This window comes from Heterocephalus glaber, unplaced genomic scaffold (assembly GCF_053883595.1).
Source record: "Heterocephalus glaber isolate CG9 unplaced genomic scaffold, H.glaber_assembly_v1.0 deba00001523, whole genome shotgun sequence".
Lineage (NCBI taxonomy): Eukaryota > Metazoa > Chordata > Mammalia > Rodentia > Bathyergidae > Heterocephalus > Heterocephalus glaber.
The window spans coordinates 19,513,748-19,585,836 of NW_028258327.1; the positions used below are offsets into that span (position 1 = coordinate 19,513,748).

The 72,089-nt window shown below is 36.3% G+C and overlaps 2 protein-coding genes across 2 annotated transcripts; one reads left to right on the forward strand and one right to left on the reverse strand.

The window, feature by feature from the left end:
- Window positions 1-10,500: 10,500 nt before the first annotated feature.
- On the forward strand, window positions 10,501-11,444 carry LOC101702827 (wee1-like protein kinase 2; the record flags this gene model as incomplete). Its single annotated transcript, XM_087187889.1, is given in 2 exon segments — window positions 10,501-11,218; window positions 11,221-11,444. Coding segments are annotated over 2 exon segments (942 nt in total), but the record flags the coding sequence as incomplete, so codon positions are not given.
- A 23,375-nt stretch (window positions 11,445-34,819) lies between these two features.
- On the reverse strand, window positions 34,820-56,720 carry Spaca1 (sperm acrosome associated 1). Its single transcript, XM_004860304.3, has 7 exons — window positions 56,382-56,720; window positions 52,086-52,142; window positions 49,176-49,277; window positions 48,369-48,475; window positions 47,611-47,746; window positions 36,255-36,372; window positions 34,820-35,107 (listed from the first exon to the last, which is right to left on the reverse strand). The coding sequence occupies exons 1-7, from the start codon at window positions 56,695-56,697 to the stop codon at window positions 34,930-34,932; spliced, it is 1,014 nt and encodes a 337-aa protein (XP_004860361.2). The 5' UTR covers window positions 56,698-56,720; the 3' UTR covers window positions 34,820-34,929.
- Window positions 56,721-72,089: the final 15,369 nt, after the last annotated feature.

The window sequence follows — 72,089 nt, forward strand, 5'->3', positions numbered from 1 at the left end:
GTATAAAATACAGTTACATTCATCATTGGGATCTTGTACCATTACATGAGTCTCTCGGTTCCTATTTTTTTTTCCCCTTCCCTTGCCCTCCCTTCACCCCCTCCACCCTTCCCTATTTGCAAAGACCTTGTTTCCATTTTTTTCCTCTTCTCATATTTTTTCCTTTCCCTTTTTTCCCTTCCCCTACCCCTCCCAATTACCCTGCTCTTTTAGACCTTTTCTTCCTGATACACAATATCAGTTATACATTTTTAAAATTACAATATTAAGATCTAGGAGACATTACCACAGATTTTACAGAATTTAAAAGGATATAGAAAGCCTATTGCAAAAATCTGTTTTGAAATAAATTTGACAACTTCTAAGAAGTACCTTGGAAGACAAATTAATGAAACTAACTCTGGAGGAAATATAAAATTTGAATAGCACCTATTAAAGAAAGTATATTCCTAGCTTGAAAACTTACCTATATGACAACAGCAGGGTCATAAATATTTTAACTGATAAATTATATCAAACTATTAAAGCAGAAAAAAGAAGGAACACTTCTCCCCTCATTTTAGGAAATCAACATTGTGCTAATCCTAAAACTGGATAATCCACTTTGATTTTAGTTTAGGGCATGGAGAAAGATAGGGGCCTAGTTTTAATCTTTGGCAAGTTGATATCCAGTTTTTCCAGTACTAAGGCTCCTTTATCAAAGATGAGATGGCTGTGTGTGTCTGGAGTTGTTTCTGCATCTTCTAGTCTGTGCCACTGGTCCTCAGGTCTGTTTCTTTGCCAGTACCATGCTGTTTTTATCACAGTAGCTTTGTTTAACTACTTAGGGAATTTTGAAAAATCTACTCTCTTATACATTTATAAAATGATAACTAATATTTTCATTGTGTTTAATCAGTTATAAAGGATATAATTTCCAGTCTGTTGTCACTATTCATACCTTAAAACAGTAATGTCTGTCTTTTATTTTTCTTTTTAAAATTTTATTATATTTTATTAGTTCATGTTAATATTACATGATGGTGGGGTTTATTTTGGGAACTTGGTACATGTATTTAACATATTTTAATCAATTCCAATCTCATTACCTTCTCTTTTTCTTCCCCCTATAGCTTATCCCTTTCCCCACCTCCAGAAGTCTACTTCTGGACTTCTTAATCATGTAGATACTTAAATAAGCTGCTAATACCATCTTTGAAAGACCAGAAAAGCACAAAGATTGGGATTACACTGTCCTAGAGCATCCAGGTCAGGAGCAGAGTAGTGAGAAGCAGAAGATGAGAGAGTAGAAATGACTTGGAGGCACAGAGAAACTGAGTCAAAATTCTTTGTGGCCTCATTTGTTTAACATTTCAGCCTCTAATTGTACTCTCTTGTTTGAATGGGTTTCCAAACTGCAATGCAATAATTCCAACATTCTCCAAGAAAGGAAAACGTTTTAATATGAAATGGAAAAAGGTCAGAGATTAAACATTTTTGCTATGTATATATTAACTTGTCTGTTATCCTTTATATTCCTTAGATTTAAATCCATACACTATGTTTATTTTCCCTGACCTTCCACAATACTTCCTAGTACACCACCATGATGTGAGGCTCATTTTTAAAAATAATGAATAATAACCAAAAAGTGAGTTAAGCTTGTTTTTCCCATAATATGAACATTACTGTAGTACATTTTAGCATATTAATCATAAAGAAAAATCTGATTATTTAGTATTTGCTAGAAGCAACCAAGGAATTTATGATCCTATTTTCAAATATCTTTTATCCTTCTTTTGTTGAGACTTTAAAGAAACCAGAATTATATACATAAGTCTTTTTTAAAGTTGTTCTTGAAGCAAGGCAACAAAGTAAAGAAGACATTGTTTGATTGATTTGGATTAATGGCATGAAATAGCATGAATGACAGAAAAAAAAAATCTCAAATTCTATTTTGCTTCCATCTTCTCTGTCAAGAAGAAATGCCAAATATGGAGAAAAAATTCACATTGATATGAGGGAATTGTAGCCCAAGTAAAGCAAACAGAAAGAGAGAAAGAATTTAACTGCTCAAAATAACATTTTCCCCTACTTTGAAGTACTCAACTTTTAGGCTTTGCACAGAAATAATCAGTCAACATTTATTAAGCATGTAATATATGTCTAGTACATTTGTACGCACTGAAGATTTATGAAAGCATGAGAAAGGAGAGGAAAGAAAGGAAAGAGAGGAAAGGAGACGAACAGTGTGGAGAGGAAGAGGATAGAGAGGAAGAGAGAGAGAGACGGTCATAGACCTCAGCAATCTTACAGGTCAACACACACTGACAGAACATGCCAATTTGTTAAGCTGTCAGTGTATTTGATGTCTGGGGACCACAAAAAATACAAACTAAACTTAGCTGGAGTGGTTAGAGATCAAAAACAGAAACAAATCATAGGACCCATTGAGAAGAATGAAATTTAGTAGGAATGATCTTCAAAACCACAAATTCAGGATAGAAGAGAAATTATTAAGTAACTACCTATATGAAAAGAAGTAAAAGCTTTTAGCTTATTTCAAGTGATTCATGATGACAAGATAGCACACAAAGTAATGAATTCCTAAGTTACTTTCATATGTAAAGAGTCTGGAATATGGAAGAAGACAAACTTATTCTGCTTGGATATAATCAAAATAGCCTGTAGCACTGTATTCAATGTTAGGGCCTCACTTTAAATTCATTGGTAATATTCTGGGAAGTGATCCCCAGAGGAGTACCTAGGAAAAGATCATGAGGAATATAGTAAACAGGATACATAAAAAGGGGATAATCTTTTAGCCTGGGGGAAGAAAGCTTTCCATCAGCCATGGTAATTTTCTTCAAATGTTAAAAGAATTTTTGTATGACTGACTCATAATAGGAAAGTTTTAATAGAGCTATTTGATGAATAAATATTTATTTAGAGGTTCTATAGGTTTTTAACTTCATGATTTAGGTCTTTTGTAGGTTCTTAAGCAAAGAATGAATTTAGTGAGGTGAGGAATAGAATTTGTGAGGAATAGAATTTGAAATTGTACAGAAGAAAAATCATATATATAATATATAAATATTATATATATTTAATAGGATAAACAATGCAGAAGTCATTGCTGAAGACTAGATCAATGAACCTAAAAGTATAATAGTAGAAGCTAGGTGTGGTGTAATCCCAGCTACTTGGGAGGCTAAGGTAGGAGGATCTTGAAATTCAAAGCCAGCTTGGGTAAATTAGCAAGATCCATTCTCAAAATAAAAAAATTAAAGAGGATCAGGGATATAGCTCAGTGGCTTGTCGTGCATATACAAGGGCCTGGGTTCAATCCCTACTACCAAAATAAATTTAAAAATCTCTATAAATTATAAATACAAATTATATAAATTATATATTCAAAGCAATAGAAATTATAAAAAATTAAGCAAATAGAGGGAGAAAAAACACAAATGAACAGTATGCCAGTGACTGTAGAAAAGTATTTTTTGTTAATTAAATCTTTTATTGGTACATTGTAGGTATACAACACAATTACATTTCTCATTGGGAATTGTAACCTTACATAATGCATCTTGGTTCTTATTTTTTCCCCATTCCTAGCCCTCCCTTCACACCCTCCACCCTTCCCTATGTACAAAGACTTTATTTCCATTTTTTCCATTTCTCAGCATTTTTCCTTTCCCTTCTTTCTTTCCCCTGCCCCTCCCACTACCCCTACCACTTTGGACCTTTTCTTCCTATTTTGCATTATCGATTATTCATTCTAATCATTGGTACATTTTAGGTATACAATATAATGACATTCATCATTGGAAATTTGCACCTTTACATAGGCTATCTTGGTTCTTATTTTTCACCCTTGCCCAGCCCTCCCTTCAACCCCTCCAGTCCTCCCTATTTACAAAGATTTTGTTCCTATTTTTCCACTTTCTCATATTAATCCCATTCCCTTCTATCCTTTCCCCTAGCCCTCTCACTTCCTTCCCCTTTGCCCCTTTTCTTCCTATTTCACATTACCTATTATACATTTAGTCCTTATTTACATTTCAGTTTCTCACACCAGAGAAACTATTCGGTATTTATACATGTGTGTCCTATTTATTTCACTTAAGAGTATTGCCTCAATGTGCATCCACTTAGCTATAAATGTCTCTAATTTCTCATTTTTTATGGCTGAGTAGTACTCCATTTAATAAAAAACCCCACATTTTCTTTATCCAGTCTCCAGTTGATGGGCATTTGGGCTGTTTCCAAGGTTTAGCTATTGCAAACTGCCCTGCTATGAACATGGGCACACATATATCAGTGTGGTATGATTCTTTTAATTCTTTGGGGAAGATCCCCAGCAGTAGAATAGCAGGGTCAAATGGGACTTCCAGTCCTAGTTCTTTGAGATATCTCCATACTGATTTCCACAGTGCTTGCACCAGTCTACACTCCCACCAGCAGTGGAGCAGGGTTCCTCTTTCCCCACAGCCCAGCGAGCACTTGTTATTGGTTGATTTCATGATAGCAGCCATTCTTTCTGGAGTGAGGTGGAATCTCAGCATTGTTTTCATTTGCATCTCTGGAAAGAAAAGTGATGTTGAACATTTTTTCATATGATTATTTGCTTTTTCTCCTTCTTTGTGTGAGAAATGTCTGTTCATTTCAGATGCACATTTTTGGATTGGGTCTTTAAATTTGGGAGGTCGGATCTTTTAAGTTCTTTATATATTCAAGATAGTAGACCTTTGTCTGAGGAAGAGCAGGTGAAGATTTTTTCCCACATTATGGGTTGTCTCTTCACACTGCTGGTGGTTTCTCTTGCTGTGCAAAAGCCTTTTAATAAGAAGAGATCCCACTTGTTGATTGTTTGTACTAGTTCATGGGCAACTGAGGTTTTCTTCATAAAATCTTTTCCTACACCGATGTCTTCAAGGGTTCTACCTAACCTCTGTTCCAACTGGTTCAGAGTTTCTATTTTAATTTTTAGATCTTAATCCATTTTGATTTTAGTTTAGTGCATGGTGAGAGATATAGGTCTAGTTTTAATCTTTGGCAAGTTGAAGCCCAATTTTTCCAAAACCATTTATTAAAGAGGCTATCTTTCCTCCAGTGAGGGTGTTTGGCTCCTTTGTCAAAGATGAGATGGCTGAGTGTGTCTGGAGTTGTTTCTTCATCTTCTAATCTGTTCCACTTGTCCTCAGGTGGTCTGTTTGTTTGCCAGTACCATGCTGTTTCTATCACAATAGCTTTGTAGTAGAGTTGCAGGTTGGGGATTGTGATACCCCCTACCATGTCTCTGTTACCTAGAATTGCTTTTGCTATTCTAGGTCTCTTCTTGTTCCAAATGAATTTTTGGATTGTTTTCTCGAGGTCCATGAAGTATGCTGCTGGGATCTCAATTGGAATTGCATTAAATCTATATAGCAGTTTTGGAAGTATGGCCATTTTCACTATATTAATCCTTCCTACCCAGGAGCAGGGGATGTCTGTCCATTTTCTGATATCATCTTCAATCTCTCTTTTCAGAGTGCCATGGTTTTCAGAGAAGAGGTCTTTGATTTCTTTCATTAGGTTGATTCCTAGGTATTTCAGATTTTGGATGCTATTGTGAAAGGAATTATTTGCCCTATTTCTCTCTCAGTGAGTCTGTCATTTGTGTAGAGGAAAGCTACTGATTTTTGTGTGTTGACTTTGTAACCAGCTACTTGACTAAATTTGGTTATTAAGTCTAAAAGACTTTTGGTGGAGTTCTTGGGGTCTTCTATATAGAATATCATGTCATCTGCAAATGATGACAATTTGACTTCTTAATTTCCTATCTTTATTCCTTTTATTTCTTTCTCTTGTCTAATTGCTGTGGCTAATGTTTCCAGAACTATATTGAACAAGAGTGGTGATAGTGGACATCCTTGTCTTGTTCCTGATTTTAGTATAAAAGATTTCAGTTTTTGACCATTTAGTATGATATTGGCTGTTGGTTTTTCATAGATGGCTTCTATCAGTTTGAGGTAGAGACCATCTATTCCAATTTTTTGTAGGGTTTTTATCATAAATGCATGTTGGATTTTGTCAAATGCTTTTTCTGCATCTATGGAGATAATCATATGGTTTTTGTCCTTGGCTCTATTGATATAGTGTATTACATTGATTGATTTGTGTATGTTGAGCCATCCCTGCATCCTTGGGATGAATCCCACTTGATCAGGGTGCATGATCTTCTTGATGATCTTCTGCATTCTGTTTGCCATTATCTTATTAAAGATTTTTGCATCTATGTTCATTAGTGAGATTGGCCTATAGTTCTCTTTTTCGGTTGGGTCTTTCTCTGCTTTGGGGATTAAGGTGATGCTTGCTTCCAGGAATGAATTTGGGAGTATTGCTTCCCTTTCAATTTCATTGAAGAGTTTCAACAGTAGTGGCAGCAGTTCCTCTCTAAATGTCTTGTAGAATTCAGCAGTGAAACCATCAGGGCCCAGGCTTTTCTTAGTTGATAAGTTTTTAATTACATTTTCAACTTCATTGGTTGCTATTGGGTTGTTCAGAATTTTTAGGTCTTCTTCGTTCAACTTTGGAAATTCATATGTATCTAGGAGTCTGTCCATTTCTTCTGTGTTGTCCATATTCTTGGTGTATAGGTTCTTGAAGTAGGTATTGATAATCCTCTGGATTTCTGCTGGGTCTGCTGTAATTTCACCCTTTTCATTCCAAATTGCATGCAGTTGGGCCTTTTCTTTCCTTTTTCTGGCAAGGTTGGCTAAGGTTTTGTCAATTTTGTCGATTCTTTTGAAGAACCAACTCTTGGCTTCATTGATTTTTTTGTATCGTTCTCTTAGTGTCCATTGCATCGATTTCTCCTCTGATCTTTATAATTTCCTCCCTTGTATGAGCTCTGGGGTTGTCCTTTTCTTCTTTTTCTAGAATCTTAGGTACAGCATCAGGTTGTTTAATTGGGATCATTCTGTTTTCCTAATATGTGTATTCACTGCTATGAATTTCCTTCGTAAGACTGCTCTCATTGTGACCCATAGATTCGGATATGTTGTATTGTCACTGTTACTTAAGTGAAGGAACTGTCTGATTTCTTCTTTAATTTCCTCTGTGACCCATTGGTTATTCAGAAGTGTGTTGTTCAATTTCCATGTGTTTATGAAATTTTTTGAGTTTCTTTTGCTATGGATCTCCAATTTCATTGCACTATGATCTGATAATATACAGGGGATAACTTCAATTCCTTTGCACTTACTTAAACATGTTCTATGTGTGAGTATGTGGTCTATTTTTGAGAATGACCCATGTGCAGCTGAGAAGAATGTGTATTCTGATTTTGTGGGGTGGAAGACTCAGTAAACATCTGTTAAGTTCATTTGTTCAAGAGTTCAATTGAGTTCTAGTATTTCATTACTTATTTTTAGTCTAGTTGATCTATCTATTTGTGACAGTGGGGTGTTGGGGTCCCCCACTACAATTGTATTAGTGCATATATGACTTTTCATGTCTGTTAGTATTTGTATTATATAATTGGGTGCACTAGTGTTTGGTGCATAGATATTTATGATTGTCATCTCTTCCTCTTGGCTTCTTCCCTTTACAAGTATGTAGTGTCCTTCTTCGTCTCTCTTAATCAGTGTTGGTTTGAAATCTACTTGATCTGCAAAGAGGATAGCTACTCCTGTTTTTTTTCGGGTTCCTGTCACATGGAGTATTGTTTCCCACCCTTTAACTTTCAGCCTATGAGTTTCCTTTTGAATTAAATGTGTTTCTTGTATGCAGCATATCCTTGGATTTTGCTTCTTGACCCATTCTGCCAGTCTATTTCTTTTGATTGGTGAATTGAGACCATTAACATTGATGGTTATAACTGAAACGTATTGACTTGTCATTGCCATGACTTTTTCTTTTTGTTGGGTTCTCTCCCTTTCCATTTAATTTCTTGTCATGCCAGATGGGTTCATTCTGCTTTGCCTCCTGGGGTTGTGGTCCTCAATGTCTGTTCCTAGGCTATTGTGTAAAATTCTTTGGAGTGCTGCTTTGGTATTCACAAAGTTCCTAAGGTGCTCTTTGTCATGAAAGTATCTTATTTCTCCATCCATTTTGAAAGATAGTTTTGCAGGGTACATCAATCTGGGTTGGAGGCTGTTTGCTTTTAGGGCTTGGAACATGTCACTCCAAGCTCTTCTTGCCTTGATGGTTTGTGTTGAGAAGTCTGCTGTGATTCTGATGGGCTTTCCTTTGTATGTGATTTGTTTCTTTTCTCTAACTGCTTGTAGAACTTTGTTCTTCTGTTGTGTTTCTGGAATCTTAACAATTATATGCCTATTTATAGATTTTTTTGATCAAGGCTATTTGGAATCCTATATGTCTCACTTATCTGTATGTCAAGCTCTTTTCCCCTGCTTGGGAAGTTTTATGCCATTATTTCTGTGACCAGATTTTTTATGTCATCTGCACTCTCTCCTGTTTCTTCATTATCTCCAATCAGTCTTATGTTATTCTTCTTTGCATCATCTAGCAGCTGCTGGATTGATTTCTCATATTCCCTTATAATTTTGAAGCAATTTTTCTTTTCCTGGTCACTCATTGCAATCTTATCTTCTCTCTCTGTAATTCTGTCCTCACCTTGGCTCATTCTGCTGTGTAGACTTTCAGTGGAGTTTTTCATGTCCTGGAAATCTATTTGAATCTGTTTTATGGATTCCATTTGTTTCCTCTGTTTGGGATTCCATCATGTTCCTGAGCTCCTCTCTAGATTTATTAATCATGTCTTGCACTAGGGGCACAATTTCTCCTGTTATCTGAGAAATTATTTCTGATTTCATTTTTTCCAGATCCCCTTTTGTTGCCAGTTTAGTGGGTCCAGGTGGTTGAGTATCAGAGTGTTCCATCTCATTTCCCTTTGGGGTTGCTGCAGGTGATCTGCAAGTCTGGTTTTGAGACTTAATTTATGTGTTTTCTCATTTCGTCTGGGTGGGGGGAGCTGTTGGCACCTGCCCAGATTACCTCCTCTGAGCTGCAAGAGGTGGGACAGGGGCCAGGAGCAGGGGTAGGGATGGTGGCTCTAAAGTTCTTTCCTGTGGGTGGGGAGCCATGGGAGTGATGGTGGCCAGGAAGCCCCTTCCTCTGGACCAGGAGCAGTGGGATGGCAGGTCAGAAGCCCCTACCTCTGGGGCGGGAGCGGTGGGAGGGATGGTGGCCCAGAAGCTCCTTCCTGTGGTCCAGGAGCAGTGGAATGGCAGCTCCAAAGCCCCTACCTCTGGGCCGGGAGCGGTGGGAGGGATGGTAGCCTGGAAGCCCCTTCCTCTCAGCCGGAGCGGTGGAACAGAAGGTGACCCAAAAGCCCTTTTCTCTGGGCTGGGAGCAGCAGGGTGGATGGTGACTGGGAAGCTCCTTCCTCTGGACCAGGAGCAGTGGGACGGCAGCTCAGAAGCCCTTACCTCTGGGCCGGGAGCAGCGGAACTCAGTACCATGGTCTGGTGGTCCGTTGTTCTTTGTGTCTTTGTAGTGTGGAACCAGGTGGCTGTATGGGGGGGGGGGGTCCGGTGGATTGTTGCCTGGGTGCAGGCTGATTCAGCATGTTCCTGTAGAATAATATTAAATAGCAAAATATAACTAATTGGATTTGCAGAAAAGGGGAGCGGGTAACATACGGATAGAAAAACAGTTCCAGCAATAATGGCTGAAAAATGTCCCAGTGTCTAAAAAAATAAATCTCAAGCTAAAAACATAAGGAAGTTTATAATACCATAATTAAATTGCTAAAAATCAATGACAAACTGACAAAAAGACAGGCCATGTACAGAGTAATATCACTAAGAAAGATAAATAGAAGTCTTTTCAGGAACTGTTAGGATAAATGGAACAAAATCTTTAAAGTTTTGCTTTTTTAAAAAACTTTGTCAAGTGGGAATTTTATACCCACTTAAAATACCTTTCAAAAATGAATCAAAAGCAAAGACTTTTTCAGATGAAATCAGAGAGAGTACATTGGAACCAAGCATGCATTACAAAAGATAAAGGAACTTTTTTGTAATATAAGTTGGAAATTTGGATCTATTCAGAGGAATGGTAAGTAAATACAAGACTTTTTTCAAGTATACATCTCTTAAAAAAGTAAAACAAATTACAATATATTGCAGAGTTTATAATATACATTGAAATAAACTAGGTCAGTGGTGGCAAACCTTTTAGAGACCAAGTGCCAAATTGCACCCCAAAACTCGCTTATTTATCGCAAAGTGCCAATACTGCAATTAAATCTCAATATCGAGGTTTCAGTTTAGGAAAATATAACTCTATATCCACATCTTTTGTTGTAAAAGAAAAACACAATAGCACACATGCCATAGGTTTGCCACCACTGAACTAGAATAATAACAAAAAACACAAAGAATGAGAGGAGAAGTGAAAGAATACTGTGGCAAGTTTCTTTTGCTGTATGCCAAGTGATTAAAATTATTTAAGTATTGATTATGATGAGTTAAAAATGGATACTGTAGTATACTACCTTGATAAATATTTTCAGTGTTTTTCTGCCTCAGGAATTTGCGTTTGTGTGAAGTTCATCCTCACGCAGTTCTTGGGCATCACCCCCACGTGGTACACTACTATTCCTCATGGGCAGAAGATGACTATGTGATCATTCAGAATGAATACTGCAATGGTGGGAGCTTGCAAGCTGCTATATCTGAAAATATGAAGTCTGGTAATCACTTCCAAGAGCCAAAACTCAGAGACATCCTTCTGAAAATTTCCTTGGGGCTTAAGTACTTCCATAACTCTGGCATGGTACACCTGGACATCAAGCCGAGTAACATCTTCATTTGTCATAACACACAAAGTGATTCTCCTGCAGTCCCAGAAGAGGTTGAAAATGAAGCCGATTGGTTTCTCTCTGCCAGTGTAATGTATAAAATTGGTGACCTGGGACATGTGATGTCAATAAGCAAACCCCAAGTGGAAGAAGGAGATGCTTGCTTCCTAGCTAATGAGATTTTGCAAGAGAATTACCAAAACCTTCCCAAAGCCAATATATTTGCCCTAGGATTAACAATTGCAGTGGCTGCAGGGACAGAGACTTTACCTTCCTATGGTATAGTGTGGCATCACATCCTCAAGGGTAACTTTCCGGACATTCCTCAAGAGCTCACAGAAGATTTTCACAATTTGCTCAAGAATATGATCCACCCTGATCCAAGGGAGAGGCTTTCTGTTGCAGCTCTGGTTAGAAATCAAGTTCTCCACCCTCCATGAAGACATCTGAGGAGCTCCAGCAGCAGCTAATCTTGGAAAAGTCTAAGAGAGCCACACTGGGAAGGGAACTGAGAGAAGTCCAGCAGGGCCAGTCCTCCCAGGAAGACTCAGAGGTCTCTGTGGGTCAAAAAACATCAGGTAGCACAAAACACCTGGTGAGAAGAAAGAGTGTGAACTCTTCAAGCTTTTACTGCGGGGAATCTTCCCCATAATAATTCACTTCACACCAGCCAACTTTATCCAAAAAGCCTCCAGAAAAAGATTTTGATCACCCAACCTTCCTCTTACAAAATGGAAAAACTAATCCACTTGAAGGCCCAAAGATTTCTAAAGTCACCCTAAATAGCATTTAAGCCAAGATCACAAAGCTACTAAAGTTTCTTTTGGCAATGGTCTTAGGTACAATAATTGATCGCCACTTTTCTTCCCAATTGTTATATTCCTAATGCTACCTATCAACAACTTAAGTATTTCTTACATTTTCTGATGAATGAGTATACATGGGTGTCTGAATTGAAAGAATAAAATAGCCTTAGGGTTGTGCTATTGCCAATTTCTCACCGAAGATCCCAGAAAGAAATAAAATTTGACTTGAGTTGAAGTAAGACCTTACAAGAAAGTGTGCCTGGATTTAGACAGTGCTTCCCATGTTATATGACGCTATTCCTAAAGGAGAATTTCCAGCCTCTCTGAGCAACAGTTTTCTTAAGGTATTTTGTGAATGGAGGCAACCTCTCTGATATTGTATTTAGTAAATGAATGGCTCCACCATTATATGAGGTGAGTTGAGATAAGATCACAAATAGTGTGAACATACTTGAGCTAGTTATTAACTTGTGAACCAAAAGCACTGGAGATGGAGGGCTCAAGGGAAAGGTGATGTGCTGTTCTGTCTCAATTTGGGTTAACTCTTTTGTGGCTGTTTATTGGTTTTGATTTTCTGGCTATCACCACTTTCTCTTGGTTTTAGCAGAATTTGGCTTTGTTTCCTGTGATTTTAAGCATATTTTTATTCAAATCCTTTTCTGTTTTCATTTTAAAGGGTAGAATAATTGTAAATAAAGGTTTTATCTTGTCCAAAGCTAAAAAAAACCAAAAAATGGATACTGTAAGCCCTAACACAACAACTAAAATTATTAAAGAAGTATAGATAGTAGCCAATTAAGAAGATAAAATGAAATAATTGAAAAGCTTACTTAATTTTTTTAAAAATTGGGAAATTTAAAGACTCATCAGGTACCTAAAAAACAAATAGCAAGATGGCAGAATGAAATCAAACCATAAAATAATTACTTAAATGCAATGGTCTAAATATTCCAATTAAAAGGCAGAGATAATTCCATTAGATAAAAAAAATGAGACTCAACTATAAGGTACATAGAAGAAGTCAATGTAACAAAGATATAGATAGAATGTAATATTGATGTGTAGAAAAAGATATATCATAAAAATATCGAAGGAAAGTAGGAATGATTATATTGATATCACACAAATTAGATTTTAAAAAAAGGAGTATAACAGATGCAAAAACATTTCATAACGGTAAAAGTATCAGTTCATCAAAAGAGAATAACAATCTTAACTGAGTATGCACCTAATAACGGTATTTCAAAGTACATGAGCCAAAATCTTATAGAACAGGAAAGCAGAAAACTACAAATAAAATTAGAAATTATAACACTCTACTCATTAATTTATAGAATAGGAAGAAGGAAAATTATAAATATAAAAGACTTGAGCAACACTACTAAACAGCCTAACCCAATTTTTGATTTTTTAATTTTAACCAACATTGCATTCCTGGAATATTTCCTCACCTTTCTCTCAAAGGTATATCCTTTTATATATTCCTGAATTTGATCTCCTAAATCCAAATTTCTCCAGAATTTCTACTTTACCTGACAACAGAAACATATATATTCTTCTCAACTATATATAGAACATTCATCAAAATAGAATGTATTCTAAAGAATAAAACAAGCCTCAATAAATGTAAAAATATTAAAATCATAATAGAGCAGTAGTTATGTTTCCTGACCATATGAGAATTAAATTAGAAATTAATAGCAGAAAATATCTTTAAAATGTCCCATATGTTTAGAAATTAAACAACATACTTTTAAATAACCCTTAGAATAAATCACAAGAGCAATTTAAAAATATTTTAACTGAATAAAAATAAAAACAAACATATAAAAATGTGTTGGATGTAACTAAAGCAGTCCTTACAAAGAAATTTATAGCTTTAAATGCTTACATTAAAAAAGAGAAAAACCAAACTCAAAATAAGCTTTTGGGCTGTGCGTGGTGGAGCATGCCTATAATCTCAGCACTCAGGAGCCTGAGACAGGAGAATCACCACAAGTCTGAGCCAACCTGGGCTACATAGTGACTTCAAGGCCAGCTTGAACAAACAAACAAATAAATAAAATAATTTTTCTCCTATACTAGACTAAGAAGAGCAAACCAAATCCAAAGTAAACAGAAGGAAAGATAATAAAGATATTAGAAAAAAATCACTGACAGAAAAACCAAAAAGGTGGCTCTTTGAAAAGATTAATAAAATTGCTAATTTTCTCAAATTGTTAGGAGGAGTGAGAGAAGAATTACCAATGTTAGGAATAAAAGAGAAACCATCACTAAAGTTTACACAGACATTAAAAGAATAGCAAGAAAATGTTATAAACAACCTTATGTCAAGATCTTATGAAATAAGCAAATTCCTTGAAAGACATAAACCTTCAAAACTCACTGAAGAAGAAATAGGTAAATTGAATAGCTTTCTATCTATTAAATAACTTGAATTCATACTTTAAACGCTTTTTACTGAGAAAACTTCTGGCTCAGGCAGCTTCAAAAGGCCAGTTCCATGGAAAGTAGATTAGTAGTTGCTAGCGACCAGTGGAGAGAGACTGTAAGGGATTGATTGCAAGACAAAGGTTCTCAGACTAATGGACTAAACCAGAAAAACTCAATAGAGACTTCTCATACTAAACACTGAAACTTCACAGCCTTTCATTTTTGCTTTTTACAGTTTAAATGGAGTTAGTTTGGCAATATTAATGTTCCCAACCTTACTGAGCAACTTGGTTACCTTGCCAAGTGTATTTACAAAACCATTAGGCAATATGCTGAAAAGTTTAACAATTACAACTTTAAAATGTAGGTTCTAGAGAAACAGAAATACTTTAGACTACAGCTGAGATATACTCGCCCAAGAACATATGTGAGATTTCCAGATGGCCTAATCCTGGGGGAGTATATGTAAATATATACTTTTTATGAACAATCAGAAAGCCCTGAAATTAGTTTTTGGGAGGATGGAGTGAGAGATAAAGATGGGTAGGGGGAGACTGTGTGTAAAGAGTTTTTATTATTCAATATATCCCATTTAAATTTTTATTTTTTGTCTGAAAAATCAATATTATTTTAGAGATTGTTTTATTAGACTCACTATATGAGTTTAAAGAACTAAATGCTGATGTAAGTGGGAGACTGAGGGAAATTTTTCTTTAAAGCTTTATGTCAAAATGATTCAGATTTTAAAGTCAAGGAGTACATAAGCAGGTAAGCTAAAAAGATACTTTAGTGGTCTTTCTTGATTTGCCTTTTCTGTTATAAATAGCTTCTCTTATTTCTTGTTTATCTAGTTCCTTCTCAAATTCTTTTTATTTCATCTTTTTAATCTCACAATTTCATTTATATGTAATCTGTGGAAAATCCATTCTCTAAGTTCTAGAATTAAAGTTATAAATAGCTAGCACTTTCATCAAAAATCTGGCTCAATAATATGAATATTTTTCCAATTGATTCATTCTTCATCTTAACTACTTGAATAGATTCTATGTTCCTTACATCTACACATCATTTAGCAATTAGTGCAAGGGATTGAATTAACATTATATATTTTTTGGAGTCTAAAAAACCTTTTTTTTCATATTTTAACAATTCTAAAATAAGAATATACCTTATAGTCCATGTGTTCATTTAATATAATATTCTTAACATTTCCTATTAAACTAAAGAGCATCTTACAAATGAATAAAGGTATTATTTTTGACTAGTTATTTTATGATCAGCAGAAAATGTAAATTCCATCTTATATCAAGTCAACAGCTTTATATGAATGTTCTTCACTAATAACACCTCAGTAGGAATAACCCATAGAACTAGAAGAAGTGAATATGCACATTCTCATTATATCAGGAAAGTTTTCTACTCTTTTCCTACCTGTCCAACTCTTCCCATTACATTCCCAGTGTTAGAAAATAATAAAGCAAGTCTATGCCTGATTTTTCCGTGGTGTTGGACAACTCCAGATGATTGCCAATCAAATTCCAACCCCAGTGTTTATACAAAGGGGGGAAAACTGAGAAATTATTTTCTTAGCAAATTAAAACATTTTAAGTATATTACTTAAATAATAAATAAAAACAGGTCTAGAACCCCAATTCCTATATCCTTCTGACTGTTACAAGATACCATGAATAGTGCCAGTGACACTAGTATAAGATAATTATATTTCTTCAGAACTAGAAGGATGTCAATCAAAACTGAATATGCAGTAAATTAATCTCATGTTTATAAAGCCAAGGTATTTGCAAAAAAAAAAAAAAAAAGACTTGGCATGTTCAATGCAACACCTTAAAGACAGCAGATTCTTGAATCCATCAAAATGTCTTTCTGTGTATTTATAATTTTGCATGCTGTAACTGTGGAGAACTTTATACAAGAAAGAACAAAATCATATAAATGCCTGGGGGGATGTTATCAATTTTAGAAAAGAAATCAAGCTTGTCTAATCATCCATCATATTGCCAGAAGAACACTGCAAATATATACTTAAAGATTAGATGTTTATTTCTTACCCACTCTCATATATTTTTACACTTCAGTTTTATTTAATATCAAAACTGAATTCCATTGAAGTCAGTGTGTTAAACCAGAGTAACTTTTCATCATAAAAAACTACTGTGACACTTCCTAGAAGTCTCAGGGAAAATCAAACAAACTAATTGAGGAAGACCCTGAGATTTGACCTAAAAGCCTCTACCAAAATGCATCATGACTCAAAGAATAAACATGTTTTTTTCAGGATCTATATTTCACTCTTCAGATCAAACCACAGTGTTATTTTTGATCAATACTATGTGGATGCCTCATTCTTACTATTTGCAATCATTTTGAGCAAAAATGTCAATATGCAATCCTTAAAAAAATACCAGAGTAGAGCAAAATGTTGGCAATATACAATTTGAAGGTGACCTCCATCCTGCCTCTTATGTAACTAGTACTTGTTACCCCCCTGGTCTAGCTTTCACCCTAAGTTCCCTGCTTTGGCCAAGTCAGAGAAAGGCAGAGATAGAAAGTTGTATTCTGAACATCCAATTAAGTAGATGTTAGATTTTCAAGATACTCCTATTTTCTTAAAATACTCTGTAAATTTTTAGTTTGGGTTCTTTTTTAATTCAAATGTCACAGGAAACTTAAAAACAGAAACAAGCTATGCATCACTGTTGGAATAACAAGTGCTTTAAGGGAGTTTTCTATCTAGGGTGTTTTGGAAATAACTCACTCAAATATTAATGGATATTGAGGCAAGAAAGGGGAGGGAAAAAGTGCAGAGGAGATTCCCAGGTGCCCCTTAGGGTATATGAAGATGCTTCTGGTCTTTTGATGAGAAACTCAGCAACTGCTTGGGGAAGGGGTACTTCCCATAAAAATGGACTGTTACACAGGCAAAGAATTCAGAAATGGAAGGCTTCAGGAACTGTCCTCATCATGGCACCACAGAGTAGCTCCCCTTCAAGACTAGAAATGGGGAATCTGAGCACTGGAGCATCCTTGGAGACAGGAACTTGTAATAGATAATTTAGAACTGAGGAGGTGGCAGTTCCTGTCCTTGGTGGTGTTGGAGGAATGAGAGCTCCTAATACAGCAAGTGAAATTCCTGGCTGTAGAGTTCTCTGTTTTGATATTATTTTGACCAGAAAAGTTATTAAGAAAAACAAAATAGCTTGTTTCACTGTTCTAGAAGTATTTGGCATTTTTCAGAAGGTTCTAGTAATTTGAAGAGTTCGTGTCTAGTCACCATTACTAGGAATTAGGCTTGTCTCTTCTTCTCCTGACTCCATTTTTCCTTCTGCCTGTGAAACTGCACACCCGAAAAAGAAAAAGAGCACCTCAGATCTAAATCTCTCCTTAGTTTCTCCTGGCAGGGGATTTAGAGGTGACTGATAGGGAGGAGGTAGTAGTGGCCAAAATGGAGTGATATGAGGGCTGTGGCCAATTTACCTGGGGTTCCATAAGGACGATGGGAAATGCATGGATCCTGGTATTCACACACTTTCTTTTCTTCATACTCATACTAGAGCTTTTGCTGGAAAATGGTGATCTAGGGCCACACTGATGTGATTAGGCTGGACCACAAGTAGGTGCTGGTCATTAGAGAACTCTGATAAGAAAACCAAGGCACGAATGATGACTGTCCAATCCCATCCAGCCTTGCTTCCTTGTCATTATTTCTCTAGGCTTTCCAGAGTAGAACTATTGCCCTCTTCCTCTCCCCATTCTGATATTCTGACATTCCCACCTAACTCAGCACTTGGCACTGAGCTTAAGAAGAATTTTGCAACCTAAGCCTCTCTCCATAGGCTGAGGGTTTTCAGGGATGCCTCAGTGTGAATCTACTCTTTATCAAAGCCCTTGATTCCAACAGTTTCCCAAATTAGATCCCTTTTCCTCCTTTGCCTCCTAGTTATTAAACTTGATCCAAATTTGGTTCCATTCAAATTGCTCAAGCCACCAGTACCTTCATTTAAATAGTCAGATATTCAGCTTTTACCCACAATTGATTCAAAGAGTGATTTTTAAAGAAAAGTAATTTAAGAGATAGTCTCCTTCCCTAGGCAGTCAAAGTTCTATCAGTAGGCTAAATTAAGTGAGATCCCAGGGAGGCTGTCCCCTTGGACCTAATTCTCATGCCAACTCACAAAAATATCTTTCCCAAGCATCATTTTACTGTAACACTTTGGTCCTTTTTTGTTTATGCCCTATTAATTTATAAAAATAATTTGAGTTTGTTTACAATAATTGTAACTACAAAAAACCCTAATAAAATGGAAACAAAAATAGAGAGCAATAGATTATGAGAAGCAAAGCAGATATAAAAGTCTCTACCATTACTGAAAATGAATATAAAATCCAGCTTCAAGTTTCCTGGCAGAAAATGTATAAGAAGTAAATAGTTGGAAGAAAAAAGCATACCAGTGCTTCTTCATAAGAGACCCAGTTTACCCTATCTTACCCATAGAAGGTTGGTTCCATGGTTTTGTCTAGGAAGGTGGGAGTGGAGCAATGGGTAATACTTTTAGGCACAACCTTGCAGAAAATTAAGATGAGGTACTCAAAAAACCATTTGCACAGTAACTTTTGGTAAAAGTAACTACAGGAAGCACAGAGAAAACAGTATTCATTTTGACAGGAGGCAGAGAAGACGCCTTCAACATCAATGCAAAGTGTAATTTGACCAGGTAGAAAAGAGAGGACATGGATCTTCCCAAAGCAAAGGTATAAAGTTCTGAAAGACAATAATGTGTACCAAGGAGCATCAATAGTATGACAGTGTTGGACCAGGATGTAGGGAACAAAAGACCAGGGTGCACATCTTGGGTCCCCTGCCCTTGATAGATTCTCTCCAAGTTTGTGTGAATCTTAAACAGTGACATCTGTGGCTCTTGCAGCCCACAGATTTTCCCCTCATTACTCCTAAGCCTTAGCTCAAATTTCAGTCAGCCCTGTGGAGCTTCCCATGCAGAGCAGGAGAGTCTTTTCTGTATACAGGTTCAGCCCAGTTAGGGGTATAGAGATACTCTTTGGTTGATATTTCACAGTCTCTCAGATAAACCTCAGGTTTTCTCTAGTCTCTATATCAAAAGAATGATGAGAAATGAGAAAGAGGGCATCTGTTAGTAAAATTAGGTTCCCTGGGGCTGTAAGCAGTCAACTTTAGTATCTCTGCAGCATATAGGGAGTCCCAGACAACCCAACTCAAACAGTTGAAGGTGAAATAAGTTGCTCCAGTGCAATGTGCTTCTTGAGACTTTTTGGGCCAGAGCTAGGATGTTGGAGAGCTCTGAAAGTCGGTTAAAAGACCACCTTCATTAATGTGCTCTTGAGATTTACAAACAGGATAGACACAGCTCTTGTTTGTATGGAAAAGAGCCTACATTTAACCTCATCTTCTGTGTTGGTTTTGTGATTAAAATTCATTCTGGATATGCCCAGAATTAAGGAGATAGTATATTGAGTAGTAAAATATTGAGTAGATGAGACTAGAAGATATGTCATTAGATTGGGGGATTAACCTCCCAAAATAGAGCTTCCTCTCCCTTTGTATCTAATTTCATAGAAGTTGAAGAATGATGCAAGACTGAGGTCAGCCCTGAAGAAGACAAACTCAGCACTCCTGTGAAAGTATTCCTGGACCATTTGAGCTTTAATTCTACGTTCCTTTTGTGAGTTTTCATTTTCAATATAAAAACTTGGGCTAGGATTGAAAATTCTGTAATAGTATATAAAAAGGCTTGGCATTTTGACTTGTGAATGATGGCTCTAACTACTTCTCCAGGGTGAAATTCTCGCAATCACTTATTGATGAACCCATTCTCCTGAATGCCATTTACCATTATAAAATTGTATGATATGCTAATCCTTTCCAAAGATATGCTAATTCCTTTCCTAAACACTATTGCTTTATGTCCATCACTAATCGTGGGAGGGAAGGTTGTGCAATATTCTAAGATAAAAATAATCCAAAAGCTAGACATGGAGTAATCCTTGCCCTGTAAATTCCATTCTAACAGTTACCTGAATGTGTATTTCAACTTGTCAAAGAGAATTCTAAACCACATGCATAATATGAACTAAAGATTCTGAGCTATTTCCTGAATATATCAGACACATTTTTGAAGCAGAGTTAATATTTTTAGAACTTTGGTGTTTGAATAAATACTGCAGCCTTAATTTAATGACTAGCACTTGAATAACCTGAAGAAATAAATGTATTCCCCAAATTTATACAAGGGTAGGAAAGTTTTCCAGTGGGAATATCTAGTTTAGCTGATAATATCTGTTACTATAGGTCTAATCCAAATCACTGTTACCTCCATTTGCTAAAAATAAGTGCAAATGTCTTTGTCTAGTCTTTAGCAATAATGAACAGAGTTCTTTGCATCATATTACTTGAGGGTTGTCTTCAAAAATTTTCCTCACTACCCATCATTATTGGAAACTAAACTATGATATTCAAGAAATTTTCTTATACATAAAATATATCCTTGGGAAATTTAATACAGTAAAGAATGAACATGGGCCAGAGATTTAGCTCAGTGGCACTGTGCCTGCCTCGCAAGCACAAGGTCCTGAGTTCGATCCTCAGTACAAAAAAAAAAAGAAAGAAGGAACACAGTCTCAAAAATTAGTTGACAGTACAATACTTACATTTTCACCTTTGTTTCTTAATTATGTTATTGGGCTTACTGATTTCTAAGGGGTCATATTTTATTTGTCAGTGTCTGCAGAGTCTAGGAGCCCCTCAAAGACTGGAAATCTCCTTATTAATCCCCTTCTCCTTTTGTCCCTACCTCTTCTTGACCCTATTTGTTTGTTTGATAAAGTAACAAACAGATGGCTAGAGAAAAAAAGGATTAACAACTAAATACAAAAAGGTGTTTTGTTGATTCAAACACTCAGGGGTGAAAGCATAAGAGTTTTTTCTTCTTTTATATTAAAAACAAATTTAACTTAAAGTATTTTACTTATGACAAAATTATACCTCAATAAAAGATGAGGTGTAATGAAAGGTAATGGATTGGAATAATCACAGAAGAGTTGTAGATTTCTATTCCAGCCATATGTGGTTTATCCTTTCACTCTTCAGTCATTTTACAACAAATATCTCTGCTTTACACAATCTCTTCCATTGAACATTTATTTAAAAAAGTAAAATCTATATTCAGCAGTGCTTTGAACTTTCATATAAAGGCTCTGCCTCTGGAAGTATTACTTTTCTTAAAGTAGTCATAGTTATTACTAAAAATCAGAGGTAAAGCCAATAAGGACTTTAATCTATAATGACTTAAATTTTCTCTGGGACATTTTAGTGCATACACTATAGTCCAAGGTATCTAAGATCAGCTTGGCATTTGTTAACATTGCGGTTATGTGAACTGTTTTGAGATACTTGTAAGTGAATTTACTACCAAGGTGAAGCACCGGTTACCCATATATGCCCAGTTGAGGCAGAACAAAAACCATATTGCTGTACTGTTTAGTTGGGATGGCTTTAATCCACAAATACTAGAAAACTCAACATGCCTGAACAGTAAGGAATTATGTTGACAGTGACTAGAACAACGGCAAGCCTAGAGATAGGGAGCTTGAGGATTAGCATGTTTAGTGGATCCTATTTCTTTCCCCTTTTGTTCCTTGTTTCTGATTATACCATATGTTAGCCTCATCCATAAACTGGAATCAAGGTGACTTCAGCTCTTCTGGCCCTCACAGACATACAGGACAATAACAGAGGAACAAAAAGGGTGTTCTTTCCTGTGTTCTCTCTTAATATAAAGAAAATGTTCCCCAGGAACTTTTTAGATTTCACATGCCCGCTCCTGAACCAGTCTCATATTTTGTAATAATCCATACCCTGAAATGGAGATGATTCTTCCAAGCATGGGGCATCCATATAAAGTGGGGGTGTGAATTGGGCATCAAGGAGAAAATTATCATTTTTGACTACACCATCACTATCCCAGGATCTCAGAGAAAATGAAATACAACTCTGATACTTTTAACTAAAATGAATTTTTTTGAAATTTACCCAAGATAACAAAAAAGGAACAGTATGGAGGGGATAACAACTTTGAATCACATACTAATAAAATTATTACCAAAAACATGAGAGATTATATATATGTGTGTGTGTGTGTGTGCCTGTGTGTGTGCATGTGTTAATTACTTTTCTCTCATTGCTGAGACAAAATACCCAACATCCAACGTTAAAGGGGGAAAGATTTATTTAGTCCACAGTTTGTAGAGTTTTCAGTCCATAGTTGGCTAGCTTCAAGGCAGAGTGGCACAGAGCAAAGGAGCATCACAGAGGAGAACAACAGTTCATGGTGTCACAGATAGCAAAAGGAATAAGAGATCTTAACAGCCTCTTCTTGCCCCTTTATCTTATACACTACTTAGGATGGGTAGCTCTCGAACCCTTAATCCTAGTGCCCTTAGGCCTAACCCTGCCATGAATCAATCACATACTCTAGATTCAGCCACCTCTGAAAAAGCATGAGGCTTGGGGGTGCACATCTAGATACAAGCCATAACAATATACTTCTTAGACTTTAGACAAAATACAGATGAACTTCTCTGAGTATCTTCAGGAAAACCTATCCAAGGGTATTGTGAATAGAAGAGCAAGATTTTGCTGTGTGTTGGGCAGCTGCAGTGGCTACAGGAAACAAGTAGTGTGATGTGATAGAGATTGCTGGGCATAACAGCCAGATCAAGGAGATACCACAGGATCTCTGAATAGAATTTCTGAAGAATAAAACAGAACATATTGTTAGGGTTTGGATCTACAGTGTCCCCCCGGTGGCTCAGATGTTAAAAGCTTGGTCCCCAGCTGTGGTGCTATTGGGAGCTGGTAGAATCTTAAAGAAATGGGACCACAAAAACATGTTAGGCCACTGTGGCATACCAGTAGAGGGGATATCGGGACCTCAGCCTCCTACCCCTTGCTTTCCACCCACCACAAGTTGAGTGGCTTTGCTCCACCCCCAACTCTTGTTGTGATATTCTGCCTTGGCTCAGGTCCCAAAAAACAGCAAACTGACCATGGACGGAAACCTCTAAAACTGAGCCAAAATAAATCTTTCCTCCTTTTAAGTTGTTTATCTCATGTATTTTGTCACTATGGAAAACTGATTAATACACATATGAAACCAAGAAAAGTATTCAACAGTATAATAAGAGAAAACTCATATGAAATAATTGATAAAATTGAATACACAGGTTGGAAGAAAAACTTAAACCCAGAAAAATATGATGAAGAATCATCAACCCTGAACCATATGCTGGTAAAATTACTCATCTTTGAGACCAACAAAAAATGTCTTATGTTCACCCACAGGTAAAATAAGTCTCCTAAGAGGCAGAAATAATCAGGCTGACCTCACAATCCCTGTCAGTAACATTTAAGGCCATAAATAGGGAATCAGTGTCTATAAACTTCATATTCAAGAACCAAAGGAAGTTGTAAGGAAGTGGGGCTTTTCTTTTGATTAAATGTCAAGAAGCAGCACTAATTTCGCAATTAACTGCCCTAATAATTCTTTTAAAAGATGATAACAATGAAGCTTGACTAAAGTTGTAGTCAGGGAAGAATCAAAAGTCACTCATACAGAATAGGGGGATGTTTGATCTTTTTTGTGGTTTGCAAATATTTACGTTTCTATTAGTAATATTTTTCTGTAAAATTTTGTTCAATAGAAGAACATTAAAGGTCTAATTTGTGAATACCAGGTCAGCTTCTAGCCAACAGGGGCTGCCAATGTTTTACTAAGCTGTCTGTCCATAGTAGAAAGTTACGTGGTGAATACAAAACTGCTACATGCTGTGTTTTAGGAATTCTGGTACTCCTAAAGAACTTTGAACTCTAAAAATAAAATTAATACTTAAAACTTGCTATAATGGGGAAGCAAATATGATTCCAAGATTTTGTTAAACCAATGTTTTTCATTAAACCAATGTTTCTGCTATTATAAGTTTGTGAGTGTGGGTTTCATGCTCCAGTGGTTATCAAAATTATTATAATAGTTATAATAATAGCTGTCAATTATTTTACTTAATATTACCAGACAGCACATTATGTACTCTGCATTTTAATTCTCTTCACCTCTTTCCAAACTCAATAAGGTAAGTATAATTACAGATAATGAAAGAGAAGCTTTGAGAGTATACACAACCTCCTTAAGGTCACACACAAAATATCAGAGGCATAATACATTTCTATGTCTTTCTAACCTGAATTCCCATATTCTAGGCTAAATGTTACCAAGGTTTAGAGCCTGATATTTTCTACTATTAAAACAGAGTAGGAAATGCCAAACAATAATAGCAATAGGAGTAGAAACAATGGCATAGAAAGAAAATTTTTCTAAAAAATGTTTGTGGATCTGGGAAGTAGCTGAATGATAGAGCACTTGTCTAGCAAGTAAAAGCCCTGGGTTTAATCCCCAATACCAGGGGGAAAGGTTTGAGACTGTCTCCTTTCTCATTGTAAGATTTCCTTCACCTTGAATTTACTGGGTTACCTGATATTTGCATGATGTTCATCTTGTCATCACATTCTTTCAGCTGATTCCAACTAATTGGTTTAAAGTTAGTTTCTTTTTTCCCTAGAGTTTTAGTCCCACTGATAGGTCAAAGGTATAAAGTTTCCCCAAAGCACAATAAAGAACCTATAAATCATAGATAATCACAAAGGACAAAATTCCTTACTAAGCATTAGAAAGTTCTTTTCTGGTCCCTAAGCAGAGGGAGATTGAAGTAAAATAGAGTGACAAATTTGGCTGACAGTTCTTTTATGCTTCCTTTTCTTGAGAATATGTCATGAAAAATGTCATATAGAAAACCTTTCCCAGAACTCAGCTTAGTAAAAAGATTTTTATGTTTTATAAATTTTATCCCAGGTTCCCAAAAGGGCCATGACTATTAAACAAGGGGTTGAGTCCTTAAAGTTATAATACTTTGCTATGCCGCTTTGCCAGGGTTACAAATCTGATTGCCCTCCAGAATGTGGAAGCAACAGCAGAAGAGAGATAAAGGGTTGTATTGGATTAGGATTTGGGGGAAGAGATAACCTGGTCTCAAAGGCCTCAGGGGATCCAACAAGGCCGGGAGAAGGTGCTCTGAGCTCCAGAGAGGAAGATGAAAGTCTGGTTCCAGCTAATCTTTAAATGAAACCCTTGATTTGGACAGAAAATAATAAAATGATGGAATATGAACTGTCTCAAGTCTTTGTGTGAACCAATCAGGAGGAACAAAGAATTATTATTTATTTCATTGACCACTGGGGAAGATATTGCTGTGAAAATTTTCTGAAAGAGGATCAAAATTTTTGACATTTGTGGTCATATTTTTACCAGCCATCACTTACCCTGTTTCAATGAGAGCACTCCTTCCCAAGGCCTGCACAGCCATGGCTTGCACTTCCTATCCACTTGACTAGAGGAGCCCAGCCCTTGACAGAGCTTCCCTCATTGAGTATTTCTGGAACCCATAAGGAATGCTTGCAAGTTCCTCAAGCCTGACATGGCTGCCCCCTATCACCTCCTGAACTTCACCAGTTCCTTAGTCTCCTCACACTGCTGCCCCATCTTCCTCTCACCATTTCTCCCAAATGTTTACCAAGATCTATCCCTCAGTTCTCCAAAGCCCAGCTAAGACCAAAAAGCCATGTTTAACCCAATCTTACCATTGGCTTAGGAGTGACAAAAGAGAGTTAAAGTGTAGAATAGTTTTTTTTTTAAATGATGTGAAGCTAATCATGATCTTTAGACCATGCCTCCAAAGGGCCCCATATTAGTGTCCTCTCTGTAGTCATGGCCTTCATACCAAGTGCCAGTGCCAGCCGTGGCTTACCTTCACTACCCAGTGCAACCCCACAGCCCTCAGAGCCTCGTATCTCTTCCAAGCTCCAAACAGCTTCTGTTGGGATATAGCTTCCCTCAGAAGGGAACAAATTTGTGACTGTGCTGTAAAACTCATCATTTTCTCTCTTATCACTTAAATTTTTCTTTAATAATAAAGCTAAAATAAATGTTTTCCCAACATATAAAAGGGTAATTTTCTTTTAAAGTAGAACTCTGTTAAAAGTTTCAGACTTTTTTCCTCAACTCTATCAAAGAATATGAGGGATGGGATTTCTAGTTTCAAGAATAACACTCTATGAAATGAGATATAGACAATATAGTGTTGATATTACCATAAATGTGATCACCTCCATTGTTAAAGCAATAATTTTATCAAAGTTAAAAACAGTTAATTATGCCTATCAGATTTTTTTAAATGGTGGCTATATTTATTCCAGTATCCTTTAGGGAAAGGAAAACCATGGAAGATTTCCCTGGATCAGAATAATGTCAAATTTGTAACATTATTATGGAATTATATCAGTGTTACTAAACAATTTAATAGCATAAAGCACTTTTTTTCCTAGAAAAAACACTAAAATGTGATTTAAACCATCATTAATTATGCAGTGGGAGGCTTTTTATGGTTTGTCCAACACAGCAGAAGAGCTGGGACCCAGTTGTATTTCCTTGGGGAAATCAGTACCACTTGAAGCCATGGTCCCTTGTTTCAAATTGTCATCTCAACACTTTTGTCACCTAGCCTCACCTGACTCTTCCATTTTTCCAAAAACCTTTAAATTATTAAGCAATTATCTCTGTACCTCATGTTCTTTTACGTTTTTATGAAATGAGCTTGGAGCTGTGTTTTGCCAATTTCATTCAATGTGCCTGTGTTTATTAATGATGTAAGTGACTTTTTAGCCATCTGTATCAAGTTATTTTCTCATGCTCCCAGGTTCCATTTCCCTTGTTGAGAATGTTATTTCTTTGTTTTTACATAATTCCTTCCACACTAGCTCCCTGGCCTTTCCCTGTGGGGTTTTGTATCCCAGCCTAGTCCCCTTAACAATGTCACAGACTTCTTTCTGACTATTCACATATAATCCCTTCTTCTTTCTTCTGACATTATCCCATTCTCTTCCTTGTTCCATGGTCAACTCACACTGCTCATTTGGCTTTTCAGGTAGTTGAGTCAATGTGGCATCTGACATTTGTTGCTTGTCTCATACCATTTTGTAGAGCTATGAACTTCAGTTTTCTTTTGCATTAAAGTGCTACAGCATAGCTTTTGTTAGGGCACACCCAATTTCTTACCTGAGAGTAAACCTGGCTGTATGATCTCATTGGGTTCCATGTGTTTGTCTGTTAAATTCTGCCTTCGTTTTTAAAAACATCACCCCTACTTATGTTCAGAACTTCTGCTTATCTTATTGCCATCTTAAATGTAGCATACTCATAAATTGATGATTTGTGGGGAGGGAGCTGGATTTGAGGTTGGAAAACAAGGTTTAAAATCTATTACTGATTACTCACAGAATATTGTGAATGGAAGCCTGTTTCCTCATCTTTAAAAGGAAGCTAATACTGACTTCACACAGACAGTGTAAGAAGTCAGTGAAATCATGGGCCAAGCACATAAACTCTTCAGGTCTGTTGGTTATAATTATATTCAAGGGCATCTCAAATACCATCAGAAAGGTTTCTTAAACCACTTTTAGGTTAAAAAGCTTAATATGTGTTCAAGAGCAATATAATTACCACTCTTCAACTCTCTTGAAGTTTGTAACTCTTCCAACCACGTCTTAATGTACCATTAAAAATAGTTTCATTTTACCTAACTTGTGCCACAAATCCCAATCATATTCAGATCCAAAAGATGTCATTATGTATGAGAAGGATAATTTTTAGGCCCCCACTGTGTACCAGGTATTGTAATTGGTACCCAAAAATTTTATCATGCCATTGGAATCCTGAAGGAACTCATATTTCCTGTATTATTTCCTATATTTCCCAACCTTTTGCCTGTACTGAAGCTCTTACCATGTGAATGAGTAGAACAAAAAGATAGAAGATCTCTGAATGATCTTTAAGACCAGAGTGGCCTACCCATACCAGACTGTCTGCGTGGTTTTAGACTATTGCATAAAAAAAGAAAATAAGTTTCTACCTTATCTGAATCCTAAAATGGTTTAGCCTCTTTATCATAGTGGCTTAACTTGTGCAATGGTAAAAAAGGAAGTTTTACAATGAAATAGATTGAAGGTTGGCTAAGATTTATATTAAATGGGAAGTGAAGAGTGAGAGAAGAAGAAAGAAAATAAAAATTCCTAAAGAAAAAAATAGAAGCAAAGGGCCGGAGATTTAGCTCAGTGGTTCCAGCGCCTGCCTCGAAAGCTCAAGGTCCCGAGTTTGATTCCCGGTACCAAAAAAAAAAAAAAAAAAAAAGAAGCAAAGTTGTGGACATAGCCCATGACACACTTGAAAGAGTATTGATGGGTTGGTTTCGTTGAAAATTAAAATATACACATAGAGGGGATAAAATACAAAGTTCAAATTGAGTTTGTGCCAGATTGTAGAAGCATTGAATAAAAGCTCTGTAAAGTAAAATTCTTAAGAAATAGGATGAATGTTCTAACAGAGTGACCTATCAGAAGGGCACTGGATGGCCAAAGGCAGCCTGCAGAGATACCATCCAGAAGGGTAAGGGAAGGGGAGTCTGAACTGAGATGGAAAGACTATCTGAATAGGTACAGGTGAGGTTTTGAGCTTAGATGACTAGAGAAGTGGTACCACAGAAGAGGTCTTACTTATACATAGAGGAAATTTGTTTTATATGCTCTGATAGTGGTGCTTTTGTGAGGAACTATCCATCCAGCAGAAATGCAAAATTAAAGCTGTAGGGGTCTGTTCAGACTGAAGATACATAATTAGGGGAATCCAAAAGAAAGACTGAGACAAGAGGGAAAGGGATGGCAGAGAGGTATTTGGAAAATGGTGCTATTGAAGGTTAAGAGGATTTTTTTTTTTTTTTTTTTTACAAAATAGGGGCTATTTGACGTGGGAATAGATAAGAAAGAAGGTAACTATTTGAAGAGATGAAACTTGGCCCCAGGGTGCTTATTCTCTTAATCTGAATATCCTCATGTCCAGCTTTACTTAAAGAGTTCCCCTAAAATTTGTTCTTTTTAATTTCTCTCTGCTACTGAGGCACTCATTATATCCTGCCTTTGTATACACAAACTCTTTCTCCCTGGCTTAACAGCTCCCTACTGTAGTTTTTCACAAATGTTACTACAAAATCCATTTTTCTTTCCTCCTGTTCAGACTGCTTCTCCCACTCTGCTTTGGCTTTTCTTCACCTTCCCCACAACTCTGCACCTGCTTACAGCTCTCCTGCACCCTTGCCACAGCCCCCATCCCACACCCCATACCCAGTCCTTCCTCTGGCCCTCTCCTTTGGCATCCTTCACCACCAGATTCAGGCTCTCCTTAATTTGAGGCCCACAGCTGACCTCATCCTCCCACTTAGACCTCCCCACTCATGCACATCAACACAGCTTCCACTTCTGTTGTAAAGGAGCCCAGAGTATCCATTTTCTTTGTGAAGCTTTCTAGCTGTAATAACTGCATGCTGCTTTCCCCCAGAGTATACAGAAGAGGATTGCTTGTACTGTATACTTTCCTGTCCCTACTACCTCTGGGGCCCTATATTGTTTGCTCTGGAAAAACATGATTTCATTACCGTCAGATGATTTCTGTTCCTTGTAAAGCACAATTTGGTGATACCTTGGGGTACCACATAAATAATAGAAATCTTACAATGCCTCTCTGATGAGAGGGTTTAAACCCAACCAGTTTGCCCAGAATCACCTTGAGCTTTGTCTGAATAATGCCTGGAAGAAAACCATATCTGTCAAGAAAAGGGAAAAGATTAATGTACAGAGAAAAAAAAGCTTTTATGTTTGTATTGTCCTCAACAAACAACGCTCATGGAAAAAATTATGTATTTAAGTGAATAAGAAATTCAGTGAGCATTACTGTTAGCTCACCATAAACTCTTCAGCTATGGAACATTCCAAGGACATATTCTATTGTCATCATAGAAAGCAACAGTTGGTACTGCCATCTCTGAATGTTTGCTTATGCCGCTTTCACCTAGTACATTAGTATAATGTACTTCACTTTTGGTGAAAATACATACTATAGAGCCTAAAGGATTAATTTCAAATAAGACCAATATTTATAAGTACATAGACAGGTAAAAAGAATAATACACTAGTACATATGCATCTAAGAACATAATTTGTTGTTTAATCCTAACTTTTCTTATCAAGAATAAAAAACTGAAAACTTGTCATTTATTTTATGTATCTTTTGTCACAAAACATAAAAATTGAAAATCAAAGTTTACTCCTTTTTTCATTAATTTTTTAAATGGTGAAGAAAAAAGCCCTTAATATTCTGCAACCAAGTTTTATTTTCAACAAGAATCAAAACTATCAAAGACAGTTTTTCATCATGTAAAAAAACTTGATCACAGATAATAAAATTGCAGAAACCTAAAAACCTAAATAACCATGTAAATGGTTCTATGGTTTTTGAGACAGATGGTAGAGTACAACACTAATGGGTTATGAATTCCAAGAAGATTGTCCTCCAGAATATAACAAAAATGACTGAAGAAGCAGGAATATAAAGTGGAATCAAAATAGAAAAATCACATAAAGTTTTAAAAGATCAAGAAGACAGAAACAGAGAACATATAGATTATGTTAGAATCATTCTGGAAAGAAAATAATTTAGAACGGAAATATTATGCTTATGTTAACAGAAGGGAATAGGAATGTGTTTCAACAAGATAACTAACATCATCTGCTTCATTCCATGTCATGTACAAGATGGTAAACTTGTCTATCAACCACTTTATCGATTGCTGCTGGCCAAGAAGTATGCCCACCAACCAAAGTCATTGTAGGGAACTCTTAAATCTACTCATCTAGTTCTAAGCTATAAAACATGTGAATTAGGAACCATTGTCAAAGAGAAGTTCTCATTGAAAAGGTCTTGTAGTCCCAGTAGGACTCAAAAGAACCAAAATTAAAGCACAGACTATCCTATTGAAATGAGGATCAACAGTCAGTTTGTCAAAGGCCACTAATAAATGAACTCCAAAAAAGGTATGAGAAATACAGTGTAGTAAAATATTTAGGAGTAACAACTTCAATATTGACTCTGTCTTGGGTCATTTACCAAAATAAAATAACTAAATGGCTTGCAAATGCATATTAAGGAGCATGGTAGTTATAATGTGCATAATATGTTTGTATGTAGTATGTGTATATGTAAGTACATATTTTCACCTACCTCTGCCTTATCTCCCACCACTCTCTTTCCCTTCCTCCGTACTCCAGCTCTGCTAGCCTTCTCTCAGGATGTATCATGCTCCTTCCTTACTCAGTTTTCTCATCTTCTCTTCTTTTGCCTGGTTCTCTACCCCTTTAACCAGATAACTCCTGTTTAGGCTTAAATTTCTTTCACATGTAATTTCCTCTTTACAGCTTCACAGAAACTTGCAGGTTTCCTTCGTTTTCCTACTTGTGGCTAACTGTAATATCTAGGTCTTATATAAACAATAAACTCCAAGAAAAGAGGGATCTTATTATTTTTGGTTTTCTTTCTTTCATAAGTGTTTTCCCAGTGCCAATACCTAGCCATAAAAATAGCTCAATTAATATTTGTTGAATTACTAAATGAAGGATCGTCTTAGTGATTAGGGTGTTATTCTGGATACTTTATAAAATCCCACTGTTGCTCAATGATTGAATGTCCAAAGGGAGATCTTTTTTGGTATGAGCCATGACTGAAAAATAATGTTTAAATTTTTAAAATGTAAAAGACACAGTGCAACTAACCCCCTTCACAATACTCCACCATCACTTTGAACACACTTATCGTATTGTTTTTGCCACTTTCTGAAGTGGTTCTGGAAGTTCTTTTGTGAGTGTCTTTAATTGCACTGTTGTGGCTGCCTCAGTCTCCTGAATTAATTCAAAACATTTATCTTTCATGGTCATTTTGACTTTGAGGAAGATCCAGAAGCTGCATGGTGCCAGATCTGGTAAACAAGCTGATTGAGGACACTCCATAATGTTTTTATGAATCTGTTTTTCCATTAGATGGCATTTGACAGCAGGATTCACCATAATTTTGTTCAAACCTTGGAAAGATACTCATGAAAGAGAACTTCCCGAACTGCTTCAGAAAGTGGCAAGAATGATGGAATAAATGTGTTCAAAGAAAGAGGGAGATTAATGGCAATATGTCTTTTACTGTAATCATTTTTTAAACTCTATAGTTTTTGTTACCTCTTGCACATTATTGCTTGAATTTATTTACCTTCTGAAAGCAAATGCAAAACTCAAGACTGTCCCTGAGAATATTTTGGTGATCAGAAAAGTAACCAGAAAAAAATTCAGCCTGTAATTCAGGAGAAGAGAGGAGCTAGATGATGACTCTCTTGCCTGTTCAGGCTGGAGAAGGAAGTGACTCTGTTGACATTTAGTTGTGTACAATGAAAACTTCATGGACCATGACAAGGAAGGATCTCCTAACCGAGTGGCAAATACCAAGAGCTCTTCATGAGCCTGGAGTGATTTCATAGAGACCAGGAACATGATATAATTTGCTTTACAAATAAGATGTGTTATTATTTTAATCTAAGCAATGTGGTCACAGTACCACACCTCTTGAGAGAAGGCCCTGCTCTTGGGAGTATAATGGAAAGGCCATTAAGTTGGGACTACAGTAGAATATCTAGTTACACCTATAGGTCTAAGGGAAAGTGCTACTATTGTCAAGGTATATGGCTGATTTGCTGTGTGTTACACATTGTGAAAGACTAACTCACTGAGCCCTGGCTCCTCATAAGCAGACCCTATCAGGAATAGCCCTGCTCAAAAGTGTACAGTATGGGCTTGGGATTTAGCCCAGTGGTGCCGTGCCTGTCTTGCAAGTACAAGGTCCTGAGTTTGATCCCCAGTACCAAAAAAAAGAGTGTAGAGTACACTATTAACATATAAGCATAATTTGATTTTCCTTCCCACACACCAATAAATTTGAGAAATACTGAATCTACATCCTTCTTGGAAAGTCAACAGGTATTTAACCCACTGATGATTTTGACAAGTCCTGCAGTAAAGAAGGTTCAACTTATTTGACCATGAAAACTTATTTTTCAAAAAGACGTATGTGTCATTCAGGATAATCTTCATAAAGCTGTCGTTTCAAACAACGTCTAAACCTCAATGGCTTAAAATAACAAAGTCTATTTCTTCTTCATGTTGAATATCTACTAGTGATTGATTGGAGATCCTGTGCTGCACAGTCCTTCTGGGAGCCACGGTGTCAAAGCAGCTGCCATCTAAGCATTTGGGTTGCTCTGTTAAAGAGAAGGTGAGGCTTCTCATCTCAGAGTCACACATAGCTTTGGAATTTGGGCTCATAATTCATTGGCTAGAACTAGCCACATGGCCCTTCCCAACACTAAGGGGTTAATGAAATACTATCCTAGCCTGCACCTGGAACGTAGACAGCCAGAAACAGTGTATTAGCACCACTAAGGACAAACTAATCCTGCTAACCCAACTGAACACTCTGAACACTGATGTTTATTAAAGTACAGTTGGGACCCACTGCTGTTCATGATCTTAATTACAAGGATTGATAGTTACTATTAAAGAATTTTTAGCGTCTGTTACTAAAGTTGCATGACCATACTCAGGAAGAATTGGAAGGCTTGTTTTTTTAAACATTTACTGGGGGAGTGTTTTGGAGGATATTATGAAAACAATGTCTCTTCACTTATAATCTCCAGTGGATTTCCCACAACAGATAATAAAATGATTTTCCAGCCATTTCCTCATTGCCTCTCTCAAATACAAATATTATATAACAGAAACATGGATAATTTTATAACACAGCCTATTTCTAGACTGCTAGAGAGAGGTACTATATATCATAAATGCCTAGTTACAGTATCTTCTGCACAGGTGTATAGAGAGTTAATACTATCATCAGATAAGTCTCATAATAATAGTAATAAAGTTGGCATAGGACTCATCTAAACAGAAAAAAATCAAATGTGTTTTGTGCTCCTATCCTAACCTCTGAAAATTAACTCTGATGAAGTCTACTGAATCAAATTATCTGTCTTGGCATCTTGTTTGATAGCTGGTCATAAGTGTATCACCTAAGGACCATACAAAAAAAGGCAATGATTAGGCTCAGAAATAAATACAGGTTCTCAGATGTTATCACCTGCATAAAAAGCACAATAAAGGTGCTTATCAAAGGTCATTCGAGAGTCAATTTTAATTCACTGTTTCTGTGAGAAAAACAGGCTGTTAAATTTGTATCATTTTCTCAGCCACTTCCAAGTTCATCTCCAGTTCTACCTTATATATTTCTTTTATACAACCATAATTAAATAACCTAATACATATAAAATGACTTAAGCAGTGTTTAGGACATAGTGGTTACTAAGTCTTGGTTATTATTACTGTTTCATGTCTTACAAATGATGCTTTTTGTCACATGCCTGCAGAGGATCTAAAGTGTGATTTGCTTTAGCAAATTTGATCCATTGCTCCTGGGAGGGAGAAAGTCTAATATCCAAGGCATCCTCTGCATTGCATTTTTCTTATTGAAGACAGAAAAGGCGAATGACTATAGAAGTGATCAAAGTAATCAAGAACATTTATGTCTACATTTAGATAAATGCCCCCATACTATTGCTTCAAATAATAAATGTTGAGAACAAATTAAAAGTAACTTTTGATAACCGACACAAAGATGCACTAATTAAAACAGGCTTGCCTTCACACTGTATATCTCCAGACTGTGGCAAATTTATTGCAACATTATTGAAGCATTATTGAAGCATTTTGGTAAATATTTTATTTTTATAATAATGAATCTGATAGCTCTAAAATCTTTTGGTTCAGCTTACACCATCCATATTTTCTTCATTCCACTCACTTAATGTATTGTCTTCCAGTCTGGGTATTTCTGCTGGTGCCTGGTCAAGAGAAGTTGAATCTTTGTATTTCATAGAACTCACGTCAGAAAGAATCTCAGCTCTGGAGCCCTTTCCTCCCCAGGATGCTTTCAATACCACCCTGAGGGAAAAAACAAAAAACAAAAATATGAAATAAGACAAAAACTAATGAGATTCATATTCACAGTATATAAAAAGTAAATATATTTACCTACTACATATTTATATTATCTATTTACTTTCATGTTTACATTATATGTGATATTAACATTATATACAACATATATATAGAATTGCCTTTTATCTGCAATACAATTTTAGTTTGTGATGTATCTGCTTCATTGTGATAGTCAATGAACCCTTAGACTTACCAAGGTGTTATTCTCATACAGACATTCTATTTTCATAAAAACCAGTCGGTACATTTCAATAACCAAATTTTATCATTGTGAGAACTATAACTGGACAACACAAATATTCATTTAATAAACTATTTTTTATTTTAGCAATGGCTTTGTACCATAAAAATTTCACTTAAAATCTCTCTCTTAAAAGCCATGCAATTGTTTTATTTGTTTGTTTGATTTTGGTACCGGGGATAGAACTTGGGACCTTGCACTTTCGAGCCGGGTGCCGGAACCACTGAGCTAAATCCCTGGCCCTCATGTGATTGTTTTAAAAAGCATCCACTTGCCGAGATTTAGCTCAGTGGCTCCACACCTGCCTTGCAAGCACAAGGTCCTTAGTTTGATCCCCAGTACAGGAGAAAAAAAAAGCATTGACTGGGTGTGGTGGTACATGCTTATAATCCCAGCACCCTGCGAGACTGAGGCCTGAGGATCACAAGTTCAAGCCCAGTCTAGGCAACTTAGTGATTTAACGAGACACTATCTCAAAATAAAAATTAAATTAAATTGAATTAAAAAGGGGGCTGAAGATGTAGCTTAGTGTGAAGGCCTAGGGTTCAATCTCTAGTACCACCAGAAATAGAAAGACAGGAAAGAAGGAAGGAAGGAGGGAAGGAAGGAAGGAAGGAAGGAAGGAAGGACAGGGAAGGGAAGGGAAGGGAAAAGAAGGGAGAGATGAGAGAGAGAGAGAGAGAGAGGAAGTAGCCCAAACTAGAATGGTCACAGGACCAATAAAAGGAGTTGGACAGATTCAAGATACATTTAGGGGACATTATAGACAGCATTTTGCAGTTTACTGGTAAGGGAGGGGATGAGGAAGAGGATGTCGAAAGTGACAATACAGCCTAGCGATTCACCTACCACTTTATAATTATGAAGATCAATATGAAGATTATGAATATACAGGCAATGACTTCTATGGTCAGCACAAATACTAGGGCTATATCAATGTCTGGTTGGCTTGATCTCATCTGCATTTCTAAAGAAAACAAACAGAATTATTTCCACTAAAAATAAAGAAATGAGTATCTTAGTGGAAAGTTTATATTTGAAAAAAATGTAGAAAAATACAAAAACCATTAGAAGAAAGAAAATTCTTAGTGAAATTTCTCTGCATGTTTAAAATATTTTTTAAACACAGAAAAATGTTGAAAGAACTTGACAATGGACATGCATATCACTACCACCTATCTATCCCATTAATGCAGTATTTTGCAATTTCTTTATTCATCCAGTCCTCTATAAATCCATCAATTCACTTAATTTTTCATGAATTCCCATACAGTTTGCAAACATTTACACAGTTTCCCAAAATTCATCAGCAGGGCTATTATTACCTGGAGTACAGCAATGGCTTACATTTTTTCTTTGCAATACAACCTACATGTAATGAACTGCACAAAGATTTTAAGTGTACATTTGCTTAGGTTTGGTAAATCCAAACATACATATGTAATCCAATGCTGATCAAGACAGAATATCATTAAACCCTAGGAAATTCTCTTGAGCCCTGTCCCAGTTAATCCCTGCTTCATCCTCCAAATGCAACTACTATCCTGATTTTCTTTTCAAGCATAGATTAGTTCTTCCTGCTCTACAATTTCATATGAATAGGAAAATATACTACGTGCTCTTCTACATTAAAATGATTTTTCCTTCTTAGCACAATGTTTTAGAGATTCACCATATTGTTAGATATGACTCTAGCTTGTCCTTTTTATTCTGAATAGTATATTGCAGATTATTCTCCCACTGATGGGGACTTCGGTTGTTCTAGATGTGGGATATCACATAGAAAGTACCGTGAACATTCCTGCACAAGTCATCTTGACAACATTTACTTTCAGTACTCTTGGATAAATACTTAACAGTGGAATTGCCATAGGATAAATGTATGCTTAGTTTTCTAAGAAATTGTGAGAAGACCCTGGGTTCAATCATAAGTACTGAAGAAAAAACAAAACAAAACATCCAAACTACTGCATTTCCCATTAAAATTTTCCTAAAAAAAAAAAAACAGGCTGAGGTTCCAGCATGGCCAGCCCAGAGGAAAGGCCTTCCTGGGGACCATTCCACCAAGCCTAGCCCAGAAAAAGGGGCTTCCAGGGCAGCCATTCCACTGCTCCCAGCCCAGAGGAGGTGAGCCATGGGGGCACCAACAGCACTCGCCTCCCCTGTTAAAATGAGAAGACACATAAACAAGTCTCAAAACCAAACTTCCAGATCACCTATAGCAGCCCCTAAGGGAAATGAGATGGAACACTCTGATACTCAACCACCTGAACTCCCTGAAATGGCAACAAAAGAGGAACTAGAAAAAAAAAATCAGAAATAATTTCTCATATAACAGCAGAGATGGTGCTCATAATGCAAGACATGATTAATAAATCTGGAGAAGAGCTGAGGAACATGATGGATTCCAAACATAGGAAACAAATGGAATCCATAAAACAGATGCAAACAGAATTCCAGGAGATCAAAAACTCCACTGAAAGTCTTCACAGCAGAATGAGCCAATGTGAGGACAGAATTTCAGATAGAGAAGATAAGATTGCAATTAGTGACCAGGAAAAGAAAAATTGCTTCAAAATTGTAAAGGACCATGAGAAATCACTCCAGCAGACGTTAAACGATGCAAAGAATAGCATAAGACTGATTGGAGTCAACAAAGAAACAGGAGAGAGTGCAAATGACATAAAAAAAAAAAAACTGTTCACAGAAGTAATGCCAGAAAACTTCCCAAGCAGGGGAAATGGGCTTGACATACAGATAAGGGCGGCATATAAGACTCCAACTAGCCTTGATCAAAAAAAATCTACACATAGGCATATAATTGTTAAGATATTTCAGAAACCCAACAGGAGAACAAAGTTCTACAAACAGTTAGAGAAAAAAAACAAATCACATACAAAGGAAAACCCATCAGAATCACAGCAGACTACTCAATGCAAACCCTCAAGACAAGAAGAGCTTGGAGTGACATATTCCAAGCCCTAAAGGAAAAGAGCATCCAACCAAGATTGATGTACCCTGCAAAACTATCTTTCAAAATGGATGGAGAAATAAGATATTTTCATGACAAAGAGCACCTTAGAAACTTCATGAATACCAAACCAGCACCCCCAAAATTTTAGACAATATCCTAGGAACAGACAATGAGGATCACATCCCCAGGAAGCACAGCAGAATGAAGCCATCAGGAGTGACAAGAAATTAAATGTAAAGGGGGAGAATCCAACAAAAAGAAAAAGCCATGACAATGATAACTCAATATGTATCAGTTATAACCATCAATGTTTATGTTCTCAATTCACCATTCCAAAGACATAGACTGGCAGAATGGGTCAAGAAGCAAGATCCAACAATATGATGCACACAAGAAACATACTTAATTCGAAATGAAACTCATAGACTGAAAGTTAAAGGGTGGAAAACAATACTCCATGTGAAAGGAACCTGAGAAAAAGCAGAAGTAGCTATCCTCTTTGCAGATGAAGTAGATTTCAAACCAACACTGATTAAGAGAGACAAAGAAGGACACTATATCCTTGTAAAGGGAAGAATCCAAGAGGAAGAGATGACAATCATAAATATCTATGCACCAAACACTAGTGTGCCGAACTATATAAAATAAATACTAACAGACATGAAAAGTCATATATGCACAAATACAATCGTAGTGGGGGACCTCAATACCACACTGTCACAAATAGATGAACTAGACAAAAAATAAGTAATGAAATACTAGAACTCAATCAAACTCTGGAACAAGTGAACTTAACAGATGTTTACAGAATGTTCCATACCACAAACTCAGAATACACATTCTTTTCAGCTGCACATGGTCGTTCTCCAAAATAGACCACATACTCGCTCATAGACATTGTTTAAGTAAATGTAACGGAAATGAAGTTATCCCCTGTATATTATCAGACCATAGTCTGATGAAATTGGAGATCCATAGAAAAAGAAACTGCAAAAATTTCATAAACACATGGAAATTGAACAACACACTTTTGAATAACCAATGGGTCACAGAGGAAATTAAAGAGGAAATCAGACAGTTCCTTCAATTAAATGACAATGACAATACAACATATCGGAATCTATGGGACACAATGAAAGCAGTCTTACAAGGGAAATTCACAGCAGTGAATACGCATATTAGGAAAACAGAGTGAGCCCAATTAAACAACCTGATGCTGAACCTCAAACTTCTAGAAAAATAAGAGCAGGACAAACCCAAACATCATACAAGGGAGGAAATTATAAAGATCAGAGGAGAAATCAATGCAATGGAGACTAAGAGAATGATACAAAAAATTAATGAAGCGGTCTCGCAGAAGACGCCGAATCACCCCGCTTCAGGCAGGCAGGTCTGCCCATGCCCTACCTAGGTCCTGAGTTGCACAGAACATGCCGAATCAGCCCGCTGCAGACAGGCAGGTCTGCCCATGCCATACATAGGTAATGAGTCGCACAGAACACGCCGAATCAGCCCACTGCAGACAGACAGGTCTGTGCATGCCCTACCAAGGTCCTGAGTCATGCAGAAGATGCTGAATCACCCCGCTGCAGATAGGCAGGTCTGCCCACACCCTACTGAGGTCCCCAGTCGCGGGGAACACACGCCGAATCAGCCCTCTGCAGACAGGTAGGTCTGCCCATGCCCTACCAAGGTCGTGAGTTGCACGGAAGACACCAAATTACTCCACTGCAGACAGGCAGCCACCTGATTCCACACTACAAAGATGCAGAGGACACCAGACCACCAGACCAAGGTACTGAGTCCCACTGTTCCCAGCCCAGAGGTAGGGGCTTCTGAGCCATCGTCCCACTGCTCCTGGTCCAGAGGAAGGGGCTTCCCTGTCACCATCCCTCCCGCTGCTCCCAGCCCAGAGGAAAGGGCTTTTGGGCCACCTTCTGTCCCGCTGCGCCTGGCACAGAGGAAGGGGCTTCCGGGCCAGCATCCCTCCCACCACTCCCGGCCCAGAGGGAGGGGCTCCTGAGGCACCATCCCACTGCTCCTGGTCCAGAGGAAGGGGTTTCCTGGCAACCATCTCTCCCGCTGCTCCCAGCCCACAGGAAAGGGCTTTGGGGCCACCATCCCTACCGCTGCTCCCGGCCCCTGTCCCACCTCACCCAGCTCAGAGGAGGTAATCCGTGCAGGTGCTAACAGCCCCCTGGCCCAGTTGAAATGAGAAAACATGTAAATAAGTCTCAAAACCAGACTTCCAGATCACCTACAGCAACCCCAAAGGGAAATGACATGGAACACTCTGATACTCAACCACTGAACTGGCAACAAAAGGGGATCTGGAAAAAATGAAATCAGAAATAATTTCTCAGATAACAGGAGAAATTGTGCACCTAGTGCAAGACATGATTAATAAATCTAGAGAGGAGCTGAGGAACATGATGGAATACCAACATAAGAAACAAATGGAATCCATAAAACAGATGCAAATAGATTTCCAGGACATGAAAACCTCCACTGCAAGTCTACACAGCAGAATGAGCCAATGTGAGGACAGAATTTCAGATAGAGAAGATAAGATTGCAATTAGTGACCAGGAAAAGAAAAATTGCTTCAAAATTATAAGGGAACATGAGAAATCAATCCAGCAGCTGCTAGATGATGCAAAAAAGAATAACATAAGACTGATTGGGCTCAATGAAGAAACAGGAGAGAGTGCAGATGACATAAAAAATCTCTTCACAGAAATAATGGCAGAAAACTTCCCAAGTAGGGGAAAAGAGCTTGACATACAGATAAGTGAGGCATATAGGTCTCCAAATAGCTTTGATCAAAAACAATCTACACATAGGCATATAATTGTTAAGATTCCAGAAACACAACAGAAGAACAAAGTTCTCCAAGCAGTCAGAGAAAAGAAACAAATCACATACAAAGGAAAGCCCATCAGAATCACAGCAGACTTCTCAACATAAACCACCAAGGCAAGAAGAGCTTGGAGTGACATATTCCAAGCCCTAAAAGAAAACAGCCTCCAACCCAGATTGATGTACCCTGCAAAACTATCTTTCAAAATGGATGGAGAAATAAGATACTTTCATGACAAAGAGCACCTTAGAAACTTCCTGAATACCAAAGCAGCACTCCAAAGAATTTTAAATAATATCCTAGGAACAGACATTGAGGATCACAACCCCAGGAAGCAAAGCAGAATGTACCCATCTGGCATGACAAGAAATTAAATGTAAAGGGAGAGAACCCAACAAAAAGAAAAAGTCATGGCAATGACAAGTCCATACGTTTCAGTTATAACCATCAATGTTAAAGGTCTCAATTCACCAATCAAAAGAAATAGACTGGCAGAATGGGTCAAGAAGCAAAATCCAACAATATGCTGCATCCAAGAAACACACTTAATTCAAAAGGAAACTCATAGACTGAAAGTTAAAGGGTGGAAAACAATACTCCATGTGACAGGAACCCGAAAAAAAGCAGGAGTAGCTATCCTCTTTGCAGATCAAGTAGATTTCAAACCAACACTGATTAAGAGAGACGAAGAAGGACACTATATCCTTGTAAAGGGAAGAAGCCAAGAGGAAGAGATGACAATCATAAATATCTATGCACCAAACACTAGTGCACCCAATTATATAATACAAATACTAACAGACATGAAAAGTCATATATGCACTAATACAATTGTAGAGGGGGACCCCAACACCCCACTGTCACAAATAGATAGATCAACTAGACTAAAAATAAGTAATGAAATACTAGAACTCAATTGAACTCTTGAACAAATGAACTTAACAGATGTTTACTGAGTCTTCCACCCCACAAAATCAGAATACACATTCTTCTCAGCTGCACATGGGTCATTCTCAAAAATAGACCACATACTCACACATAGAACATGTTTAAGTAAGTGCAAAGGAATTGAAGTTATCCCCTGTATATTATCAGATCATAGTGCAATGAAATTGGAGATCCATAGCAAAAGAAACTCAAAAAATTTCATAAACACGTGGATATTGAACAACACACTTCTGAATAACCAATGGGTCACAGAGGAAATTAAAGAAGAAATCAGACAGTTCCTTCACTTAAGTAACAATGACAATACAACATATCCGAATCTGTGGGTCACAATGAGAGCAGTCTTACGAAGGAAATTCATAGCAGTGAATACACATATTAGGAAAACAGAATGATCCCAATTAAACAACCTGATGCTGCACCTAAGATTCTAGAAAAAGAAGAAAAGGACAACCCCAAAGCTCATACAAGGGAGGAAATTATAAAGATCAGAGGAGAAATCAATGCAATGGACACTAAGAGAATGATACAAAAAATCAATGAAGCCAAGAGTTGGTTCTTCGAAAGAATCAACAAAATTGACAAACCGTTAGCCAACCTTGTCAGAAAAAGGAAAGAAAAGGCCCAATCCATGCAATTAGGAATGAAAAGGGTGAAATTAATTACAACAGACCCAGCAGAAATCCAGAGGATCATCAATACCTACTTCCAGAACCTATATGCCAATAGGATGGACAACACAGAAGAAATGGACAGACTCCTAGATACATATGAATTACCAAACTTGAACGAAGAAGATGACCTAAAAATTCTGAACAACCCAATATCAACCAATGAAATTGAAAATGTAATTAAAAGCTTATCAACTAAGAAAAGCCTGGGCCCTGATGGCTTTACTGCTGAATTCTACAAGACATTTAGAGAGGAACTACTGCCACTACTGTTGAAACTCTTCAATGAAATTGAAAGGGAAGCAATACTCCCAAATTCATTCCTGGAAGCAAGCATCACCTTGATCCCCAAAGCAGAGAAAGACCCAACTGAAAAAGAGAAGGATAGGCCAATTTCACTAATGAACATAGATGCAAAAATCCTTAATAAGATACTGGCAAATAGAATGAAGAAGATCATACACCCTGATCAAGTGGGATTCATCCCAAGGATGCAGGGATGGCTCAACATACGCAAATCAATCAATGTAATACACTATATCAATAGAGCCAAGGACAAAAACCATATGATTATCTCCATAGATGCAGAAAAAGCATTTGACAAAATCCAACATGCATTTATGATAAAGACCCTACAAAAAATTGGAATACATGGTCTCTACCTCAATCCGATGAAAGCTATCTATGAAAAACCAACAGCCAATATCATACTAAATGGTCAAAAACTGAAATCCTTCACACTAAAATCAGGAACAAGACAAGGATGTCCACTATCACCACTCGTGTTCAATATAGTTTTAGAAACATTAGCCATGGCAATTAGACAAGAGAAAGAAATAAAATCAGTAAAGATAGGAAATGAAGAAGTCAAATTGTCATTATTTGTAGATGGCATGATACTCTATATAGAAGACTCCAAGAACGCCACCAAAAGCCTTCTAGACTTCATAACCAAATTCAGTCAAGTAGCTGGATACAAGGTCAACACACAAAAGTCAGTAGCTTTCCTCTACATGAACAACAGGCTCACTGAGAGAGAAATAGGGCAAATAATTCCTTTCACAATAGCATCCAAAAATCTGAAATACCTAGGAATCAACCTAAGAAAAGAAATCAAAGACCTCTTCTCTGAAAACTATAGCGCTCTGAAAAGAGAAATTGAAGATGATATCAGAAAATGGACAGACATCCCCTGTTCCTGGGTAGGAAGGATCAATATAGTGAAAATGGCCATACTTCCAAAACTGCTATATAGATTCAATGCAATCCCAGTTGAGATCCCAGCAGCATACTTCATGGACCTTGAGAAAACAATCCAAAAATATATTTGGAACAAGAAGAGACCCAGAATAGCAAAAGGAATTCTAGGCAACAGAGACATGGCAGGGGGTATCACATCCCCCAACTTGAAACTATACTACAAAGCTACTGTGATAAAAACAGTACTGGCAAAGAAACAGACCTGAGGACTAATGGAACAGATTAGAAGATGAAGAAACAACTCCAGACACACTCAGCCATCTCATCTTTGACAAAGGAGCCAAATACCCTCACTGGAGGAAAGATAGCCTCTTTAATAAATGGTGCTGGAAAAATTGGGCTTCAACTTGCCAAAGATTAAAACTAGATCTGTATCTCTCATCATGCACTAAACTAAAATCAAAATGGATGAAAGATCTAAATATTAAAATAGAAATGCTGATCCGACTGAAAAAGAGGTTAGGTAGAACTCTTGAAGATATTGGCGTAGGAAAAGATTTTGTGAACAAAACCTCAGTTGCCCATGAACTAGCACAAACAATCAACAAGTGGGATCACTTCTTATTAAAAAGCTTCTGCAACACAGCAAGAGAAACCACCAGCAGTGTGAAGAGACAACCCACAATGTGGGAAAAAATCTTCACCTGCTGTTTCTCAGACAAAGGCCTACTATCTCGAATCTGTAAAGAACTTTAAAAGATCAGACTTCCCAAATTTAAAGACCCAATCTGAAAATGGGCATCTGAAATGAACAGACATTTCTCAGACAAAGAAGTAGAAATAGCAAATAAATACATGAAAAAATGTTCAACATCACTGCTCATTTGAGAGATGTAAATGAAAACAATGCTGAGATTCCACTTCACTCCAGAAAGAATGGCTGCTATCATGAAATCAACCAAGAACAAATGCTGGAGGGGCTGTGAGGAAAGAGGAACCCTGCTCCACTGCTGGTGGGAATGTCGACTGGTGCAATCACTGTGGAAATCAGTATGGAGATACCTCAAAGAACTAGGACTGGAAGTCCCATTTGACCCCACTATTCCATTGCTGGGTATCATCCTCAAAGAATTAAAAGAATCATACCACAGTGATGTATGTGTACCCATGTTCATAGCAGCAGAGCTTATAATAGCCAAAACTTGGAAACAGCCCAAATGTCCGTCAACTGGAGACTGGATAAAGAAAATGTGGGATTTTTAAAATAAAATGGAGTACTACACAGCCATAAAAAATGAGAAATTAGAGACATTTATAGCTAAATGGATGCACATTGAGGCAATACTCTTAAGTGAAATAAATAGGACACATGTGTAAATACCAAATAATTTCTCTGGTGTGAGAAACTGAAAGTGTAAATAAGGACTAAATGTATAATAGGTAATGTGAAATAGGGAAAAAAGGGGCAAAGGGGAAAGAAGTGGGAGGGCTAGGGGAAAGGATAGAAGGGAATGGGATTATTATGAGAAAATGGAAAAATAGGAACAAAATCTTTGTAAATAAGGAGGCCTGGAGGGGTTGAAGGGAGGGCTGGGCAAAGGTGAAAAATAAGAACCAAGAGAGACTATGTAAAGGTGCAAGTTTCCAATGATGAATGTCATTATATTGTATACCTAAAATGTACCAGTGATTAAAATAAATAATTGATAATGTGAAATAGAAAGAAAAGGTCCAAAGGGGTAGGGGAAGTAGGAGGGGTAAGGGAAAGGAAAGAAGAGAAAGGAAAACTTATGAGAAATGGAAAAAATGGAAACAAAGTCTTTGTAAATAGGGAAAGATAGAGGGGTAAAGGTAGTGCAGGGAATGGGGAAAAAAATAAGAACCAAGATGCATCATGTAAAGGTACAAGTTCCCAATGAGAAATGTAAATGTATTGTATACCTAAAATGTACCAATAAGAGAATTTAAAAAAAGAAAAATAGGCTGGATTTCAGTACTCTTCATTTTTGGATAAACAAACCCCGTGTGTGTATTGATTTCCTGGGGCCACATAACAAAGTGTCACAAACTGGATGACTTAAAACAACAGAAATTTATTGTTTTATAGTTCTAGGGAATAGAAGCCAGGAAAAGATATGTTGGTAAGGCCATGATTTCTCTGATGCCTCTAGCAGAGGATCTGTACTAAAACAGCAGAACTATTCCACCAGCCCTGCGCTGCAACAATATAAAGAAATCAACTTTGTCTTGAGAAAGGAAAGGAATTTTGAGGTCTGTGTTCCATCTTTTAGCTTACACACTAGCAAGTACACATTCCTTTCTAGTCATAAAAGGAGCTAACTACTAAACAGTCCTACCAGGCACACAACAACTGGGAACATAGTTCAAGAATGACCCAGATACCTTAATATCATAAACTAGGGCCAGTTGAGATGATTTTAGTTTGATGTTTTGGTCTTTTTTGCCTTTTAAAAGTATTTTATCAAAATTATCCTTTTAATGATGCCCAATATTACAACAAAAGAGTGGTTATTAGTTTTCACCACAAAATTTTTACTTGTTAATTACTAGCACATCAAAGAAAGTTTAAGTAAACTTTCTAAGTGTATTTTTTTAAAATCACTTGACCTCTTTTCATGTCAACAAAGGGTATATGTTGTGTGGTATCTCCAGACTACAACGGAAGCTTTTTACTTGGGGTTCAGAAATAGCTTCAAGAGGTACTTAAATTCTCTTAAAATTGTACATAACTTTTGGCACACTTGTATATGGGGATGTTTTTTCCTGGGAAAAGGCTTCAGAGCTTTGATTGGGCTCTTTAAAGAACTTTAGGCCAAATCCCCCATACTCCTAACAACAAAGATGAAAACATTATAAATGGTTAAGAGCAACGGAACAAAAAGAAATAATTACCTGGATACAGAGAATCCCATGGATTAAATTAAGAGGAGCTGCAGACAAGTCCACCACACAAAGAAAGCACAATTTCTAATACATAAAATCATGTTCAGAACAAGATTTGTCTTTTGCGACATACATTAAGAACTGTATTCTTGCATCAACAAAAAAGTATTTTTGTCAAATAAATAGGTTTTAGAGCAATGCTCTGACTTTGTTTCTTGATTTTATTTATTTTTCTATGCATGCATTTTTGTAAGCATTCATGAAAACTCCATTTACCCATTTTCACTTTTTTGAATGAAGTAAATACAAAAACATATTTCAAGTTAAAGAACTAGTCTTTAAAGGACCAATTTCCCCAAGTGAACAATATCCGACTCTACTTTGTAAAAAGGAAATACTACCTGATAGAGAAATTCCTGTGATATAAACCAGTGGTTCTCAAAGTGTGTTCCCCGGGGCAGCAGCAGCAATGTCATCTGGGAACTTGTTAGAGATCCAGCGCCATTTGCCAGCTCCACCCCAGGTCCACTGAACCCGAGCTCTAGAGGTGGGGCTGGTTAGACAGCTGTGCTTTAACAAGTTCTCCAGGTGACTTTGATGTTCTTTAACATTTGAGAAATAAGCAAACCAAACATTGTTGGGCACTTACCATTTACTGTATAGACTGTGAATCTAACAGATGCTACCACTTCATTGCTATCCAGAGTGTCACACTCAAAAGCCCGGGGGTGAACATCTCTTCGTACTTCCAGGATTGCCGAATCATTTGGAAGTATGATAGGTTGCTTTAAAAAAAAATAAAATAAGAAAGCTATCAATGGTCTTCACTGCACTTAGGATCAGAAAACAATTTCTTTTCTTTAACAGAAGGAAAATCACTGACTTTTAGCTAGTAAGATAGTTGTGTAATGGAGTTTAGTGTCAGACAACCCAGATTTCAAATTCAACCCTACCACTTCCTTCCTGTGTAACTGTGAACAAGTTACTTGCTATATCTCAATTACTTACCTGTAAAATTGTATAATACTATAAATTACTTCAGGGTTGTGATGTGTATTAAAAGAAATTCTGCATTCAGGATATGCTTGGCACTTAAAAAGCCCTTAATTAATATTAGTTAATTATTATTATATAACTCCTCCATGAGCCAATGAAAACCTTGCTTCCAAAACAGAATATTTTATATAAAACGAATGTTAAGTTCCAATTATATCTGACCCTAAGACATGTATAAAATTTGTCTCGCTAAATAATTAAAACATTTGAATTCCAATATTAAAACTGTATAGTTTTTAACTTTATTTTTTGAAAATGCTTTTAAAGAGAGTTTTCTGTCAGTCATAAGAACTGGGAAATAAATATTTTCTCTCACTAGAAAGTACCAGATTGCATATATTCATTACATACTTGGTCTGGCCTTAGACGTTTCCATATATATTTGAACCGATTTACAGGAGATGTATGAATGCAAGCCAGTCTAACACTTTGAAGACTTTCTGAAATTGGTTGACCCCCTAAAAAAAGAAAAATTAAATACATGAATGCCGTTGGACATTATAAATTGCTTTAAACATACTGTTATTTTAAAAAGAGAAACTTGCTTTTAGATATCAATTATGTGCTAGAAGCTACAAAATCTTATAATTGGGCGTTTGAGTGTAGCAGAGTGGAGTGATGAATGCAAAGATAAAGTCACCAAAATAAGCAGGTGAGGATGGATCCCTATTTTAATGCAGAATAAATTGTAGTGAAAAGATGAGGTGATCAATTTAGTGATCTATTATGCTGTGATTTCCAATTAACTGGTTAGGAAACCTCATTAGAGATATTGAAATGTCAGGATAGCATAATAGATACAGAATAACTGTCAAAGTTCTCAATTTAAAGTTTACCAATCTACTGATAAAATGCCATGACCAAAGCATCAAAGGTGTTTTACTATTGGACAGACTCAACCACAAACTCCAACTACAATGAGGCTTCAGTGGGTTATAAAAGATATACTCATTAAATTTTAGACATCACTGAAAAAATGTAAAACAAAAGCAGAAAGTTACTCAGAACTATAAGTGTTTAGAGGAAAATTAAATGTGTATAATTTTCTTTCAACACATCAATTGATTGTCTCCTTCCACCCTGTACCCATCTAAGGTTAAGGAAATTTCCCCAGAGTAAATTTTTATTTGGTCACCCTCCCACATAGAATTCACTCACAGCCACAATCTACTGGTCCACGGCATTCTTCTACCCGAACAATGCACTTGGATTCACCTCCAGGACACCCATTTGTTAATATAACTTCTCTAAAACCAACACCTTTGGTGAAAGAAATGGCAAATGTTAAGAAAAAAATAATTGCAGAGGACTTTAACTTTCCTATCCAGGTGTGCTTTCCTTCCTTTCTTTCCTTCATTTCCTTCTCCCTCCCACTCTCTCCTCTCTCTCTCCCTTCCTTCCTTCTTTCCTCCTAATTTCAGAAATTAGATTCCTAAATTCAGAATAGTGACATTTAGAATTTTCTTAGGTCTCTCATTCTGAATTGTTTCATAAAACAGAATTTTCCCAAGTGAGTTACATAAAGCGCTAGCCTCTCTGGTTGTTACCATAAGAAAAAGGATTTCATGACCACATACACATTTGAAAATGGTACATTAAATAAAGTTAAAGGGGTTTCTTTACTACATAAGTTTTTAGAAACTTTTTAACATGCTAGCAAATTAATAGTTTATTGCATATAAACTTTCACTGATCTAAGATGCAAAATTTTTGCATTTTAACATCTTTAAAATCAGAACACATTTATAATTGTGTCATGTCATAAATTGGAAGCATTTTTCCTTTTTGGAGCATGTAAACTGTGCTTCTTAGAGCCAATAAAAATCTGATTTGGTGAAGTATGTGATACACAAGATCTCCCAAGAGTGTTTAACCATAGAACTGTTTGGTGGGAAGTGAGGTTGTGAAGGTTACAAAAACATTTCTCAAACCACCTGAAGATTTACTGAAATGGAAATTCTGACCAAGTCCATCTAGAGAAAGTCTAATTCTGCATTTCTAACAAGATCCTTTTTGATGCTAATGCACCACCCTTCTGTGGACCACACTCTAAATAGTAAGGGAGAGGAGTATGACCTGAGCACTATGGGAAAAGAGGCTGGAATGGTGGACGAGAACAGGTGTCTTTTGATTAAAAGAGATGACTGAGAATGGCTGCAGTATGGCTCCATTTGAATTATGAACGATACCTGCATAAATATTCTCCAAGCAGGCATTTTGTGTATTTATTTAGCCAAATACAGTCCATTGAGATGTATGTAAGTGTGAGGTGTTCCAAGTAACACCTAAAAATCCTAAGTAGAACCAGAGATTGGAATAAAACTTTTTGACTGCTAAAATATTGTTTTAGGATTTAAATAGCTTTTTCACTAAAGCATGTGTCTTTTCTATATATGTAATTGTTTTAAACTGAAAAGATTTTTAACATTTTAGAAATGAAATATTAAGTTTTTTCCTTAGAATTCATTACTATCTGAATATTACATCTTTTATTTGTCCATCTGCCCCATGAAAGTATACATTTTTTCAAGTCAGAAAAATTGTGTGGTTTGTTCACTCCATGACAATTCCTGATACTAAGTAGACAAATGTTTGAACAATCACAAAATCACTTGTTAAGTGAATAAACATATAATTTCTTTAAATAATAAAAGAAAATATCAATTACTGGAGCTATCATAAAAACAATTCTCTATGAAAATTTCCTGAGTAAGCAGCAAAAGAAAGATAAACTGTAAATGAATAATCACAGGTTTTTACACACCTTCCCTTCATTTGGTCTCTTGACTTACTATAAAGTTAAGGTAGAAATCAAGTTTAAAACTATCCTAAGAAGATGGGCACAGTGGTGCATTCCTGAAATCCCAGCACTATGGGATGCTGAGGCAGGAAGATCACAAGTTTGAGCTCAGCTTGGACAATTAGTGACTTAGTGAGGACCAGGGTTGGCAGCTCAGTGCAAAGGCCCAAGGTTCAATTCTCATCACTGCAAAAACAAGCAAATAACTGAAGTACAAAAGACTATCCCAAGAGATAGAAAGAGTAGTGGTTGCCAGGAGAAGGGAAAAGAGGGCAGTGGACAGTTAGTGTTTGATGGGTATGGAGTTTCAATTAGGGCTACTGAGTTTAAAAATGATTAAAGTGGTAAATTTTGTTAGGTATATTCTACCACAATAAAAAAGCTATATCAAAACAATTCAGATATACATTTGATGAAGATCTAGATGGATCAGATTTGATTTGATCTAGATGGAATGTCTGTCTTATCTTCTAGTTATTATTTCCCATCCCTTCTCATCACTATCATTTTTTTCCAAAGCAGGTTCCACTTAAGATAAATTTAATTTTATTGTGAATTATCTATTGTCTTCCTTGCACCCTTGTTCATAGCAGAGGTTATCAATGGATGCTTCTTTAACCAGTGAGGTCAGCTTCACTGTAAACTTGTTAGAAATGCAAAATCTTAGGCCCATCCATAGTATTAGTTAGAAACTCTGTGGTAGGGTAGATGTTTGAGAACTATTGATCTATTATAGCATTGGTAACTTTAATCCAACCCTCATATAAGAGTCTGTATGTACAATTTCTATCCTTGAAATGATCAAAATAAGTCATGTTCTTTTATCATTATCTTCCCCAGAAAGACAATACCTCTTTTCCCCAAAATTTAACATAAAAATTGTAGAAATGGAGAATATTACAAATAAGCACATTTCTTGATAGATTTGCCAACACAGTATATGGGAACACATCTGTGAGATGCATTGGAAAATCTTTCATCTTCTGAACTTCTGTGAGATAGGGAAATTTTTCCTTTGTGAAAACAGCTTATGTGTCAAAAAGTGATAGGCAGTTGGCTTTAAATAAAACTTAGGGGTTATGAACTGAAAACATCTTACTTTTGAAGTAATTAGCTGAATGTTGTGTGCAAATTATAGTTATTAGATACAGAAAGTAGTAAGAGATAAAAATATACAAATTACAAATAAATAATAGCCACATATTCTGTTTTTACCTTCCTCCCCCCAAATTACAATATAAGTTATTCACCTGCTTTGTGCTACTTACCACATGTGACTGTACACATTCCAAATTCTACTTCTTTGACTACTGTCCTATTCAAAACTAAATATAAAGTATAAAATCCATTATTTAATCATATAAACCTGTTATTATGCATTTTATTAATGTACAGCCTAATAGCTTTATTTTGTCAGATTCACACATCCATATAACATGCTTCAATCATTTCTGATGCCCCTGTCCCCTTGCTCTTCCTTCCCGCTTCCTCTCATTCCTGTCCTCTTCTCTAATAGTTCCCTTCTACTTACATACAAAAACTTTTCTAAGTGAAAACCTTCTTACTTGGGGGTGAGGGATACAAAGCTATTTCTTATACATCTACTGCTGTTATCTAAATTAAAAGAAACCTAGCCCTTTTAAAGAGTTCATAAAGTAGGAAATAAAAGAAAGTATTTCAACCTTGTATGTAATGTGTTTTTTCCATCAGTTAATACATGGTGAGTTAAAATTCTACTTGAAAGAAAAACACACAAAAAAGCTTTTCAATTTCATGAACTGTTTTTTTCTGTTTCTTATTTTCCAAACAAGTAAAAAGGATAAAGTGTGTAATTTTCATCCAAAAAGAAATTCTTTATACCAAGTGTTTATTAAAATTATAAAAGTTTACTCATCTCCAGGTTAAGATGGTAAATTTAAATATTTCCAAGAATTATTTTAACACTTTATTTAGCAAGATAACCAAGGAATATAATAACTTGAGAAGTTATTCTTAGTTCAAAATCATGTTTCCTTTTTTCTAACCATACTAAAGTTTGGCATGAATTCCACTAGCTACAGTGCATAACCAGCTCTTCATAGCACAGATTAGGGCTGAAATCTCAGCAGAAAAAACAAGGTGTTAAAAGATAATTTGTAAAAGGCATTGTATCTTAGGGCAAGAAATCACATGGGAATGCACATTAAACTTGAAGTCCAAAGAGCTGCCTCTACCACTAATTAGCTGTTTGAGTTTGAGCAACTTAATTAAATTCTGTCAGACCCTGTTAACTCTTCATAAAATTTGGAAAAAGAATTTATCTCATCTGATTCATACTAAATAAGAGTGTGTGAAAGAATTCTATAAATTGTTTAGCACTATAAATATCCTTAAGATATAATTTTACCCAATTCAACCTCATTTTGTAGTTAATAGTTTCATATACTACTAAGAATTTTTTATTTTGATGATTGTAAAAGCTCAATAGCTTCATAAACACTTTATCCTGTATTTGCAAGCACCAAATGTAGTACCTTGAAGTAGCCACTTGATATATAAGTAAATTAATATTGACTTTGTTAAATAAATGATTCAGACTATCATGGTGATCAAATTTGATTTGACATTTTTATGCTTTGAATGCCTGAATACATTCAGCTGGTACATTATGAGATATAATGAACATTCAAACCATGGATAAGGGCTGGGAATGTAGCTTCATGTTGGAGCTCTTGCCTAGCATGTGGAAGCCCCTGGGTTCAATCTCAGAGGCAAGGGTCTATTGATTCTTTTTTCTATATAAATGGCATAAAATATATTTTAAAGGTATTTAAAAGTGTATATAAGGTATAAAAGACATTAAGGTTTAAATCTAACATAATATTTTTGTGATTTTTCCCTTATCTTGAAACATTTTATTTCATCTTCCATAATGATGTTATTTCATCACTATGTTGTTAAAATAATTAAAAAAACAAAATTGAAGAATGACTGGAGTTTTCCAGAAATATGACGTAATTGAAATAAACCATAGCTATCATCAGTCTCTGATTTTTTATTTCTTTACCCAAAGTGTCACATTATCTTTCAGGAATATATGTGAAAAATCTAGAGGCATTCTCCTTATAGTCTGTTTCTGGTTTTCAATGAACAATGTTGAGATTTCAGAATTTTTCATCTTTTGCTTATAATGGGAAAGAGAATAGAATTGACAGAGAAAAACATTTCACAATTATTGAATGAATCAGAAGATGAACAAGGAAAGGTAGGTGCACTTTAGATAATGATGATGGTGAGACTGACTATAAGCAAAAAATCTCAGTGATAGATGATATCTTAGATGAATATACTGGATGAATTTTTTCTAACTTAATAATTGAACTACACTGAAGAATTGAACTACATTGAAATCCAATGAATGAACATTGTATTTCTAAGGATGAAAAGAATATATGGTATTCTCATCCAGTTACATCTTTCAAAATGAAGGATTTGATCCTGAAGTATTTTATGACAATAACCTAGATCACACTGTTTTTCCAAAAGGCTGTGGACAGTATTTTTCATTTTCATGGTGTTTACCCACCAACATTTACTTGACAAGATTTATAAATGGGTAATTCATGATGACAGGTGTGTATATAAAGGTGACTAAAAGAAGATAGCTGGTGTAAAAATGAATGAAACATATTGAACTAATCATTCCACTTGGTGTTTATAAATCTAAAAATGAAAATATTTTGCAATTATGCAGCAAAAGATGGCATTCTTCTCTTCAACAAAATATGTGCCTTTGTATTTGACAATACAAATGGAGGGCCAGGGATGTAGCTCAGTGGCGCTGCTGTGCCTGCCCAGCAAGCGCAAAGTCCTGAGTTAGATGGCAGGGGTGGGGGTGGGGGGGGAGACATAACACAAATAAAAAAAGAACTAGAGTAAAAACAAACTAGACTCTATTACCAATGTACTTGAAATCTGGAATCAGTATTTACATGATGAATATGTTCTAGGTTCATGCTTAACAGTCAAAAATTTAGTTGCATTCAAATTACTTGTTCAGTTAGAACACATACCTCTTCAAAACTATGATATATGGAATAAAAATTGGGGGTTTGCTTACATTTAAATTCTACTAAAATTTCTAACAAAGATGTTTTCACTGACCTTTCTAATTTTTGTAAATTATTTGGAAAATTACTTAAAAGTGAAGAAAATTTAAAGAGTCTACTAGCTTAAGTAAGTAGTAATGACTTTTTACTGGTCCATTAGTGATAGAAAAGCTGTACAAATTTTAACATTGATCTTGGAAATTTTCAGATCTCTGATACTTCTAATTTTTTGCAGTTCTGGATTCTCAATTTCTCCAAAAAATGCACCTATGCATAAAATTGTATATATGATATTCCAAAGGGTACCTGGACTCCCTGAAGTCTACAGATGAGGAATTGGAGACACAGAGAATAAGTAACTTACCTACATTTGAACTGTAGGTATTATAACTCCATCACTTGGGTTTAGCCTAAATAATATTTAGCATTTTACAGCTAGAAGTATCCTGTGACAAGTTTAATACTAAAATTGTTCACTTTATTACTTTAAAGGATAGAATGAAGCAACAGCTACCATGCTTCTTTTCTAGTCATTTTGTTTTTCACATTTCCAAAGTCAAGGACCTATTCATGCTCTCTGGAAGATACTGTTATCAAGACAATACAAACCTGAATCTCACTATTAACCTCAAATAGTTTCTTTCTGTTGCTGATGGTTACTCTCTGTAATCAGGAAATAAAAGAAAAGCTGACAGACACAGCACCTACTCTATATGTATAGATTGAGGAGACAGGAGAATGTCAAGGATATTAAAATTTTCAGCTAAATCATTTAAGGGGTAAGACTTACAACTAACCTTTTACCTACCAACATGTGAGTTACTAATCAATATAACGTGTACCACAGCTTGTCAAGTTTTATTGCTTAATGAGCCAGCAGTAGAAGGCAAATTTATGTACCAAGCACAGGTTCATTCTCCCTTGGTTAATACGTTATTACCTAACAATGCCATTAGTTGAATCCCTTGATAGGTGTTTTCACTGCCACCATTCCTTTGAAGTTAAACATACAAATTAAATACTACCCTGCTGCAAAAGTGCTGAATGGTAGGTGCTGCCTGAAGCTGACTTGTGGCTTTGGGACAGTTTCATCAGCACACTGGTCTAGATGTGTCACAGTAAAGGGAATTATGAATTCCATTGTGTTTCCATCAAACACAGGACTTCAAGCTCTTTGTAACTTCAAAAAAAAAACTACAACAGAAAGTGGAAATGACTGCAGTAATAGTCAAGATGATTCCCCTGCATGGAAGGCTACTTGCACCCCTTAAAAATATTTCTCCTTCTCCAAGTAGTATTTAAAAGTATACATCCTTCTTCAACGCCCTAAAATGCACAGAATCGATAAACTCGGGGCTGGTGCCTAAGAGAGCGCTTTACAGAGGGAAACATGGCTAATTCTAGTCTGGGACAAAGAGCAGGCTTTTTCCCTCCACAGGGGCCTCAGTGAGCCCTGCAAGGAGCCTCTTCCCTCACCATCATCTCCGGCCTCTGTCGGGCCTTCGGTCTCCACCACTTCGTTGTAGTAGTCCTCGTCGTTCTCGCCCTCGCCCTCGCCCTCGCCCTCGCCCACGCCCTCAGCCTCGCGGGTGAAACCCATGTCCTGAAGGGCGGTGACGTTCGTGCCACTGGAGGACCTAAGGCCGGTCAGCAGCAGCCAGCCCAGGGTCAGCAGCAGCCCACCAGGGCAACTCGCACCTCCGAGCCTCATGATTCCAGGCCCCAACAGCCCTCCAACAACACAGCAGCAGCCCCTGCTCCAGTGAGGAGAAGCGTTGGAGAGAGAAGGCATGACACAATCACTCCGAACTTCGAAAACTTCGAACTGACGCGTCAAGACTCGTCACCGCCTTCCGTGCAAGGCCGTCCCGGACTCTACGCCTTGACGTGCGGGGCGTGCGGCCAGGGGCCTGCATCACGCCAGGGGGCGCCCCCCCAAACTGTTAGCTTCCTCCCTTGGGCACGGTGGCTGCTGCGTGTGTCGCAGGTGCTCTCCTCTTGGGCTTGGCTGCTAGTGCACGTGTTGCCTGGGGTTAATCATATGGCATTCCTCTTCCATGCTTTCTACCTTTCTCTGTTTGCAAATTAGACTTCCTAGACCCTCAAGCGCTACTTGCATGGCTTGGTTTCACAATTCTCTATCCAAAATAACCGATTTGGTCTGTATGGAGAAAGCTTCCTCACAACCTTATTTATTAAGTGTGGTACCCCAAACTGGCTCTTATAACTGCAGATGAGGATTGTCTGTAGAGGATATCCGAGAGAACTTTGGTTCTGTGATCTGAGCACCACTGTGAGTGCAGCTCAAGTGTGTATTCATATTTTAAGATTTTGTGTAGCACCATTAACTCTGTGGAGGACTTCTTGAGCTGGATAGGGAGAGAAAGAGTGAAGAGCTGGGCTGGGGATTTAGCTCAGTGGTTCCGCGGCTGCCTGCCTAGCAAGTTCAAGGTCCCAAGTTCAATCCTGGTACCAAACAATAATAATAATAATAGGAGGAGCTGTCAAACTAGTTTGTCCTCAGGCTGTTTCTGGGTAGCTGATATTTTGTTTTGGGTACCAAATACGGGACATAGGACTTAACTTTCATTCCTGCAATTTCTCTTCTTGCTTTTGACCTTGTGTGTTTGCTTCCCTCATCTAGAATACATTTGAATCTTTATTCTGTTCTCTTAACATGCTAAACATCTTTCCCAAGGTTGATTTGAAAAGTAGCTTTCCTTCAGGTAACTCTCAAAAATGAGAAAAAGTACAGTAGGTCAAGAATAAAACCCTGTGAGGTCACTTTGACAAATACTCCATTAACCTACACATTGATTTAAACTAAGAATCTGTTCTTTCACCAAAAAAGAGTTAATATCTTTTACTAAGATTCAAGTGGACTAGAAGCAAGAACACCTTCATACAGTACCTTGGCATTTTCATTTGAATCAGTAGAAGATATTAGGGCCTAAGTATAACCCTCTCTGCCTTACTCTTTCTCAATATATCCAATTATGTCATAGCAAGAAACAAAATTGAATTAAGATCCTTTTGTGGATGATGTTAATTTCAATGGTCTAATTAATTCACATTTCTTCTTTAGGAATAGAATTATAGACTTAGAAGCTTTGAAATCATCCAAATATTCCAAAACCCTCATTCTTGAGAATATTAGGAAATGGAAAGATTAAATGACAAGCCCAAGATCATCCAGCAAACTATCTGCAGAGCTGGAGCGCACAACCAGATCTGAATGCTCATTCAATACTTAGTGATTCTTATAATTTAAAATTATTAATGGAAATGTACTTAGTGGAATGATTTGAAGTCTTCAGTTCAAGCACTGAAAACAAATTAGGGTTGACATTTTGTTTTCATTATTCCAAGTTTGATTTTTATCTGGTAGTTACAATATGGTAGTTTTTGGTTACTTCTGTGTTTGAAAAGATGCATATAGTGTCATGTGTACTTTGACATTCAGTGTTTAAATTCCTGTGACACATAGGATGAAGAGTCACACACTACAAGGTAAATTTGACGTATAAACTCCGGAGCATTCATCTATCCAGTTTCATCTGACTAACAGGTAAGTAGGGAATGCTGAGGTTCTTCAGCGCTACTTATTTGTAACAAAAATAACTAACCTAAAGCAAAAGTCACAATTTTTATTTGAATTTTCTTCTCTCACAGAGGCTTCTAGCATTGAAAAGGTAAGAACTGCTAAAATAGGTCAATATTAAAATTTGAGTTGCCATTGGTAAGGAGTCTCTGGAAATATTACGTGTGAACTAAAATATCATAAAATACCATAGCACCTGACAAGATTATGAGAGACATTAAAATGAGAAATTTAAAGACAGCTTTGAGAAATAAAGGTCTTTGATTCATGAGCAAATAAGTCATGTTTTTGAATGCTGAGAAAAATAAGTAAAACATAACGGTTTTGAACATGAACTTTAAAAAAAAAGATCTATAATATTGTCATAGACAAATTACGGAGTGTTTCAAAGTCAACTTTAGGATCTATCTTCCTGAAGGTACCTGTTTTGAGCAGAAGAAGTGCCATAAACCCTGTATTAATTGCCTAATGAACAACTCCAAAGGCAATCCAAATAAGTCTCAAAGAGGAACTAGATGATATAACTCTGAAATTAAAAATATTAAAATTAAATCTCCAATAGCAACAATAAACATCACTTGTGAAGTATGGTATGATATGTATAACAAATCATGTTCTTGTATAAAGAAAAGCATATCTGTTCTTAAGAATCATATACACTCTCTAGGCTATGCCAAAAATAAGTGAAATGCAAAATTTTAGCTAGGGTGTACAGAGGGGTCGACCCTATTCTGATCTATGGATACCAAGGAGCAGGAATCCAACCTTAGTCCTCAATTTGCAGCTCTGACTCTGTTCCCCTTTTTAATATGATAAATTATATTGACTGATCTAATGCTGACCCAACCCTGTATTCCTGGGAGAAATTCACTTCATTGTGATGCATTGCCCTTTTACATATTGATGCATTCACTGACTATTTTATTTAGAATTTTTACATCTATATTCATGAAGAATAGTGGTTTATAGTTTTCTTTTTTTCAGTATCTTTGTCTAGTTTTGATATCACTGAAATCACTGAATATTGGCCTCGTAGATTGAGTTGGTAACTCTTCTATGTGCCTTTTCATAGTCACTTTACGGTCACTGGGACAAAATATCCAACACCCACAACTTAAAGAAAGAGAGGTTTATTTTCCTTTCAGTTTCCAGTGAATTTCATTCAAAGTTTAGCAAGAAACTTTACCAAGGTAGAAATGGTACAGTAGGAGAGTCTGGAAGACCACAGCTGCTCATCCCTTCCAAGTCAGAAAGGGGGGGGGGAGGAAGAAGAAGAAGGGGGGGAGGGGGAGGAGGAGGGGGGAGGAGGAAAGAGGGGAAGAAGAAGAGGAAGAAGAAGAAGAGGAGGAGGAGGAGGAGAAGGAGGAAGAAGTGGAGGAGGAGGAGGAAGAAGAAGAAGAAGAAGAAGGAGAGGAAGAAGGGGAAGAAGAAGAAGAAGAAGAAAGAGGGTAGGGAGAAGGAGAAGGGGAGAAGGAGAAGAAGAAGAAAAGAGTGGGGCAGGAGGAGAAGGAGAAGAGGAGCCAGGGACAAGAATAAATAAACCCTTTTAGTTCATGCCCCAGTGGCCCACCTGACCAGGCCACACTTTCTAACAGTACATTCAGCTATGAACTCATCAGTGTACTACCCCTATGATCCAGTCACCTTCCAAACACATAAGACTTTAGGGGGACATTGTAGATCTTAACTATAATATCCTTGAAAAGACTGTAGCCTTTGTCACTTTGGAGTGGAGACTTCTTCAAATGCCAGCTAGGTTGATAATGTTTGTCAAGGCAACTATCCCCTTGCTGATTTTATGTCTGCTTGTTCTATCAATTATTGAAAAAGGAATATTGAAATCTGGCTATAATTGTGGATTTATCTCTTGCTCCTTGCAGCTCTATCAATTGTATTCCATGTATTTTGAAGCTCTATTATTAGAAACACATGTATTTAAGATGTTTATGTTCTCATGATAAAAGACCTCTTTATCTTCTAAAATAACCTTTATCTGTGATAATAGTCTTTTTTCTCTGAAAAAAAGAAGTCCAGCCTTCTTTTGACTAATATTAGCATGGGAAAACATCTGTTCCATGTTGGGTAGCTTGTGTTCATTTGTGCTTTTTGAGGAATTTGTTAATTTTGTCTAAGTTGTTAATTTTATGAGTATAGTTTTTGTAGTGTTCCTTTATTATCTTTTGATATCTGGAACATCTGTCATGACATACAGTCTCATTCCTCATATTCATGGTTTGTATCTTTTTTTTTCTTTCTCAGCCTTGCTAAAATTTTGTCAATATTCTTTTCAAAGAGTAGGCTTTTTGTTTCAATAATTTCCTCTATTTTGTTTGTTTATTTGTTTGTTTTGGTACCGGGGATCGAACTCAGGACCTTGCGCTTGTGAGGCAGGCGGTGGCACCACTGAGCTAAGTCCTCAGCTGTTTTAATTTTTTTCAGTTCTATTCTTCTCTTTATTATTGGTTCTTTTTCATTTGGTTCGGGCTTGTTTTGCTCCTTTTTATGTCCTGAAGGTGGAAGCTTATATTCTTGATGTAAAACTTTCCCTCTTTTCTAATATAAGCATTTAGTGCTATAAATATCCTTCTCACCATTACTTAAGGTGTATCCCTTAAGTTTTCATATGTTGTGTTTTCATTTTTATTTAATTGAAAGTGTTCTCAGGAGATAGGAAATAGATGGGAAATATCTGTACTTCCCATTCCACTTTTCTGTGAAACTAGAACTAGTCTAAAAGCTAAGCCTTTTGGAACTGGGAGTGTAGCTCTGTGGTAGAATACCTGTGTAGCATGCATGATGTCCTAGGTTTGATCTTCAACACCAAACAAACAGGACTTTTTAAAGTTGATGTACTTTATTTTTTGAGTAGATTTAGGTTTACAGAAAAATTGAGCAGAAAGTACAGAATTACAAATACTCTGAAGCCCATCCACTCTTCCACAGTTTCCCATATTATTAACATTCTGCATTAATGGGCTACATTTGTTACAATTGATTAATTGGTGTTGACATATTACTATTAACTGAAGTTCATAGTTTGCAATCCTTGTGTTGTAAATATTTGTGGAGCTTTGACAAATAATCACATGTATCCAACTTTACAGAATAATTTTACTGCTCTAAAAATCATGTGTCATTTACCTATTAATCCCTCCCTTATTATTCTCCACTCAATCCTTGGCAACCAGTATTTTTTTTAATAACAAAACATTTATTGGTACATTTTAGACATACATAATGATAGCACTCATCATAGAGTGCTGTCTCCAGTTTTGCCTTTTCCAGAATCTCCGGTTGTTGTGATCATACAGTACGTAGTCTTTTCAGATTGGTTTCTTTAAATCGGAAAATCTCTGTCTTTTGACTGCTTGGCAGCTTGTTTCCTTTTATTGCTGAGTAATATTCCAGTGTAAGGATGTGTGACAGTTTATTCATCTGCACTGGAGACTTCCAATTTTAGCAATTATGCATAAACTGAGGTAAACATTTGTGTGCCGGTTTTTATGTATATAGTTCTTACCTTACTTTACTAAATAACAAGGAGCACAAGTGCTGGATCATATAGGAAGACTGTATTTAGTTTTGTAAATATTGCTAACTTATCCACTGAGGCCATCCATGTTGCATTTCTACCACCAGCAAATGAGAGTTGCTGTTGCTCCACATCCTCAATAGCATTAGGTGTTTTGGTGTTTTGGATTGTTAAGTGTACAGTGGCATATCATTGTTGTTTGAATTCAAAATTCCCTAATGACATGGTGTGGAGCATCATTATATATGCTTCATTGCCATCTGTAAATGTTCTTTGATGAGGTATCTATTCAGACCTATTACCTATTTTTAATTAGGTTATTTATTTTCTTATTGTAGAATTTTAAGATTTTTTTTTTGTTGAGTTCTTTGGCTACAGGTCCTTTATCAGATAAGTGTTTTGCAAATATTTTCTCCCAGTCTCTGACTTGTTTTTTATTCTCTTTAATTACTGTCTCTTGAGAACCACATGTTTTTAAATTTTAATGAAGCCCAATTTATTAGTTTTATCTTTCTTTTGGTGTTGTATCTAAAAATTATTACCAAACCCAGGATTCCCTAGATTTTTCCCTGTTTATGTTCTAGGATTTTTATAACTTTGCATTTTATATTTAGGTTGGTCATCCATTTTGAATTAATTTTTGTGAAATATATAAGGTCTGGGTCTAGATTCATTTCTTTGCATACGTATAACCAATTTTTTTCTCACCATTTGTTGAAAAGACTATCTTTTCTCTATTGGATTGTCTTTGATCCTTTCTCAAGGATTAGTTGATTGTATTAGTTTAGGTCGATTTCTGTCCTCTTTTCTTTCTATTGAACTATTTTTCTTACCAATACCACACTGTCTTGATTACTATAGCTTTATAAAAATCTTGGTGCTAGAGTGTCATTCTCTGATTCTGTTACTCTCCTTTAAATATTGTACTGGCTATGCTGAGCTATTTTACTGCTCTATGTAAACTGTAGAATCACTTTATAACTATCCACAGAGTAATATTCAGGGATTTTGATTAAAATTGTATCAAATATGCAGATAAATTGAGAACTGTTGTGAAAGCATTGAGTCTTCCTCTTCTTATGGTTATAATATTTCTCTATGTGTTTATATCTTCATTGATTTCCTTCATCAGAATCTTGTATAGTTTTCCTCAATTTGATCTTACACAAATTGTATTAGAATCATACCTATTTCCTTTTTCCACTTGTTGGTGCTAATGTAAATGACATTGTATTTTCAAGTTTCAATTTTTAATTGCTTGCATATATGGAAGCAACTTATTTTGTATATTAACCTTGTATCCTGTGACTTTGCTATAATAACTTAGTTCCAGAGCTGATTGTTGTTGCTGATTCTTTGTAATTTTCGGTATAAACAATCATGTCATCTATGAGAAAAGATAGTTGTATTTCTTCCTTCACAGTCTGTATTGTTTTTATTTCCCTCTCTTGTTTTATTGCATTAACTAGGCCTTTCCAGATTGTTGTTGAGTAGGAGTGGTAATAGTAGGTATACTTGCCATGTTCCTACCTGATCTTAAGGAGACAGCATATAGCTTCTCACCATCAAGTATGACATTAAGTATGTACCACACACAGAGTGTTGATAATAGGGGGAAACAGGGTATAGGTGTGGGTTTGAGGGAATACATTAGGACCTCTCCGTACTTTCTGCTCAATTTTTTGGTAAACCTAAAACCACTATAAAATAAAGTATATTAATTTTTAAAAGACAAAGTTTTAGGTTCATAGAAAAGTCAGGCAGAAGGTACAGAGATTTTCAACCTATATTCTATGCCTACACATACATTGCCAACACCTCCCACCACATTTGTTAAAATTTATGAACCTGCATCAGGACATCATTTATTGCTCAAAGTCCATCATTTATATTAGGATTCACTATTGGTGGTGTACAATTTATGGAATTGGAGAAATGTATAATGACATGTATCCAGTCTTATCATTATACAGAATATTTCCTCCAATCTTTAAGTTTTTAAAATTAAAATTCAATTTATTTTAACCAATACAGAAAAACATAAAATTATACATTTTAATGGGGGGTCCACATGACATTTTGATGTATACACATTTGTGTAATGTTTAAATCAGGTTAACATATCCATTTCATCAAATATTTATCATTTTTATAGTGAAAGCATTCAAAATCCTTTCTTCAAGCTTTTTGAAACATGAAGTATATTGTTGTTATCTATAGTTATCATACTATGCAATCACATACCAGAACTTCTTGCTTCTAATTGTAACTCAGTACTTACTGATCAACCATTTCACTTCCCACTTTTCCTTCCCTACAATTTTTAATTAAAAGTTTTTGAGAGTGAGAAGAGAGAGAGAGGAGAAAGAGAAAGAGAGGCAGAGAAAGAGAGAGAGAGAAAGGACATACTGAAGTGGGGAAAACAGTGAGTACAATCTTTCCAAACTTCTCTCAGCCTGTTCAAGGTAGAGAGTAAGGCATTAGCTGCCTCCAGCCCTACTCAGAAGATTGTGGAGCACAATATCTCAATACGTCTGCTGCCTGTTGATGGATTGGGCCACAGAAGACCTATGGGAAGTTTTTCTCTGAAAAGACAAGAGAGAAAGTGCATTTTAATTTCAGTTTTAGGTGTTTTTCATCATGGAAAAATCACAAACTAAATGCCAATTAATTAGTAAGTTTAAAAATAATTATTTCCATTACAAAGTGCAGTAAAATTGGAATGCTTGGGCTGGGGATTTAGCTCAGTGGTTCTGGTGCCTGTCTCACAAGCACAAGGTCCTGAGTTCAATCCCTGGTACTGAAAAAAAAAAATTAATGAAAACTGGAATGTTATAAAGATGCAGCAGTCAAAATAAATTGTTATAGCCCTCTTATAAAAACATCTATAAATTTTCATATACTTACATGTATGTTATGAACAATTATATATACTCAAACCCAGAAATTCCATTATTGGCAATTTATGCCATGTAAATGAATTTAATGGATTAAATTATTTAAAATATTTATTGCTGCTTTATTTATAATAGCAAAGCATGGAAAATATCTGAATATCCATGTAATAATAGAATAATTAAATGACATTTGTGCAACAAATTAATGTAATGTGATCAGCTATTATAATTGGAGTTATTGTTGCTAATTATGTTTACAATTAGTTCAACATAGCACTATCCAAAAAAGAATGAATACAAAAGTTTCAAACATCACATTCTTTCCACTGTCCTCCATAGCATTGTCCATTTTCACTCCTTACCTCACAGTAAATGCATCAGTGTACAAACTATGTAAACCATGGGCCATGTAAACATAATGTATAAATACACAGAAACTGGCAGGCTATTGAAACTGGAAGCCACGTGATGAAATTTAGGATTTTCTTCTTAATTTTTACATTTATATTGTTTGTATAATCAATAATTTATCTTTAAATGATGAGCACTACTTTGCCACACCATTTAATCAGAGATTTAAGGGACTTGAATGATTACTCTTAATTAGTCATAATGGCAGTGCCTATGACAGCAGGAAAATCTGCCACATTTGAGGTACTTATCCAGATAATTCAACACCCTGATCATTCTTTTCTCTACCTCCCAAATAATCATTTAAAGAATCATATATAAATAATTGAAACAGACCCCTCCTTGAGACAATTGTCTTAACTCACTTGGCTGGTGAAAATCTGCTACAGCAGTACTTCTCAAACTTTAACTGCATATGAATCACCTGGAAATCTTGTTAAAGAGTCAACTTTGATTTGGTAGATTTGTGGAGGAGCCTGAGATTCTTATTTCTGACAAGCTCCTACGTGATGCTGATGTTGCTTGTCCAAGGTCCACACTTGAGTAACAAATTCCATATGAATAAGCTACTTATCTAATGAATCCAGATACCTCACATACTTATGTTCATACATGTATATGTGTGCATGCATGTAACTCATATATTTACATATACACATATGTAATTATGTACATATAGATATATATCGGGTTTGTCAGGTTTGACCATCAACATGAAGCAAATTCTGGAAAATGCCCAGTGTTATGCTACACAAGCAGGCTGATTCCTTAGTTTCCTCATTTTTGAAACAAAAATAATACATAGTAGCTAACTTACCTATCATTTCCAGATTCTTTGGAGATTAAAGGAAGGAAATGAAATGTTAAATTGATCATGTTTTGCAGAGGCTTGACTTGTTTAGCAATAAAAGCAAAATCTGATTGTAAAGTTTTAAAAGCATCAATAAACCCTAGTAATTCTTGCTGATAGAAATGATATCTAGCAGTCTTCTTTTGCATAGACTATGCTCAAAAAACAACTGTTCACTTAATGCCATATGAACAAATTCATCGACACCTACAGCCATATCTCTGTAATGGAGCCAATGCAACATTTTCATCTACTGGTTGAAAACACTATTTTTTTTTTCATGGTGTTCTCAAATGATAACCTGATTGACTCCAAATATAATTAAAGTGTTCATTATTGTGGAAAATCTTAAATCATGGAGACGCTATTTTCTGATGTAATGTTTTAATTGATGGTATCTTCTAGCGTCAGTGAGTAACTCTCAACAAACTTTTATTTTTCAGACACTGCCCTCTGCAAAAATAATGTTGAGAGGTCAGAACACATCTATATGCAGGGTGTTGAAAAGTATCATCTAAAATACTGTTTTCCCACTTCTTTCTTTGCATAGATAATGCATTGCGACCCCCACTGAGTAGGGTTTGTTGCCATAGTAATGTTTTAACAACATGTCTTAGATCAATATTAGAACTGCAGAAAGTATCTGAGATAGTCTATACAATTGGTTAGTCGAATGCTATACTCCCTCCCGCCCTTGTTTATTTGCTCCACTGTAGAATAAAGATTCACGCAACTCCTCACAACTGGCCAGTTCTGTGCTGTGAAGAATTAGCCAATCAACTCACAAGTGCCTCATGACTGCTTCCCAGCAGAGGACTGTGCTAGGCTCTAAATGGTAACAATAATATCAAATGCAGAGACTGTGTGTTTGCCAATCTGGAAAAAAAGTACAGTACAGTGCTGAATGCCAGAATCCCAGATGTCCCTTAAAATGTATACTCTGATGTTTTCAATATTATACCTAAGTTTTCCTAAGAAAATTAAATGTCATCCTCTTTTCATTGTCCTACTTAGGTTCCATCACAATTCCCAACTTGCTTAAATAAATATCTCAGCACCACACATATCCTGCACAAAATATGAAAAATAAGTTGCAATTTCCTATTTTATAGAATGTTTAGAAACATTCAGATGCTTTAGAATCAAGAGCTAGAGGGGAAAATATACCAATTATATGACTGCCTCTTTCTGTAACAAAGCTAATATATACACAGGCAATGCTTGTTATGCCAAGATATAGACATTTATTCCAAGAGAACCCATTATCTTTGAGTGCTGTTACACAGATCTCCTCAAGTTACCCTTATAATGAACATACTTTTGAGGTCCTGGGTAAGAAGGGACCTAGATTCCTCCTGCTGCTCTTCTTTCAGCCATATAACTCTGAGAAAGTCATTTCACCTTTCCTGAGTCTGATTTCACGTGTCAATAAGATAGAGCTGAATTTGATAATCAGAGTCTCCATGTAATTCTAAAACCCTGTGGCTGCATGCAATGCAAGGGAACAATGGATCTCTTCATTTTTCTTTGTTCCTTTGCTCCACTTTTATATTCCTTGCTGATATGGTACAGTACTCAGTACCTGTTCTTATAAACACTCGTCAGTCAAAAAGATTTAACTTTGTGTTTTCCCAGCCATGCATATTATTGGAAAGGAATTCAAAGATTGTGGAGACTGAGGACATCTTAGACAACTAAGAGATGAGTGTTACCAGGTAACTGGTCAAGTTGCCTTTATTTTCATAGATATATATTTAGAAATAAAATTATGCCCTGATACACATGGCTTCTAACCATCTGTCCTATGTTAGTTCTCCATTGTGCCCTTGATTAAAATTGCATGAAGTTAGTCCATTGACCTGTAAAATCACATTTGGTTTTAAAAATGACAGCTATTCCCAATATAAATCATCGTTTATTTAACTAGTTGTAACAGTAATTTTAGTTATACAGAAAGTGCTCAACGTGTTGGCTCGTGATGTTAGATTATAATTTAAATTTAAACATTATTTGGCATACAGTTAACTATGCCACTCAGTTCATTCCTGATTATCTGTGTCATAGCAAAGTGCCATCTGCCCAGGTAATTGAAAATTCACTATATTTTCATTAGTCTGAAAGTTTCGTCACTCTGATCCTTTCCTCCAAGAAAACTCTGGTAACAGCTTTTCTTTACCAAAATCTATTCTTTTAGTTGGAAATATTCAGATACAATCTTGTAGGGGAACCCCAGGTATCTAGATGTTGGAAAAGTAATGTCATTACATAGGAAGTGTATTCAGGATCTCTTTATTTAAATTAAGTGGAAGGAATAATTGTGACAACTTCCATAATTAAACAGAACTTTGTATACTTTTCTGGGACCATCAGGCAACATGGCAGAATAAGCAGACAAGAACAGGTATCCTCTTTGTAGAGCGGGCCTTACCCAGCTCCTTAAACATAGAAATGTGGAGAAAATAGGACAGCATCACAACACAATTTTAATACAATCTAAGGACAAATGAAGGGTAAAAACACAGGGAACAGAAACAAACAGAGAAGTTAAAGCCACAGAAGCATTGCAGGCAGTGGCAGTGTGATGGGCAGCCTGCAGGGACTGAATGAGTTGGAGTCCTTGGGACTGCTAGCTTAAGGCAGGAAGTTTAGCCTGGGCTTCATGAAAGGCCGGGGGGCCTAAGTTGACCCTGGCATGAAGTTCAGAGCTGTGAAGTGCTGCCTCTTGCAGAGAAAAGTTAGGAGCACCCCACTTTGCTAGGCAATTCCTAAGAAAGGAATTCCTCTGGGGCTTTGGGTTGGAAAATAGTCACCAGAAATCAAAACCCCAGTTTTGTGACACATTTAGGTATACAACTGGAATGTACACTATCTGTATTGTGAAAACCAAGAAACACAGGCCCCAAATTTTAAGCCTAAAAATTGACCCAGCACCGTTGGGAACCTTAGGCCCAGAGGAAGGAATTCCAACTGAGGAGCTCTGTGAAGATTTCCTAATAAAGGAAGAGCTTGAAGGATAAAAAAATTTCAATACACAGAATTAGGGGAGAACTGTCCCAGTAGAGACCCACCTGTTAAAAAGATATATGAGGGAAATGTAGCATAAGATTGAAAGTTTGTAAAAGGCTAGAGTGAGAAAAAAAGATGATTGAGGGAGTGGATTAGAGGGAAAATATGTTCAAATTTATTTCACTGTAAAAATGACTGGTGTTCACATTGATTGCAAGTGTCATAATCTATAAGGCTACTAACTGAGGCTTGTTCCTTTCTGCTGCATAATGAGCAATATGAATAATGAATAGTATGAATGAGTGAAAGGGTTATTTAATACTAGCTAATATCCTCTGAGTTCTCTTAGGCAAGTTACTGCCTGTCATCAGATAAATAAATCTTTGACGCTACTCCCCTACAGCTTGCTATAGACAAGGGCAATTGACAGAAAGCTCAGTTTTCATACAATTCAGAGCTTATTGTTTACAATTTGAAGCTTATATATGCAAGCATTGTTGTTTAGTGCGTCTCAATCACTAACAGTCTCTTGCTGACTCTGTTTCAGTTGCTTTAGGAGATTATTACCTACCTTTTGAGGTTTTCCTAGGGATCTCCTTAAAAGTGCAGTTCATATAGCCTTTGTAGTTTACCAGAGTTTCTATATAGAAGGACAACACACAGAAACTTAATTTTATTAAAATAGATTAGTGTTAGGTAAACTCTTTCAATAAAGAACCAAGTGGCAAATATTTTAGGCTTTATGGCATGCCAAATGCCTCTATCACATACATTTTCTTCTCTGGTTTTTGTTTGCTTTTACAACATCTAAATAATGTAGAAAGTAGTCTCACCTCACAGGCCATACAAACATGCCAGGACCAGATTTAGCAAACTGGCTGCACTTGGCTGAGCCCTGATACTGATTAATCCAAAGAATACAGCATTTTTGGCACTTAATTACAAAGAAGTCTGGCACTAGCATGAGATAATGACTCAGACCCTGAGGGATGACTGTTGGAGTGCTGAGACCAGCTGAAGAGAACGTGAAGAACACAAGACTATGCTTGCCTGAACAACCAGAGCATCCATCAAAAGGAAATCATTTTCAAAGTGAAATCACGTTTGCATGATGAACAGCAGAATATCAATCCAAACAGATGTGTAGGAGGCAATGGAAAATCAGAACCACGGAAGAGTAGATTATTTAAAGCAGATCAAGTCAAGGGTCAGAGACAATGTATAAAAGAGCCAAGATTGGAAGTTTTGTCAAAATGAAACTGTACACTGCTGCTGCATTACCCTTCAGTTTCAAGTCATTTAAGCCTAGCTAGCCACTTGTGGTAGAACCACCTATCATAATTAAAAGCTGATACATAAAATACAGAATTATTCTTAAGAAAGATGGAGAGAGATCCGAAAGGGAAAATACAAGAAAGAGGAAAGGTAGGAAGGTGTGATGACACAACTTGACAGAGCCAGAAATTGCCCTTGTAGCTAGTAAAATATCATTTCTAGATGGGTTTGGGAAGATGTTTCTGGAAGAGACTAGCATTTGAGTTGGTAAAGAAGCTAACCTACACCAGTGTTCTTAGGCATGCTCAATCTGTTGAGCCTACATGCAACAAAAAAAGGTGGAGAAAGAGTGAATTCTCTGTTTGAGCTGGGCATTTGTCTTCTCCTGCTCTTAGACATGAGTGTTCCTGGTTCTCAGACCTTCAAACTTGGATTAAAGTCATTGGCTTTTCTGGTGGTTCAGCTTACAGATGGTAGACTGTGGGACTATTCAGCATCTGTGATCATGTGAGCCAATTCCTCATAATAAATCTCTACATATCTATTATATCCTGATGGTTCTAATTCTCTGGAGAGAAAGAAAAGGAAGGGAAAGAAAAGGAGGAGTGGAAAGAAAAAAGGGAAAGTAAAGAACCAATATATTATAATATCTATTAAATCTTTAAGTTTAGGATGACAACTGGTATTTATCTTAATCCTAAAAACTACTACAAAAATGTATTTTTTTCTCAATTTCCCACAAGGAGTTGGTAATTTACATCTAGGATTAATCAGATGGCCACACACAACAGCAAGGAAGCTGGATGTATTTTAGTTAAGCATATTACCTTCTCTGATAAATCAGTAGAAAAGGGACAATAATATTGGAGTGTCAGGCTGTGGTAGTCCTTGCTACATGGAGGTAATATGTCTTTCATGTTACTGTGATGACTGTAATATTTTTTATCCAAGTGAGGGATCTGAAACCAGAAATGTAAGAAGCACTCAGGGTCACAAACATGTACTTAGTACAGGGGATTGAACTCAGAGCCTTTCCCCTAAGCTACATCTTCAGCTTTCATTTTACCCTTTATTTTGAGACAGGGTCTCACTAAGTTGCTAAATTACCCAGCAGGGCTCAAACTTGCCATCCTCCTGCCTCAGCCTCCCAGAATGTTGGGATTACAGGTGTGTGTCACTATGACTAAAGTATTTTTGCAAAAACTGACTAAAGTATTTTTCTGGGTGAACCTTAGTAAATACCAGTGCTTTAAGTGAACAGTAGAAATTGATGTGCATAAAATATACTACCCTTTTAAAGTATTCAGAAGAAAGTGGCACAAACCTTAAAAGAACAGTGGTAGCTGTGAACTAAACAAAACATAATTTATTAGAAGTAAGCTCTTTTGAAAAAAGTATTTCAAAAGTTAGTGATGTTGTACTGGAAGAAAATAATAATACATATTCTTGACAAAAAAAGTATCTAAATTATCTGAAGACCTCTTAGAACTCAATACTAAATATAAAAAGCCCAATTGTAAAATAGGCAAAACATTTGAATATATAACTAAAAGAAGATATATAGATGCAAATAAGTACATAAAGATGCCCAATATAATTAGTCACTAGGGAA

What these genes read in the sequence shown, in the direction of transcription:
- Spaca1 (XM_004860304.3), bottom strand. Translation starts at nt 56,697, where the DNA reads ATGCCTTCTCTCTCCAACGCTTCTCCTCACTGGAGCAGGGGCTGCTGC. An exon ending in AATGTGTACAGTCACATGTG is followed by an intron (nt 49,278 to 52,085) that starts GTAAGTAGCACA and finishes CTTTCACCAAAG; the next exon opens with GTGTTGGTTTTAGAGAAGTT. An exon ending in AACGTCTAAGGCCAGACCAA is followed by an intron (nt 47,747 to 48,368) that starts GTATGTAATGAA and finishes TTTTTTTTAAAG; the next exon opens with CAACCTATCATACTTCCAAA.